Here is a 70,331-nt window from a genome sequence, read left to right on the forward strand (position 1 = left end):
GAAGCTGTAGGCACAGTGTCATTTAGACCTAAATGGTGGTTTCTCCTTGGGGAGGGGCACAGAGTGGAACTGTTGAACAGGCACTGTGCCAGTATGAGGGAAATGCTCTCTTGTTCCCTGTTTCTCTCCCTGAAGCTCCACTTCCAGCCCCCAAGCCCGTGGTGATCTCCCTGCTTGAAAGAGGGGAAGACCCCTGGATCCCAGATGTGCATAGCCCTGAGGCCATGCCAGGAGACCTCAGCCCAGGTGAGGTGGTGGAGGGAAGGGGAATGTTGGGGCTGTAAGAGCCTTCTCTGCCTGTGTTTTATTTTGGGCACCGTGTGCTATTGCTGCATTTCCTCTGTCATCCAGCAGCTGATGGGATCAGAAATACAAAGGAGGTTCCGCAGAGAAATTGTGTAGCGGAAATGCAGCGGAATTGCATCTCTGAGGAAGAAATCAGAAGGGATGTCCAGGAAGTCCTGCAGCAAGGTCAGGGTGAGCACATCAAGAAGCCCCTGGGAAAGCATCTGGGAATGACACTGAGGAACCCAGTGGACTTCAACATAGGTCCAAAGCAGCCTGAGGAAACCAGGAGCAAGGATGTGTGCCAGATGAAAAAGCAGAATCCATGCACTGAGTGTGAGAAAAGCTTTAAACTGGATTCCAGCATCACTAGCCACCAGTGCACGCACTCAGCAAAGAGGCATTACGAGTTCTGTGATTCTGCAGAGAGCATGAAATGGAGACTCCACCCCACTGGCCAGCAGTGCATGTACACAGGAGAGAGAGCCTTTGAGTGCTCTGACTGTGGAAAGACTTTTACGGACAGTGGGAGCCTCACTTCCCACCAGTGTATCCACAGAAGAGAGAGACTGTACAAGTGCCTTGAGTGTGGGAAGAGCTTGAAAGGTATTTCTAAACTCCAAATACACCAACGTGTCCACACAGGAGAGCAACCATGTAAGTGCCCTGAGTGTGGGAAGAGCTTTAAGGATAGTTCTAACCTCAAAATACACCAACGTGTCCACACAGGAGAGCGACCGTATAAGTGCCTTGAGTGTGGGAAGAGCTTCAAAACCAGTTCCAGCCTCACCATCCACCATCGCATCCACACAGGAGAGAGACCATTTAAGTGCACTGATTGTGGGAAGAGCTTCAAAAAGAGTTCCAGCCTCACTGTCCACCATCATATTCACACAGGAGAGAGACCCTGCAAGTGCTCTGAGTGTGGGAAGAACTTCAGTAGCAGCTCTGAACTGAAGGTGCACCAGCGTGTCCACACAGGAGAGAGACCATATAAGTGCTCTGAGTGTGAGAAGAGCTTCATAAGCAGTTCTAATTTGAAGCTCCACCAGCGCATCCATACAGGAGAGAAACCCTATAAGTGTCCTGAGTGTGGGAAGAGCTTCAAAAGCAGCTCTGAACTGAAGCTCCACCAGCGTGTCCACACAGGAGAGAAACCCTATAAGTGTCCTGAGTGTGGGAAGAGCTTCAAAAGGCGTTCTGAATTGAAGATGCACCAGTGCATGCACACAGGAGAGCGACCCTATAAGTGTCCTGAGTGTGGGAAGAGCTTTAAAAGGCGTTCTGAGCTGACGCTGCATCAGAGCATCCACAGGAAAAAGAGACCCTGTGAGTGTCCTGAGTGTGATAAGAGCTTCAAAGGGAGTTCTGAATTGAAGCTGCACCAGCATATGCACACAGGAGAGAGACCATAGCTTCTGTTGGACATTTTAGAACATTTTGGCCAGGCCTGCATGCAGGGAGTTGCCTGGGAACTTGTCTTTTCTCTCCCTCAGAGAATCCCATCTGCTGTGTTACCAGAATGTCTGCACCAGTGAGCTGAAATGGCAGGAAGCCTTGAGTGTGAGAAGGGCTTTGTGCCGAGCAGAGAGCTCCTCACACTCCCAGAAGAACTTCATGCAAAGCTCAGTCCTCATTAAACATTGCAAGTCCACAGGACAGGTAGCTACTAGGAGTGCATCTCCTGCAGGAAGAGTTTCTCTCAGGGCTGGTGCCTCATTTCTCATGGGAAAACCACCAGCAGGAGATACTCTCAGGATGCTGGAGAGCCCAGGGATGAGGGAGACCAATGCTTCTCCCCATGCAGGAAGAGTTTGCAAAGGAGACGGCATCATCGACACCCTCTGCAGAAGGGACTTAACCCAGGAGCTTCAGATGGCCTTTCCTTGCTGCCCAAAGCACTTCTCTCACCATGCCCGCTTTCCACTTCTACTCTTCCACCAGCTGCTTTTTGATTCTGTTTCCTAGTGGAGAAGCGGTTGTGTAGGGATCTGCTGTGTGTCTGTGTGCATGTGTTGCTCTCAGTCATTTCTGAGCGCACTCATGCATCCCAGAGAAGGGTCAGCAGAGCAGTAAGGTGGCTCTTGGAGGTTTTCTGAGAATCTTCTGTAGTGGAAAGAGAAGGGGGTGAATAAAGTAGCTGAGTTGTTCTGGAGCTTTCTTCACTGTAGTCTTGTTTTTGCTCTTAAAATAAATGTCAGTATGTGGAATGAGGAGAGGGAAAGGTGCAAGCAGGGTTTCGTTTTGGTGCCCTCTCCAGCCCACTGCTTGCTTCTGGACAAGGCATTTCCTTTCTTAATAGGGGAGATGCTCCAGGCCCTTCACCATCTTCATGGCCCTCCGCTGGACTCTCTCCAAGAGATCCCTGTCTTTTTTGTACTGGGGAGCCCAGAACTGGACACAATATTCCAGATGAGGCATTAATAGGGCAGAGTAGAGGGGGAGGATCACCTCCTTCGACTTGCTGGACACACTCTTTTTAATGCACCCCAGGATGCCATTGGCCTTCTTGGCTACAAGGGCACACTGCCAGCTCATGGCCAATCTGTTGTCCACCAGGACGTCCAGGTCCCTCTCAGCAGATCTCCTCTCCAGCAGGTCTTCCCCCAGCCTGTACTGGTGCATGCAATTATTCCTCCCTAGGTGCAAGACTCTACACTTGCTTTTGCTAAACCTCATCTGGTTTCTTACTGCCCAGCTCTCCAGCCTGTCCAGGTCTTTCTGAATGGCAGCACAGCCTTCAGGCATGTCAGCCAATTCTCCCAACTTCGTGTCATCACAAATTTGCTGAGGGTGGTCACTATCCCCTCATCAAGGTCGCTGATGATGTTTAACAAGACCAGACCCAGTACAGACCCCAGGGGGACGCTGCTAGTTACACGCCTCCAGCCAGACACCACACTGGCAATGACAACCCTCTGCACTCTGCCAGTCAGCCAATTCTCGACCCACTTCACTGTCCACTCATCTATCCCATACTTCCTCAGCTTTATAAGGATGTCATGGGGGACAGTATCAAAAGCCTTACTGAAATCAAGGTAGACTACATCTACCACCCTCCCCCTGTCCACCCAGCTAGTGACATCTTCATAAAAGGCGACCAGGTTGGTCGAGCACGACCTCCCCTTGGTGAACCCATGCTGAGTACTCATGATAGCCTCCATATTACCCAGTTGTCTGGAGATGGCATCTAGAACAAGCTGTTCCATCACCTTCCCTGGGACAGAGGTGAGGCTGACTTGCCTATAATTACCCGGGTCTTCCTTCTTGCCCTTTTTGAAGACTGGAGTGACATTGGCCGTCCTCCAGTCTTCAGGCACCTCCTCAGTTCTCCAAGATCTCTGATAGATTACAGAGAGCAGCTCAGCAAAGATCTCTGCCAGCTCTCTCAGCACCCGCAGATTCACCCCATCAGGTCCCATGGATTTATCGACCTTAATGTTTCCTAGGCACTCACGGACCACCTCCTCCCCAATGAAAGGGAAATCTCCCATTCCCTGGACTCTCTCATTAACCTCCAGGGTCTGGGATTCCTGAGGGAGAGCCCTTTCACTAAAGACAGAAGCAAATGATCCTGCGGGGTTAGGAAAGGACACAGCAGAGCAGTCAATGAGGAGCACAAGGCAGTGAAGCGCAGCACGAGCCATTGATTGCCTGCACTGATGATGTTCTGCAGCCACCTCCATTGAGATCTGCGTCCTGAGTGCAGATGGAAAGTGAAGGGAAAGGAGGAGCGGGGGATGGAGGGGCAGGAAGTGCTTGGTGCCGGCGGGAGCAGTTCCGGGCCATGGCGGCATGGGAAGGTGATTGGGGCCGGGAGGAGCGGGCTGTGCGCTGCCAACTGGGTCAGGCCGCGGTGCAGGGTATGGAGGGATGTCGGGGGAGGAGCTGGCGGTGCTGTGGCACGCAGAGGCGATGCGTGCGGTGCCAGCGAGTGCGTGGAGCTGAAGGAAGGTGTGTAACATGTCCTTGCTCTGGCTGTCAGTGAGCGGGACGAGTCGGGGCTGCAGTTCTGTGCTGGTGTTTGTTGCTGGGACCATGCCATGTGGAACGCCAGTGCCAGCAGTGCCAGCAGTTAGAACCCTGTTGGGCCATGTTAGAAGCCTGGCCACAGCTGTTACCTTGGTCACCACTGCCCCACGCAACACACTCGCCTCTTCGAGCTTCGGCCATTAACAGCCATGTGGGGACCTAAGAGAGCAAGGCTGGAGGAAACCCAACATTTAGCTGGGAAGATGGTTCTGGGGACTGCAGGGTCGAGGAGGAGGAGGAGGGGGTCCGCCAGGACCATCAGGCGGCAGACAGGCAAGCGAGCCCATTGCCATCGCGCCTGGACCAGGCGCGTGACCACCTCCGTGGAGCCCATGGAGGTGGATCCACCTCCAGATGAACCCATGGAGGTGGATCCACCTGAGGATGAGCCCATGGAGGTGGATCCGCCCAATGCACAGCTGGCCTGGCACCACACCACCGTGCCAGGCCCTGCAGCAGTACCACCTCAGCTGCAGCATCGCTGGTCCAGGCGCTGGGCTCCGTATTGTCTGCGTGGCCCCCGCCCCCAGCATTAGCTGGGTGGCTTCATTTAACATCAGCTCCTCCTCTCAGACCTCTGCAGGCCCCTGGTTCCATCTGAACCCTGTTTTTATTGATGTTTTTATTGTAAAGTTTAGTTTGTTAGGATTAGGTGTTAGGATTACCTTATTATTCATGTTTTTTAATTAGGAGTAGGTTATTGTTCACGTTTTATTGTTAGGTGCAGGTTTTTGTTCCTGTTTTAGAGTTAGGCATAAGTTACTGTTCGTACTTAGAGTTAGGTGGAGGCCTACCAGCTGCTGGCAGCAAACAGCACTCACTCGGTAAGCACACGTCTGCTTTCTCACCCAATGCCATGAGTGCTGCTCCATGAGTGTGGAGGTCTGTGAAATCTCCGAGGGATGGGATTTGCATCTTGTGACTTTTCTGTTGCAGATTGTCGAGGAGCAGAGCGTGAGTGGCTGTGAAATGCAATTGGGCTTCATGGAAACAGTCTGGAGCTGTGTCTGGAGCTTCCTGCATGGCCGTTGTAAGGTAGGTGTGCCTTACTTTAAGCATGTGCTGAAGCAGTGTTGGTTAAGCACAGCTCACTCCTATGTCTTCAACAGATCAGCTTTCTGCACTCTTTATTTCTGTGGCTGGGGTTGTAGAGCACAGCAGCAGCAAGGCCACGAACACGTCCACAACCAGGTACGTGAACATGGGTGACTTTAATGGCTAGAATAACATTGCTGTTAGTATTAATAAAGCAGTGGTCACGCGTGTGTGCTGGAGCTCAGGGATAGGTTTATTCTTGCCTGTTGAGTTCTTCCCTTATTTGACACCCACCCATCCTCTCTTGCTTCTCTTCCCTTTCAGTTGTTAGAAAGCTCCTTGACTGTTTCCCAATTGCTTCTTGCAGGACTCGGAGGGTTTTGAGTGTAAGGCTTGGGAGACGGTGAAGCAACCCAAGGCAAGTGCTGCTCAGCTGAGCAAGAAAGCCAAGAAGGAAAGCAAAAAGAAATGATAAGGGCTTGAGCAGGAAGGCACAAAGGACAGCAGAATCGCCTGGATTGCGTCATCAGAGGTGCACCAAAGGACACACACTGTGTGGTCCGGTTTTCAGGCCTGGCTGTGATTTCCCTTTCGTGGACTGCAGAGAGGAACTGAGGAACTTTTAGTCATTACCAGTATCCCTCCTATTTGATTTCATATTGAAATGTATTTTGGATGCATTTAGCACATCTGTGTATTGCAAATAAAAGCAAAACAAACATTTGAATGGTGTTGCTGCCTTTTTCAATAGCTGCTCAATACAGTGCCTGGCTCGGGCTGGCAATTGCAGGACCATGAAGTGTTCGGCTTCACATCCCTACCTGAATCACAGAATCACAGAATTGTAGGGGTTGGAAGGGACCTCTAGAGATCATCGAGTCCAACCCCCCTGCCAAAGCAGGCTCCCTACACCACATCACACAGCTCGGCATCCAGGCGGGTCTTGAATATCTCCAGAGAAGGAGATTCCACCACATCCCTGGGCAGCCTGTTCCAGTGCTCCGTCACCCTCACTGTAAAGAAGTTCTTCTGCACATTCGTGTGGAACTTCCTATGCTGTACTTTCATCCCATTACCCCTAGTCCTGTCCCCACGCACTACTGAAAAGAGACCAGCCTCACCACTATGGCCCCCACACCTCAGGTATTTATAAACCTGGATCCAGTCCCCTCTCAGCCTTCTTTTCTCAAGGCTAAACAGACCCAGTTCCCTAAGTCTCTCCTCATAGGGGAGATGCTCCAGGCCCTTCACCATCTTTGTGGCCCTCCGCTGGACTCTCTCCAAGAGATCCCTGTCTTTTTTGTACTGGGGAGCCCAGAACTGGACACAATATTCCAGATGAGGCCTCACCAGGGTAGAGTAGAGGGGTAGGATCACCTCCTTCGACCTGTATGTAAAAAATGTAATTGCATTGACAGTTTCCATTACAACAAGAGCAGTAGAACAATATGAGTATGCATTATCCAATATGTCATGGATGACACTGATGGGGGCACAGAATGCATTGAGGCCACCAAAGAGCCATAAGAGGGGGAGTGGGCAGCCAAAGCGGAGCCCACTTGTGGGGCAGAGCATGAGGAGCGCTATGGGGCTGGCACTGTGGGGCTGCCCCACATCTCAGCACCGGAGCACAGTGGGGTGCCAGGGGGGGGCACCAAGCTGCTGCAGGTAATGCCAGAGTACTATGAGAACCCATAGGGAACAGCCCCATAGCGCCGCACTGCACCCCACATTGCCCCACTTCACCCCATAGAGCTCCAGTTCACCCCAGTCTGCCCCAGTTTACCCCCCATTCCACCCCAGATTGCCCCAATTTACCCCAATTCCCCCCCCAGTTCACACCAATTCACCCCCATTCACCCCCATTTCACCACACATCATCCCAGTTCCCCCCCCAAGACACTCTCATATCCCCCAATCCACCCCAATTCACCCCCATTCCCCCATATCACCCCAGTTCATCCCAGTTCCCCCTCAAGTCACTCTCAGACCCCTCCAGTCCCCCCAATTCTCCCCCATTCACCTCAATTCACTCCACATCACCCCAGTCCCCCCCAAAGTCACTCTCATATCCCCCAATCCCCCCCCATTCACCCCAGTTCATCCCAGTTTCCCCCAGTCCATCCCCAGTTGCCCCCATTTCACCCCATTTCCCCCCCCATCCCCCCACCCCCTCCCAGCCTGCAGCCCCTCTGTGCCCTGTGGACGCTGATGGGGACCCGGCCTCACCCAGCTGCACCCCCAGGTCGGACCCCCCCCCCCCACCAGAACCCAGAGCTCGTTTTGGGCTTAAAAAGCCCCGGATTGGTGCCAATTTCACCCCCTTTGACTCCCAGGAATGAGGTGGCACCACGTGAGGATGCGTCTGCGGTGCTGGGGGGGCTGATCCTCGAGCTGTCCAACCTCAAGTGAGTGCTGGGGGGGGGTTAGGGTTAGGGTCCCATTGGCACTTATGGGGTCTCACTGTCCCCTGTGTGGTCTCACTGTCCCCTGTGGTGTCTCACTATCCCCTATGGGCTCTCATTATCCCCTATGGGGTCTCATTGGTCTCTATGGGGTCTCACTGTCCCCTATGGGGTCTCATTGTCCCTGCAGCTGCCGTGTGATGTGCACCCATCATGCCCTATAGGGGTCTCACTATCCCCTATGGGGTCTCACTGTCCCTTATGGGGACTCTCATTGCCCCCTATGGGGTCTCATTGGTCTCTGTGGGGTCCCATTGTTCCCTATGAGGTCTCATTGGTCTCTATGGGGTCTCATTATCCCCTATGGGGTCCCATTATCCTACAGCTGCCGTGTGATGAGCGCCCATCGTGCCCTGGTGTCGCTGCTGCGGCTGCGTCGTGAGCGGAGCCGGGGGGTGAACAACAGCAGGAGGAGGAGGAGGAAGATGGAGGGGGACGAGCCAGGATGAAGCTGCAGCTGTGAGTGGGGCTTTATTGGGGGAAAAAAGCCCATAATGGTGCAATAAACACACGAGTGTGAGCAGGGCTGGAACAGCACAACTACACAATAACACAATAACACAACAGGGAACGGCTGCTGAGCTCTGCTCCTGGTGCAAAGTGGTGGTGTAAAGCTGATGGTGCACAAATGATGGTGCAAAGTGGTGGTGCACAACTGCAGGTGCAAAGGGATGCTGCAAAGTGATGGTGCACAAGTGATGGTGTACAAATGATGGTACAAAGTAGTGGTGCAAAGTGATGGTGCAAAGGTATGGTGCACAAGTGATGATGCACAACTGAAGGTGTAAAGTGGTGATGTAAAGTGATGGTGTAAAGATGATGGTGCACGAGTGGTGGTGCAAAGCTGATGGTGTACAAATGATGGTGCACAAGTGATAGTGCACTAATGATGGTGCACAGTTGGTGCCCAGCTGCTGCCTTCTGTCCCACGTTGCGCTCAGCACAGCCTGGGGATGACACAGAGTGCGTTATTAGTAATAGTAATTAGTAATTACGGCCGTAATTAACATCATCACCACCACAACTGCCCCGACACACACAGTACAATATGTGGGGGCCAACCCCATAACCCCTATAGCCCATAACCCCTTATAACCCCCATAACCCCAGAACCCCAAACCCCAATAACCCCATACCCCTATAACCCCATAACCCCATAGCCAACCCCATAACCCCATAAATAACCCCATAACCCCCACAACCCCATAAATAACCCGATAACCCACAACCCCATCACCTAATAACCCCTATAACCCCATACCCCATTACCTGCTATCAGTCACCGCCGTCCCCGTGTCCCCGTGCTCTCGGTGCATACACAGAGCGATACGACGCCGGGGTGAGCGGACAGAACCTCCTGGTGTGCGCGTTGTCTCGCGTGGCGCCGCACTGCAGACACACGTAGCGCCGCAGGATGGGGCACAGCACGCGGCCACACATGTCCTTCAGAGCGTGGCTGCTCCACACTGCGCGGGACTCCCCGTTACGGCGGCAGAACGGGCAGAACGGGGACGGGAAACGGGGGTGGGCTGATAAGGGGGGGCGGGCCGACAGGGGGCGCTGTGGTGGTGCGATAGTGGGTCGTGATAGTGAGAAGGAGGGCCTTGGTGGTGATAGGGGGGGACATGGTGATAAGGGGGGATGGGGGGTTGGGGGTGTCCTGCTGATAAGGGAGGTCCTGCTGATGCTGTGCTGAGCTGTGGTGACACCGACACACCTGGGGACACACACAGACATGGTGGAACATGGCAAATGGCGACCAGGGATGGGGACACCCCCCCCAATATGGTGACCCCAGTGGCAATGACCCCAGGTGACCCCCATTATGTTGACCCCCCCCCAATGACAGTGACCCCAGTAATGGTGACCCCAGGTGACCCCCCCCAATACGGTGACACCCCCATGATGGCGACCCCAGTGACACTGACCCCAGGTGACCCCCCGGTCACATTGCCCTCCCCTGCCGTTGCCCCCCCCCCCCCCATTCCCATACCTGCCGTCCCGGTTTAGTCCGCTCGGTTCTGTCCCGTCCTGACTCGGTCCGTTCCATTCTGTCCTGTCCCAGTTCGGTCCGTTCCGTTCAGTCCGGTCCTATGGTTCCGTTCCCGCAGCAGAGCCCTCAGCAGGGCCGGCAGCCCCATGGAGTCGCACCACGGCTCCCATATAGGGCCGTGATCCCTTATAGGGCCCTGATCCCATAGAGGGCTCTGATCCCATATAGGGCTGTGCTCCCTTATAGGGCCGTGCTCCCCTATAGGGCCATGCTCCCTTATGGGGCCGTGCTCCTCTATAGGGCCCTGATCCCATATAGGGCTGTGATCCCTTATAGGGCCATGCTCCCATATAGGGCTGTGATCCCTTATAGGGCCGTGCTCCCATAGCCGTCCATGCTCCCCTATAGGGCCGTGCTCCCGTTGCCGTCCATGCTCCATTCCCGCCTCCAGCCCCGTCCCCCACCTCCTTTATCCCCCAACTCCCCCCTTTATCCCCCCCCATTGGAGCCGCCTCGTCTGCCCTGTGGGGTGGCAGTGTCTGGGGCTGCTGCCTTATGGGGTCGGTGGTGCTGCTGTGGGGTGGGGCTGGCACTGGGGGAGCGTTGGGTGGGGGGCACCTCATAGGGATTGGACGAGCTCGGGACGGGGAATGAAGGCACCTGGCGACGGGGAAACTGCTCCTCAAACCCTTCACCGACGAACCTAAAATAAGGGCACAAGCAAACCGGTTAACCCCTAGTAATCTTTGTGCACGAAGGCCGAATGAAGACCCACGGGGTGGGTAAGTATAGGCCGGTGAAGCTGTTCGGTTGGGGTTGGGTTCCCCGGGGCACAACGACTGAGACGTCCAATTGCGGGCGAAGCGAGTGTGGACCCCTCGATAGTGCGGTTCCCACATCCTGCGAGGGACCGGGCCACGAAAAGGGGGAAGCGTGTGTGTGTGCGTGTGTGTGTGTGTGTGTGTGCATGTGTGTGTGTTTGTGTGTGCTTGCGTGTGTGTGTGTGTGCGTGTGTGCATTTGTGTGTGTGTGTGCGTGTGTGCGTGCGTGCATTTGTGTGTGTGTGTGTGCGTGTGTGCGTGCATGTGTGTGCGTGCGTGTGTGCGTGTGTGCGTGTGTGTGTGTGTATGCGTGTGTGTGTGTGCGTGTGTGCGTGCGTTTGTGTGTGTGCGTGTGTGCATGCGTGTGTGTGCGCGCGCGTGTGAGTGTGTGTGTGTGCATCTGTGCGTGTGTGTGTGCGTGTGTGTGTGCGTGTGTGTGTGCGTGTGTGCGTTTGTGCGTGCGTGTGTGCGTGCATGTGTGTGTGTGTGTGCGCGCGTGTGTGTTTGCGTGTGCGCGTGTGTGAGTGCGTGTGTGTACGTGTGCGTGTGTGTGTGCATGTGCGTGTGTGTGTGTGTTCGTGTGTGCTTGCGTGTGTGCGTGTGTGTATGCGTGCGTGTGTGCGTGTGTGCGCGTGTGTGCATGTGTGTGTGCGTGCGTTTGTGTGTGTGCATGTGTGCATGCGTGTGTGTGTGCACGTGTGTATGCGTGTGTGTGCGCGCACGTGTGAGTGTGTGTGTGTGCATCTGTGCGTGTGTGTGTGTTTGTGTGTGCACGTGTGTGTGTGTGTGTGCGCGTGTGTGTGTGTGCTTGTGCGCGCGTGTGTGTGTGTGTGCGTGTGTGCGTGTGTATGTGCGTGTGCGTGTGTGTGTGCGTGTGCGTGTGTGTGTTCTTGTGTGCTTGCATGTGTGCGTGTGTGTATGCGTGTGTGTGTGTGCGTGTGTGCGCGTGTGTGCATGTGTGTGTGCGTGCGTTTGTGTGTGTGCGTGTGTGCATGCGTGTGTGTGTGTGCGCGTGTGTGCGTGTGTGTGCGCGCGCGTGTGAGTGTGTGTGTGCGCGCGTGTGTGTGTGCGTGTGTGTGTGTGTTCGTGTGTGCTTGTGTGTGTGCGTGTGTGTGTGCGTGTGTGTGTACGTGTGTGTGTGTGTGTGTGCGCGTGTGTGCATCTGTGTGTGTGTGTGCGTGTGTGTGTGTGCTTGCGTGTGTGCGTGTGTGTGTGCGTGTGTGTGTGCGTGTGTGTGTGCGTGTGTGCGTGCGTGTGTGCGTGCATGTGTGTGTGTGTGTGCGCGCGTGTGTGTTTGCGTGTGCGCGTGTGTGAGTGCGTGTGTGTACGTGTGTGTGTGTGTGTGTGTACGTGCTTGTGCGTGCCCGTGTGTGTGCGTGTGCGTGTGTGTGTGTGTGTGAAGGTGCTGCCAGAAGATGGGACAGAAGAAGAGTAAGCCTTCTGGTCCCATGGGTGGGGGAACTAGTGGTGAGGGTATAGGTACACCCTGTATTCCCCCAGACAGTCCATTGGGACTCATGATTAAGAATTGGAATGATTCCCCTTCTAGGCGGGGAAAAAGTAAAGTTAAAATGATTCATTATTGTGTAGCTGTATGGGGCAATAAGCCCATAAAAGGGGAGACTGTATGTTGGCCCCTTTTTGGCTCCTCTGAGGACTGGGTATGTCAGGCCCTTATCCTCTGTGTAAATGCTAAGGAGCCTTTTAGTTCAGAGGAAAGTGAGTATGCCTACCTCTGGATAGCCTCAGAGACAAGGAGGCATTTATATCACCTAAAAGAAAAAGGAGGGCGGGAGAAGAAGAGAAGGGATTTAGAAGTCCCAGTGTCACCACCGCCCTACATAACCCCACCTGAACCCACGGCCCCGTCTGCCAGGGGGCCGGGAGCACAGACCCGACCTTCCCCTCTCTCCTCTACCCGCACTCTCCCCGCGGCGCCGGTCCGCCACCGGTCCTGTCCGCTTCCAGGTCCGGGCTGTCCCGATGGGTCGCCGGGCGGCTTGGGTCCCGTGCGGGCGGGGCGGTCCGAGCCGTTTTTATTCTCCCGAGCGCAGCGGCCACCAGGCGCCGGGTTACGAAGGGAAACCCCAAAATCAGTAGCTATGAGGGTGTTACGGAGGTTCCACGTTACATTGGGGTACTCAGGCCTTAGTGGATCAGTTTGCCAATAATTATATGTGTACAGGGGTATATAACATAGCAAAGGGGATTGTTAATGGATATATGACTTGCTGGAGGGTGAATGCAAAGAATATGAGAAAAAGAATCCCAGGAGGGCGAGAATTGGCTTATCGACCCTTCGCAAGGATCCAGTTGGACTTTACTGAACTCCCTAAAACTGGGAGATATAAATATTTATTAGTGATTGTAGACCATCTTACAAACTGTGTTGAGGCATTCCCTACGGCAAGGACTACAGCACAAACAGTAGTGAAGATACTATTAGAAAATATAATTCCTCGATATGGAATTAGAGAAGCAATAGATTCTGACAGGGGAGCTCATTTTGTGTCAAAGGTTACACGAGACACAATGAAAATTCTAAGGATTAAATGGGAATATCATACTCCTTGGCACCCTCAGAGCTCTGGTAAAGTAGAATGAATGAATGGGGAAATTAAAAAACAACTTAGAAAATTAATGATAGGAACTAAGACATCTTGGATAAAATGCTTGCTGTTAGCTCTGTTAAATATATGTGTGAAGCCCAGAACTGATTTGGGAATTTCACCTTTTGAAATGCTGTATGGTATGCCCTATAATTCTTGAAATACCTCTTGGTCACGCCCATTTACAAGATGATCAATTAAAATCTTATACAATTAATGAATGGGTGCAAGGAACTACAAGAAGGATCTGATTGCACAGCAGTCCCCATTGGAGATAGCAATCCATAGGATACAGGCAGGGGATGGGGTCCTAATAAAAACTTGGAAAGAAGCTACACTAACACCACAAGGGGAAGGTCCCTATGTTGTTTTATTTACTGCAGAAACAGCTATTCGAACCGCAGAGAGAGGATGGACTCATGCCAGCCGTGTTAAAGGACCCATCGGTGACGAGAAGTGGGAGGTAGCTCCCGGGAGTGACGACTTGAAACTCACACTGCGACAAGCCCAATGGGTATTCCAGGTAAAGGCTTCCCCTGAAGAACACTACTGCTGCTGAGAAGAACTAAAAAACCCCTCGTAGCTGGTTGCAACCCAGTTGACGAGTGAGGCAGAGGAGTGAACTGCGGGGAAAGATGGGCCTTAGGGGTATCCATTGGTACTTGGGGATTCTCACAGTGATCACATTTTGTATAGCAGCACAACGCCACCCACACCAAGCTTCCTTACATCCCTGTGTGACCTGGTACCTATACAGCCCAGTCTAAACCAAAAGGGTTACTATTTTTGCCTAAGCTCAAACCCAGGGAGGGGATACTGTAACCACCCAGGCTCATATTACTGTGCCTATTAGGGATGTGAAACTATTGCCTCAGATTGGGCACCTGGGGCTGGGCAGGATAAATATCTACAAGCAGGGCATGGACCCTATGGGTGCATACCTCCTAACCGAAACCCACAGTTGGGAAGATGGGCTGTGTGGGGATTTAAGACAGAGAGAGAGAGAGAAACATCTGCCAGCAACTATGGATAAATGTAACGAATCCAGATAACCCAGTGTGGCTGTTAGGGAAAATATGGGGTGTAAGTGACTTGCGGAATCAAACTCTATAACACATAGATGGGTTATAAAGCAGGTATGTTTATTCCAGCGCTGGGTGCAAGGGGGATAGCTCCACCAGACTTGCACACGGACTTGTAAAATCGTGACACAGATATAGGTACATCTCATACATAGTCAATGATTTCTCAGAATTCTGATACATATTCAATAGTTGTTTAGCATGTAGACCCCCTCTTGTTCTTATCAGGGGGATGCAACTCCTCTTCTGGTATTTACAACATCTGTTCTCCTCCTTGCCTGATGTCTTCCGTGAGGTCTCACTCCTTATCTGCATCCTTCCTGCTCTCCCAGGCCCCTTGTTTCCTTTAAACAAAGAGGGAAGGAAGGGAGGGGTGCTCTGGGGGGGGGAGTGGGAGGGGTGGAGGAGGGTTGATGTCAGACTGTGAAATCAATTTTTTTAATCTTAATTCTGCTTCAGAAACAACATCTGATTCCCATGCTCTCTGCTTGGTATTTTGTCTTTTGATGCAAACACGTAAGCCCCATTGGTGCCTGGTTCAGCAGTTCAGCTTCCTTTGCACCCTTTGCCTGGTTGTAGGGAAGGTAGCAGGCTCTGATTCAATGACGGTGTTGTATGGACCCAGTATTTATCGCCATGTATCCAAAGGTGCAACAGTTTCTGGAAACCCAGGTGGGATCCTATAGGTGATGGTTCTCTCGCCACCAAGTATCCAGTTGCCAGCAGTGGGTGAGTTCACTGGGACTTTGGGGATGGGAGGTGCCAACTAGCAAGCCTTCAATATCTGCTACTAAAATCAGACTTGGAAGCATGTTACACGTGGGAAATACACTTGGTGCAGGAAAGGGGATTTCCTTAGCCATCAAAAAAAGATGAAACTGCAGATCTATCAACAAAAATGTAAGCAAGTGACACTTGACTTGGCGGGTCTGTGGGAAGGTCAGCTTCTCCGTGTTTGTATTTCAGCCATCATCCTCCACACTGGAGAGGATTTATCTGCTTGGCTTGCTTAATTGCAGCACGTTTCACACACGTGGATAACCTGTGCATATTGCGTCACTACCTCTGTGGCCTGAGGTGGTGCACCAGGCTGGAAATAATGCCTTCTTGGGGTTGTTGAAGCTCTGCAAATGTTTGCCAAGCAAAGTTGTGGATGCTCCATCCCTGGAGGTGTTCAAGGCCAGGCTGGATGGAGCTCTGGGCAGCAAGACTCTGTGGGTGGCATCTCTGCCCGAGGCAGTGGGGCTGGGGTTCTGAGTTCTTCACTGTCCCTTGCAAGCCAAGCCATTCTATGATTCTGCATTTCTATGATGTAAGCACCAGCCCCACAGCCCTGGTGCAGTGCATCACAAGAGCAGCAGCCTGCGGGGAGCCACCACCCAGAATCACAGAGATGTGAGGTCACAATGCCCCATCCTATGACTGTGCTGAGCTGCGTCATGAGCTCACAAAGCCTGGCTGCAGGCTTGGCTCAGTGCGACACTCACTGTGGCTGCAGCAGTGGTGTTGGAAGCGTGGTGCAAGTGTGGGGGCGGCCATGGACCCTGCCCGCCTTGTCCTCTTCCTCCTATTGGTGGCCATGAGTTTCCAGGAGAGCTGTGCTGCTCCGTGGCGAGCACAGGGAGCAGGTGAGTGGGTAGAGATGGGACCCAAACTGAGCAGCGCTGGGAGCAAGAAGTCAGGCTGTGTCCCCACGGCCCTGTAGTACACTTGCCTGGGGCCTGCCTTCCATGGGGGTGTTGCTGGGTAGGGGGTGATGGGCATCTTCTTCCACGTAATCTGTGAGAGATGTGGCACGTGGCCCGGAGAGAGCACTGCATACGCTGCCAGGTGCCAGCCTACGGGTCATCCCGTCCACCCTGCAACTTTGGAAATCATGACCTGAGTTATTCTCCACATCCAGTTACTGAGGGAGAAGGAGATCACACCATATAGTGCATATAGTGGGAACTTCTCTCATCTGTTCTTGATTCTAGATAATGAGCTTGGTGCTCCCTTTCCGGATGCTCCTTTGGATCCGGAATTCATGCCTGTGCCTTGGGGACAACCCAGGGGTAAGTTGTGAGTGTCTGTTTCCTTGGAGGCTGAAACGTTCATGCTCTCATGGTTTACCTGGGTGCAATTTTACTGGAGATCCTCTCCAGGTCTTCCAAGCCTGTTTGTGCCCGGAAGGGTTTGCACAGATGAGCCATGAGTATTTTTTCTCTCGGAGAGCTGCCACGTTTCAGTGGGAAGGTTACCGCTGCCCCTCTGCAGCTGAGGGAGCCCAGACCTTTGTATTCGGGCTGTGGCATTCCCCAACCACCGCCAGACCCTACAGGTCACTCAGGGAAAAGGAGGCCCCCACATGTGCCGGAAGCTCTCCTCACCTGTGTCTGATCACACTTGTGTCTGCAGGCCCTGTCCCCTGTATGCTCTGCTACTCAGTTGATGCTGTAGTGTGTGACTAAAACTTTTCATGGGTCTTTGGTTGCAGAAGTGCCCCCAGTGTGGGCCTTGCCCGGTCATCGATTTCCTCCTGTGCTGGAGCCCAGCTGGAATCCCAGCAGTGAGTACTCTGTCTTCACTGACTTGGCTGACTCGCCGCTGATCTTCAAAACTTCATGCACGTGATATTTAACTTCATACATTCTGTTAAGGTCCGGAAAGAGAAGAGGATGAATCCAAACGAGGAAAATACTCTCAGGGCTCATCCCATCTCCTGAAGCGACTGCTGAAGGAAATGGAGAAGGCAGAGCGTGGTGGGTATACTTCAGTCTGTTCACTGTGGGACCTGGGAAGCTGAGGTGTGATATACAGGTGTGGGCAGGCTGTAGCCTGCACAGCAGGAAGGGATGGGTCAGAGCCGTGCTGCAGCCGTGTTCCGTGTATCACCTTGCAGGTGCTGTCAAGCACCAGAGCTGGTCTGCTGCCAGATGGTCTGCATCCAGCCAAGACCCAGAGGCAGCTGCTCCCCCAGCACAACCATTACTTGTCAGAGCTGCTTTGTGCAGTCGTTGGCACCCAGATGGCAGCAAGTGGCAAAGTGGCAAGCGCTGTGCTTCTGTTCATCCAAAGCCCTCCGTGCAGCTGAGCAAGTTCAAGGCAGGAGGAGCATCCCGAGCAGGGTTGGCTGCCTTTGCTAATGCTGGAAATGAGGTGGAGATGCTAATTCTGAGGGCTTGGACTGTGTGTTAGAGCTTGGATTTCAGCCTGCAGCTACCTGGCTGTGACGGGCTGGTGACAGCACAGAATGTGAGGGCCTTGCACAGGAGCTGATTCCTCAAGAGGTGTGAGGGAGTCAGCATTGTCCAATAGCTGGGAGGGCCCAAATGCCCTTGGGTAACAGAGGGGCTCACAGTGTACTTGGGGGGGGGCCTGGACTTTACCTGAGCTCGGGACTGGAGAAGCTCAGTTTTTGATGAGGGCACGTGACATCCCAATCCTACTGCCCTGCTTTCTTTCTAAAGGAACGGACCAACAAAGTGAGAGGGATGCACTCCAGGAAGGTGGATATCCCACACTGCCAGTCCCGGATGCACTGCAGGAAGGCGGTTATCCCACACTGCCCGTCCCGGACAGAGGAATGCAGGCAGCACCAACCGGCATGCCAGGTAATTTCTGTCCTATGATCATACGGTGTCACGAACCAGAGTCACTGCGTGCCTGCAGGCTCTTGCTGCCAGCTGTTGCACACCAGGTCAGCAGCCAGACCTGAGCGTGTGAGCATAGAGCACATGTAAAAGAAGCCAGGGGTGGCTCTCTGAAAATGGCTGGCCTTCGTGGGGTGTGGAGAGTTGTTCCAGCAATGTGCCAGGGAAGGTACTTGCAGACCTCTGTGACCCTGCTCAGCTCCCACCGCTCCCAGATCGCAGAGTTTGCCCTTTTGGAACGAAGCCACCTGAGGGTGATGAGCAGGGTCTTGTGTGGTAGGAGCCTGCAGGAGTGTTTCTCCCCTGGGCTGGCTCTGGCTGTGCCCTGTGCTGGCTGAAGCCTGACCTTCAGCCTGGGGGGCGTCCCACAGGGGGAGCTCAGGACACGCATGCCGGGAAAAGCGTGAGGGATTCTGCTCTGTAGCTCTCCCCACGGACCAAGCCCAGACCCCAGGGTACAGCCCCAGCTCTCGGCCCAGAGGAGGACACGGGTAGTGCCTGTGCAGCCTCTCCGTACCCAACGAGAGGTGGAAGCAATCCTTCTTGTCCTCCGGTGCTTCGGCACCAGAGACGGAGGCACCCACTGACAAAATGACCTCTTGGGTCCATGAAGCACACTGAGAGATTATCTGTAGCGCAGCTGAAGGTAACGTGGGACATTGTCTCATTTCTTCTAGGGATGAACACAGGCAAAAGCACAGAGGATGCTGCTCACACATCTGTGCGGAAGCGCCGCATTCCGGTGACGGTCTCAGCGATGCTGCTGCCTGCGCTGGTGCTGGCCGTTGGTGTTGTGATATGGGTGCTCAAAGACTACCTGTGAGTTGGCCTTTCCCCAGAACACCTTATTGCTGCATTTGGCAATGAAGCATTTGTGGTGCCAGGATCCTGGACGGCCAAATCAGCCGCTGGCAGTACACTGCCAGGACTTAGGTTGCAAAGTCTTTCAAGTTTCCCCTTATTTCCTGTCAGTGAGTAGTGCTTTCTGAAACTCATTCTCACAGAGCGCGCAAGAGGGAAAAGAGAGCAGCAGAAGCAGCAGATGGAGCTGGGGAAGGCAACGAGACAGATTCTGACCCAGTCAAACAAGAATCTCCGTAATAGCTCCAGTCCGTTCCATTCTGCCATTGAAGAGGCCCGAAGTCTTCAAGGTCATCTGGAAGACCAGGAGCTTGAACTGAAAGCCATGAAAGAGATCCTTGGGAACAGTCCTGAGTGCTGCCTTCTGTCAGAGGATGGCCCTGAATGTGAGAGCAGAGCTTTTGTCCTTCATCCTGCATACTCCAGGACAGGTATCACCAGCAGTTTGAAGATTCTTAGCTCGACACAGCTACATTCTTGTTGAGGGTCCTAATGAGGACCCAGAAAACGAGCTTCCTCTGACTGCCGGACAAAACGTAATGTCTTTGGAGATGTGGGTGAGAATGGCTGGTTTCAGGGAGAGCTGACAGATGGCACAAGAGGACTGGTCCCTTCCAATTTGGTTGCGGAGCTTTCAGTTGATGAACTGGATACACCTGGAGATCCTGTCAGAATTCCTGCATTGCTCCATCTGCAAGACTACCATTGTTCCACTCAATGGAAGAACTCGATGTTGAGCAGAATGTTGTTGAGCTCCTTCGGGAACTCTCTGAGGCGACTGACAGCGGAACTGCATAGCTTTATTGTATATTAAAAACAACCAAACAACTGTCCCCTCCCTCTCCCTTCTCCTCGCCCCCCTCCACCCCGCCCCCCTCCCCCCCAAAAAAACAAAAAAAAAAGACAAAAAAACCCAAAAAAACCCTAAAAAACCAACAAAAAACAACCCACCCCCAATAAAACAAAAAACCAAAACCAATTAAAATCTCAACGCTGTTCTTTTTCTGGGATACACTGAGGTGATGCTTCTTCTAGCTTAGACTTTGCAATGAGTTTGTGTCACGGAGTTCTCTCTAGAGCTCACTCGGTGACAGCGGGAACAAACCTGGGGAGAGAAGGAACAAAGAACCTCCCCTCTCTAACAGTGCGGTGCGGCGCAGCCGAGAGGGGAAGGTAAGGGAGATTGTGAATGGGTCTAGGAGGGAAAAAATGAAAAAAAAACCAACGATCTGAGAACGAACAGCAGTCTAACGAACCCAGTGACACTAAACAACAACGATGTTGCAGAACGGCAGGAGAAAAGCAGATGACCACAGCTGTCATTGACATATGATCAGCTAATCTCCTTTATTCCTTGGCTGCATATACCTTTATAATACGGATAATTAGCTCATACATATTGCAAAAGTGGAGCTCATCATTGGTTCCCAATTACATACCATCCTTGTGAATCTTAACGGCTTGTTGTTATCAACTGAAAGCTACTCCCTTGCTGAGTTCCCAGAACAGTGGCTAGTTACTCACCATCCCAGGGCATCCTGTTGTTCTTGCTGTCCTTGCAGGTGGTATGGCTGCTTGAGAAACTGATGGCCCATACAGGCAAGAGTCCAGTCCTGCCCATCTGTAAGGCAGTTTTGCTTACCTTCCAAGGGTTATCTAGGGTGTGTGGAAATCGATCTCCTCTGATCTTGCTGATTAAATCTGCTAGTGAAGAAATTCCCATATACAAGAAGGGTCATAAGGAGAACCTGGGGGACTACAGATCTGAGGGAGCTGGGTCTCTTTAGGTTGGAGAATCATAGAATCATAGAATCACCCAGGTTGAAAAAGACCTTGAAGATCATCAAGTCCAACCACAGCCTAACCAGCACCCTAACTCTAACAACCCTCTGCTAACTCATATCCCTGAGCACCACATCCAAATGGCTCTTAAACACATCCAGGGACTGCAACTCAACCGTCTCCCTGATAAGACTATTCCAGTACCTAACTACCTTTTCTGTAAACAAGTGTTTCCTAACATCCAACCTAAACTTACCTTGGTGCAACTTGAGGCTGTTTCCCCTTGTCCTGTCACTTCTCACCAGTGAGAAAAGACCAGCCCCACTCTCACTGTAAGCACCCTTCAGATACTGGAAGAGAGCGATAAGGTCTCCCCTCAGCCTCCTTTTCCTCAGACTAAACAGCCCCAGCTCCCTCAGTCTCTCCTCATAGGGTTGATTTTCTAAGCCCTTCATGAGCCTCATTGCCCTTCTCTGGATCTGCACCAGCACCTCCATGTCTTTCCTGTACTGAGGTGCCCATAACTGAACACAGTACTTGAGATGAGGCCTCACCAATGCTGAGTACAGGGGCAGGATGACTTCCCTAGTCCTGCTCACCACACCATTCCTGATACAAGCCAGGATGCCATTGGCCTTCTTTGCCACCTGTGCACAGGGAAGGAGAGACTGAGGGGTGACCTCATTAGTATTTATAAATATGTAAAGGGTGAGTGTCAGGAGGATGAGCCAGGCTCTTCTCGGTGACGTCCAATGATAGCACAAGGGGCAGTGGGTACAAGCTGGAACACAGGAGAAAAACTTCATCACAGTAAGGGTAACAGAACACTGGAACAGGCTGCCCAGAGAGGTTGTGGGATCTTCTCTGGAGACATTCAAACCCTGCCCAGACACTCCTGTGTGACCTGGCCCAGGTGTTCCTGCTCCTGCAGGGGGATTAGACTAAATGATCTTTTGAGGTCCCTTCCAATCCCTGACATTCTGTGATTCTGTGTTTGTATTGGTTCCGTTACCCCTATGATGGGTGAGGTCCCTCTTCAATAAGCAGCAGAATCAGGTACCATTCAGACCTCCTGCTCAGAGACCCCCTATGTGATTGTTTTATTTTCATTTGCTTACAGATAGTTTCTGTTTGTAGTTGTGCTGCTATGATAGTATCAACATGTGTTATATTACCTCAAGGGTTTAAAATGGGCTTATACTCCAACAAGTAAATACAAAAACGAACATGACACTGGAGACTTTTACTGCTGTACCATTCTGTGGGTTGGGGTGGCCTACATTCTGTGGCTACAATGTGTGGGCTCAGCTGTGATCCTGTATTGTTTTCTCCAATGTGCTGATATTGAGGTTGCTCTGTGGCAGATGCTACTTCTGGCACTGACTTTGCATATTTGCTGTTTTTTTGCAAAGGCTTTAGACTTGCATGTAGTACAGCTGGGCTGATAGGTGGTAACTTGAGCTGCTGTAGCTGGGGGGGGGGGGTATCAGCATGGGTTCACCAAGGGGAGGTTGTGCTCGACCAACCTGGTGGCCTTTTATGAAGATGTCACTAGCTGGGTGGACAGGGGGAGAGTGGTAGATGTAGTCTACCTTGATTTCAGTAAGGCTTTTGATACTGTCCCCCATGACATCCTTATAAAGCTGAGGAAGTATGGGATAGATGAGTGGACAGTGTAGTGGGTTGAGAATTGGCTGACTGGCAGAGTGCAGAGGGTTGTCATTGCCGGTGCGGTGTCTGGCTGGAGGCGTGTAACTAGCAGCGTCCCCCTGGGGTCTGTACTGGGTCTGGTCTTGTTAAACATCATCAGCGACCTTGATGAGGGGATAGTGACCACCCTCAGCAAGTTTGCTGATGACACGAAGTTGGGAGGATTGGCTGACACGCCTGAAGGCTGTGCTGCCATTCAGCGAGACCTGGACAGGCTGGAGAGCTGGGCAGTAAGAAACCAGATGAGGTTTAGCAAAAGCAAGTGTAGAGTCTTGCACCTGGGTAGAAATAATTGCATGCACCAGTACAGGCTGGGGGAAGACCTGCTGGAGAGGAGCTGTGCATAGAGGGACATGGGCGTCCTTGTGGACAACAGGTTGGCCATGAGCCAGCAGTGTGCCCTTGTAGCCAAGAAGGCCAAGGGCATCCTGCGGTGCATTAAAAAGAGTGTGTCCAGCAAGTCGAAGGAGGTGATCCTCCCCCTCTACTCTGCCCTATTAATGCCTCATCTGGAATATTGTGTCCAGTTCTGGGCTCCTCAGTACAAAAAAGACAGGGATCTCTTGGAAAGAGCCCAGTGGAGGGACACAAAGATGGTGAAGGGATTGGAGCATCTCCCCTATTAAGAAAGGAAATGCCTTGTCCAGAAGCAAGCAGTGGGCTGGAGAGGGCACCAAAACGAAACCCTGCTTGCACCTTTCCCTCTCCTCATTCCACATACTGACATTTATTTTAAGAGCAAAAACAAGACTACAGTGAAGAAAGCTCCAGAACAACTCAGCTACTTTATTCACCCCCTTCTCTTTCCACTACAGAAGATTCTCAGAAAACCTCCAAGAGCCACCTTACTGCTCTGCTGACCCTTCTCTGGGATGCATGAGTGCGCTCAGAAATGACTGAGAGCAACACATGCACACAGACACACAGCAGATCCCTACACAACCGCTTCTCCACTAGGAAACAGAATCAAAAAGCAGCTGGTGGAAGAGTAGAAGTGGAAAGCGGGCATGGTGAGAGAAGTGCTTTGGGCAGCAAGGAAAGGCCATCTGAAGCTCCTGGGTTAAGTCCCTTCTGCAGAGGGTGTCGGTGATGCCGTCTCCTTTGCAAACTCTTCCTGCATGGGGAGAAGCATTGGTCTCCCTCATCCCTGGGCTCTCCAGCATCCTGAGAGTCTCTCCTGCTGGGGGTTTTCCCATGAGAAATGAGGCACCAGCCCTGAGAGAAACTCTTCCTGCAGGAGATGCACTCCTAGTAGCTACCTGTCCTGTGGACTGCAATGTTTAATGAGGACTGAGCTTTGCATGAAGTTCTTCTGGGAGTGTGAGGAGCTCTCTGCTCGGCACAAAGCCCTTCTCACACTCAAGGCTTCCTGCCATTTCAGCTCACTGGTGCAGACATTCTGGTAACACAGCAGATGGGATTCTCTGAGGGAGAGAAAAGACAAGTTCCCAGGCAACTCCCTGCATGCAGGCCTGGCCAAAATGTTCTAAAATGTCCAACAGAAGCTATGGTCTCTCTCCTGTGTGCATATGCTGGTGCAGCTTCAATTCAGAACTCCCTTTGAAGCTCTTACCACACTCAGGACACTCACAGGGTCTCTTTTTCTTGTGGATGCTCTGATGCAGCGTCAGCTCAGAACGCCTTTTAAAGCTCTTCCCACACTCAGGACACTTATAGGGTCGCTCTCCTGTGTGCATGCACTGGTGCATCTTCAATTCAGAACGCCTTTTGAAGCTCTTCCCACACTCAGGACACTTATAGGGTTTCTCTCCTGTGTGGACACGCTGGTGCATCTTCAGTGCAGAGCTGCTTCTGAAGCTCTTCCCACACTCAGAGCACTTGCAGGGTTTCTCTCCTGTGTGGATGCGCTGGTGGAGCTTCAAATCAGAACTGCTTATGAAGCTCTTCCCACACTCAGAGCACTTATATGGTCTCTCTCCTGTGTGGACACGCTGGTGCACCTTCAGTTTAGAGCTGCTTCTGAAGCTCTTCCCACACTCAGGACACTTATAGGGTTTCTCTCCTGTGTGGATGCGCTGGTGGAGCTTCAATTCAGAACTCCCTTTGAAGCTCTTCCCACACTCAGGACACTTATAGGGTTTCTCTCCTGTGTGGACACGCTGGTGCGCCTTCAGTTCAGAGCTGCTTCTGAAGCTCTTCCCACACTCAGGACACTTATAGGGTTTCTCTCCTGTATGGATGCGCTGGTGGAGCTTCAAATTAGAACTGCTTATGAAGCTCTTCCCACACTCAGAGCACTTATATGGTCTCTCTCCTGTGTGGACACGCTGGTGCACCTTCAGTTTAGAGCTGCTTCTGAAGCTCTTCCCACACTCAGAGCACTTGCAGGGTCTCTCTCCTGTGTGGATGCTCTGGTGGCGCTTCAAATTAAAACTGCTTATGAAGCTCTTCCCACACTCAGAGCACTTATATGGTCTCTCTCCTGTGTGGATGCGCTGGTGGAGCTTCAAATCAGAACTGCTTGTGAAGGTCTTCTCACACTCAGAGCACTTATATGGTCTCTCTCCTGTGTGGACACGCTGGTGGAGCTTCAGTTCAGAGCTGCTTTTGAAGCTCTTCCCACACTCAGGACACTTATAGGGTTTCTCTCCTGTATGGATGCGCTGGTGGAGCTTCAAATTAGAACTGCTTATGAAGCTCTTCTCACACTCAGAGCACTTATATGGTCTCTCTCCTGTGTGGACACGCTGGTGCACCTTCAGTTCAGAGCTGCTACTGAAGTTCTTCCCACACTCAGAGCACTTGCAGGGTCTCTCTCCTGTGTGAATATGATGGTGGACAGTGAGGCTGGAACTCTTTTTGAAGCTCTTCCCACAGTCAGTGCACTTAAATGGTCTCTCTCCTGTGTGGATGCGATGGTGGATGGTGAGGCTGGAACTGGTTTTGAAGCTCTTCCCACACTCAAGGCACTTGTACAGTCTCTCTCTTCTGTGGATACACTGGTGGGAAGTGAGGCTCCCACTGTCCGTAAAAGTCTTTCCACAGTCAGAGCACTCAAAGGCTCTCTCTCCTGTGTACATGCACTGCTGGCCAGTGGGGTGGAGTCTCCATTTCATGCTCTCTGCAGAATCACAGAACTCGTAATGCCTCTTTGCTGAGTGCGTGCACTGGTGGCTAGTGATGCTGGAATCCAGTTTAAAGCTTTTCTCACACTCAGTGCATGGATTCTGCTTTTTCATCTGGCACACATCCTTGCTCCTGGTTTCCTCAGGCTGCTTTGGACCTATGTTGAAGTCCACTGGGTTCCTCAGTGTCATTCCCAGATGCTTTCCCAGGGGCTTCTTGATGTGCTCACCCTGACCTTGCTGCAGGACTTCCTGGACATCCCTTCTGATTTCTTCCTCAGAGATGCAATTCCGCTGCATTTCCGCTACACAATTTCTCTGCGGAACCTCCTTTGTATTTCTGATCCCATCAGCTGCTGGATGACAGAGGAAATGCAGCAATAGCACACGGTGCCCAAAATAAAACACAGGCAGAGAAGGCTCTTACAGCCCCAACATTCCCCTTCCCTCCACCACCTCACCTGGGCTGAGGTCTCCTGGCATGGCCTCAGGGCTATGCACATCTGGGATCCAGGGGTCTTCCCCTCTTTCAAGCAGGGAGATCACCACGGGCTTGGGGCCTGGAAATGGAGCTTCAGGGAGAGAAACAGGGAACAAGAGAGCATTTCCCTCATGCTGGCACAGTGCCTGTTCAACAGTTCCACTCTGTGCCCCTCCCAATAGAGAAACCACCATTTAGGTCTAAATGACACTGTGCCTACAGCTTCCCTTGGAGCAAAGAATGTTTTGACATCTCTGAACATTGTGAAGGGATATTTTTTCTTTCAAATTAACTTTACAACAGCTTATTTGTTTTCTTACAGTCTACCAGTGGTCAAGGCATCAAAATGTTGATGGCAATTGCATGGAAAATCCTCAATTCCATAGCAGTAACCAGGGATTCATCTGTGAGCTGGAGCTGGTGGCACCAAGCAACACACAACACAAGGGCTGGTTTTCTCCCTCCTGGCTGATGCCTGCTTGCCAGCACTGACTCTGTCGCTTTGATCAGAGTGCCGTGCATACTAATCCCTTCTGAAACTCACGCTTTTCAGTTTCTCCTTTCTTGCTGGCACTGTGGTGTAAGTCAATATGTAGCTGCATGGTGTTTATTCAAGGCCCGGCTTGCAGAGGCTCATTCTGCACAGCCAAAGGTGCCCTAACGAGGAGGAAAGGCAGACAAGCTCTCACCCAGCGAGGCCACACACTGGTATGTCTCCAACATCACGTCCCGGTAGAGCTCTCGTTGCACAGGGTCCAGCAGCGCCCACTCCTCCCTGCTGAAATACACGGCCACCTCCTCAAAGCTCACGGGCTCCTGCAAGCAAAGAGGCTCCTTGCTGGGAACAGCCAAGGCCCAGGCAAGCAGCTCGCACAGGACAGAACCTCACACCCCAGCTGCTTTTCTGTCCCGAACACACACGCTGGCTGAGGGCATCTCCCTCTTCCCCTGCATTCACATCCCTGGCCCCTTGGCCTCTCCTGCCTGCTTCCCCAACCCCTACCTCAACTGGATGTGCTGCAGCCATTTGCTGCTGTCCTGCAGGCTGGGATGATCACGGCTGGAAGGCAGAAGTTGAACTGGAGCCTGCAGAGAGAAGAGAAATGGCAGGGGAGCTGTGAGGGAATGCAGCAGTCCCAGTCCCAGCTCAGTCCTTCTGCAGGGCACTGCCCAGCCTTGCAGAGGAAGACAATGAGCTGCAGCACAGGAAACAATCTGGCTCAAAGAGATGAACCGTCACAAAGCTGTCTCAGACTGGGAGGCTGAACCAACTGGTAGCTGACACTTAGTTCAACAGCTGAGACTGAGAGGGGACTTAAGACAAAGCACGGCAAGGAGGCAGTCATCTTACCCCAAAAGAGGGAGCAGCCCAAGTGCCCCTCCAGCTCTGCTGCACAGCAGCGGGCTGCACCACAGGACCTGCCATCAAGCAGGGCTGTTTCTGCAGCTCACACCTGCACAGAGATCCCTTGCAGCTTGACATCAAGACTCCTTCTCAATACAGATCTTCTGTAAGACACCCGTGGTTACTTTGGAGCTTTCATGTATTCTCTAAGGTTCTGTCTTAGAGGGACTGTGCACGTATGATTCCTTCCACACAAAGCCTTGACCAAGCTTGGGACTAGGAGAGGATCCAGCCACATCCTAGCTCCTTACCTCTGTGGACTGAAGACATGAGAAAAAAAGGGGAACTACTCTGAGCCTCGTGACTCAATGGGAGGGCCTCCTGTAGGTGTGTGCGTAACCCTACCCTCCATGCAGTAAATAACCAAGTGTATCCAGCCACCTCCGATCCTGTTGTGTCACTGTTAAATCACTACAGCATATCCCTATTATATCAACCAATATAGTCCTGCTTCTCCCTTAGGAGTGTATGCTGTGTTTGGATCCACTTGTGACCAATGGGCAAAGTCTGCAGGATGGCAAGAAGGGAAACAAACCGATGACAAGAGACATGAAGCGCATCCCAAATTCTTCTGTGAATGTTCTCGTGGCAACTGCTGTAGTTGAGCGGCAAGCAGAAGTCACTGGGGCAGTAATAGGATGCAAAATGGGAAAGGTGTTATCAGCATCGTGTCGGGTTTGGAAGTGACATATGAAGCAAAGGAGAACTTCACTGGTCCTCCCAGAATCAAAAGCGACTGATATAGCACAATATTTCTGCTGCACTATGTGGTGCAAGTTGTGCAGGTAATGCTTATTCACACAATAAACGAAGACCTCCCCGAGTCGCCTACAATCCTTTAGGCCACACATCCTCCACCTGTAGGGTTTGGCTCCAAACAGATGCAAAACTCCACACATAGCACTAATTAAAGGCACTGCCTCTACACAGTTAAGGCAAACAGAGGCAGCAGAATGACGGCTTATTTCCTGCCCTAGCTGCAGTTAAGGAAACTGATGAGTGATACAGGAGGAATGGGAAAAGGGAGTTTCATTGGAGGTCTGAGTGGTTAAGGAAGTTGAGGACATACAACAAGGACAGCCTGTGCCAACTGGGGGATCTTTTGATTGACTGCAAGCACGCCTAAAGGGGACGGCTACCCAGGAAAGAGATGCAGAAATACTGTTAGAAAATGGTATGGCCATCCAACCATCCAGCAGGAGGTGCAGAAAAGCACCTGGTTTATGGAAGAACACTGTGAATGCAGCCCCCAACACACAATCATAGCAAGCCTCAGCACAGATGGCAGCTGCCAGCAGAGCAGCCTGCTGGAGCACCACCTCCACAGATCCATGAGGGAACACCTGGTGGCAAATGGATTAAATCCTCTGGCAGATGTCCGTACATCCTCTCAGGAGTGGAAGTAGCCCTGGGCTTGCTGAAATCAACCAAGCCCTCAGAAAAGGGTTGGGAACAGTACTCTGTAAAGGTGACTGATGTAGTTCTCAAAACCACCTACTGCTGATGTTACCTAAAAGTGGTGATGGCTCACATTCCTCAGGTAAGGAAGTGCAAAACGGCGAGGAGTCAACTGGATGGTTCACACTTCTCAAATAAATAGGATGGCTTACTTAAACACAACAATAAATCAACAAAACATCCAACCACACGGAGATTATTTTTCCATCTCCTGAGAAGAGAGAGTATCTGACAGCACTGCAGCCAAACCAGCCTGTGACGGTCACAGCCACCACCAGCCGATGCAGTCAGCCCACAGGCTGCCAGCTTCTCATCGTCTGTTCCAGAGCCCAGTGCCGGAGCTGCTGCAGATGCTGAACGTGCTCAGGGCCCGCAGCTGTGTGCTCAAGGCATCTGCAGCTGCCGGGACAGCGTGAACAAAAGCCTTGCCAGGGGTTTGCACAACCCCAGCTGAGCCATCAGGCAAGCGCTCAGCAAACAAAAGGTAACGCCATTTCAAGGGTCGCCAGAGGCACATGTTGCCTGCAGGGTCCCCGAAGGGAAGCTGGGGGCTGCCGGGGAGGAGGAGCAGGGCGAGTGCAAATTTCCACTTGGAGGCTTCACATTAAGACACTGCAAAGGAGGCATCGGGGGGTTTAAAGCTTCCATCAATCCACGCGTGCAGAGCTGCAGAGCGAGGCCGTCTCGTGTCTCCCGTGGCCCAGAGGAAGAACTGCAGCCCCAGCTGCGCTGTGTTACAGAGATCCAACCGGGCAGCAGAGCACGCTGACCTCCTCTGCTCCCTTCCTCACTGTCCCAGCTCCCAGCCCGTTCCCGTGCCCCTCGGAGCCCAGCCCGGGCTGCATGAACTGCTGCCCTGGTTGCAGCCCGTCTGGGCCAGCAAACCTGCTGCGCTGAGCGGGAGCTGGAGCTGGGACCAGGGTCCCGCCTGGGGTACGGCAGTGCGGGTTCCGCCCCGTCCGGGGCCGCTCCCCGCTCCTCTCCCGGTGCTGCTGGCAGGGGGCAGGAAGCGTGCGCTCCTCTGCACGAGCCACGAAGGGCACCTACCTTGGGTGTGGAGCAGGCTGCTCCCAGCTCTGGTGCAGGTAGCCGGGCTCCTCGGAGTCGCGTAGAGCAGAGGACGCCGAGTGCCCTCAGCCCGGAGCTGGCCGCAGGACGGCCTTGGTGCACCTCCTGCCACCGCGGTTCTGCCCGGATGGCTTCCAGCCAGGCTCTCGCCTCTTCCGCACAGGCTCAGGAAGGCAGGAATTCCCGCAGCGAGCACGCCCCGAGCCGGCTGCCAGGCGCTCGGCAGTTTCACAGCTCGTTCTCATGGCACATCTGCACCCGGGGGAGGGGGGAAGGGGGGAAGGGGGGAAGGGATGGGTGTTTGTGTTACGCTAATGAAGCATCGCTTTCTGCCGGCTCTCTTTGCTTCCTTCGCTGGGGACATTCGCACACCCCTGTGCTCAGGCATCCCTCCCTTGCTGTCCTGGCGTTCCTTTCACTCCACTCCCCCACGAGTATGTCCCAGCAAGAGGCAATCTCCGGTACAGCACCAGAGGACATTCTGTGTTGAACAGAACTCTTGCAATGGAACCGAGCTGTGGGTAGGAGCTTTACCCAGAAGCTGCTGTAAGAATACGACTTTCCCCAGATCCTTGTCTAAGGGTCCTAATAAGTCTTCTGTGCAGCGATACCTTGTGGTTCTGTGTGGGTTTGTGGTCCGTATGGCTGGCCATACCTACCCTTGAGTTGCACCGGGCAATGTACTTGGGGGTGACCTCACTGGAAGGAAAGCAGTGTGCAAACTGCAATGGGAAATTGCATTTAGGAAAGCAGGATATTGAGGTTCATTTTCTGGTGGATATGGGTGCTTCTTACTACCCATAGATGGTTTTGTAACAGTAGTAGATGCTACTGCCCAACGAGAAAAGGTTTCCTTTTTTGGATTAAATAACATAAGCTAAGAAAACAAGCAGGAATACAGAAATTCTTGTACCTGCCAGGTTACTCTGGCAAGAAATCTCATCCGGACCCATGGACTTGTGGCAGTCCAGTTGGAGTAGTAATTCCCTGACCAGTTCTTCAAGAATCACAGGGGGTTCAGTCTGCTCCCCAGCCGAGACTACCAGGTCAGAGCATGGGGAGCCCTGGGGATGACCGAGACGACTTTTAAAGACAGACATAAAGAAGGCATTCAGAACATCTGCCTTTTCCTTATCGTCTGTAATCACATTCCCAGCTTCGTCCAGTAAAGAATGGAGATTCCCCTTTGTCCTCCTCTTACAGCTGGTGTACTTGTAAAAGGGTTTCTTGTTTGTTTTTACCCCAGCAGCCAGCTTAGATTCAAGCTGGGCTTTTGCCTCTCTGACTTTCCCTCTACACAAATTACCAGCCTCTTTGTAGTCATTCTGAGTTGCTCTTCCCTCCTTCCACAAGCAATAGATTCTCTTCTTCTTCTGCAACCTTAAGAACAGTTCCCTATTCATCCACGCCAGTCTTCTTCCCCACCGGCTCATGGGGACTGCCTGCTCCTGCGCCCTTAAGACTTCCTTCTTGAATAGCAACCAGCTCTCTTGGACCCCTTTGTTTGCTAAGACTGAATGCCAGGGGACTGCTCCTACTAGTCTCTTGAACAATTCAAAATCCGCCCTCCGGAAGTCCAAGGTAGCAGTTTTACTATTCCCCCTCCAAGTTTCACCATGAATTGAGAAATTTATCATTTCATGGTCACTCTGTTCAAGGCAGCCTTCAGCCTCCACATCTCCCACCAGACATTCCCTGTTTGCAAACAGCAGGTCTAGCAGGGCATTTCCTCTTGTGGGTTCTCTGACCAGCTGCATCAGGAAGGCATCCTCTATGCACTATACTCCCAGCATATGACAGGGAAGATGAAGTCCCCAATAAGGACAAGGGCTGACAACCGTGCAGCTCGTGCCAGCTGCTTGTAGAATACCTCATCTGTCACTTCATCCTGGTTTGGTGGTCTATAACAGACGCCCACCAGGATGTCTGCCTTGTCAGCCCTTCCTCTGATCTTTACCCATAGGGATTCAATGTTATCATCCCCAGTAACAATCTCGGTAGCATAAAAGAATTCCCTAACGTAGAGAGCCACACCACCACCCCTCCTTCCTTGCCTATCCTTCCTGAAGAGTTTGTAGCCATCCATTGCAGTGCTCCAGTCATGGGAGCAATCCCACCATGTTTCTGTTATGAAGTTCAGAGTTTCATTGGAACTGACTGCTTGTTCAGACTGGGCCCTTCTCTCAACCCACATCCTGCGATGATACACAGGGCCCATATGGGACATGAACTTCACACCGTCCTTGCACCCCATGCAGAGCCTGGGATCTTCTGTCCCCATGTCTTTCATTAAACATCATACAGACCTCCATCCCACTGCCCCAGGAAGGGCCCTGAGCCAACATGAGAGACAGGATCTCCCTGCCAAAGGTCTGGGAATCAGGGCTTGTCCTGTTTGCTTCTTAAGACAAAGAAGGATTTTCTTAGCATCAGAGCCACCATGCCAGTGCCTTTGCCTGACTGGAGTCATGGCTTCCAATTATCTGCTCTAATTAGTGCCTTGGGAAGCTTACTTGGTAATGGCCCTCAGTGGGCCCATTAATACTCCAAGAATCTTCACTGTTACTTTTGACTTTGTCTTGCTGAGTTCTTTGTGCAAACTTCTCTCTGCACTGGAGGTTGATGGACTCAGCACCAAATGTGCCCTGTGGCCCATTATTAACTAAAGAGCCTCTTGTGCCTTGTGCCTTCCTGTTATCTTCTTCAGGTTTTCAGAACTTGTTCAGCAAAATGGAGACAGCTTAATGAGCAAGAATCCAAAATGCAGTTATTGTCTATTTGTTTATAGTTTGTTTTATACAGGAAGTAAAAGAAGCACTTTGCAACTGATGTCAATCCAGGATGTCCCCAGTGAGTTCTATTCTGTTTCTGTGTGGAGAAAGTTCCTCCTCAATCTCCCCACCTCGCTTCTACTCTCATTGGCCCCATGGGACTTGCATCACTTTTCCTCACATCACTCTTCTCTTCTGCCATCACCCGCTCAGTGTTAAACCTCCTTTGTACCAACTCCCAATGGCTTTCCACAGAGAACCAGATGCACATGGGAAAAGAAAGAATTCTCTTTATTTATGGCCAACAAAGAGAAGGAAAGGTGATGTAATTGAATGAACAGTAAAACACAGTGATCAACTGTATGCCGTGTCCAAGCTGCTTCTATTGAGGTTTATCTTTCATAGGGAATATTTGCACAAGAAATGAGTTAGACACAGATAGGATGGGATAGACAGAATCACGGTAAAGGAGCTGACAACAGACTTTTGAGGAATGGAGCAAATTCCAGTAATCTCCCTGGGATAGATCAGCCAGGGAGTTGGGAGGTATCAACACTGAACAGGACTCGTGAGTATTTCTCACTTTGAGACGGGTTAACACATTCTTCTTGATTTCTATCTTTGTCTTCAACTCTTTTTTTCACTTCTACTGACATTAATGAACAACTTACAGAATTCATGCTTTCTTTGAAGCATGAAAAATTAAAAGAGAGAAAGTGAAAGAAAAATAGAAATAGAAAAAGAAAAAGGAAAATGAAAAGGAAAAACAAAGGATATGGAAAGGGAAAGGGAAAAGGTAAAGGAAAGAAAAAGGAGAAGAAAACGACATAGAAAAAGTAAGAGAAAAAGAAAAGATAAGAAGGGATAGGTAGAATCACGGTGAAGGAGTTGACAACACAGTCCATCAGACTTTGGCGAGATGGAGCAAATTTGAGTCATCCCCCTAAAAGTCAGAAATCAGACAGATAATTGGGAGTTATCTGTCTGAACAAAGAGCAAGGGGTGGGGAAATCTGGCAGGCTGTGGCAAGAGCATGTGTCTAAATGGCCTGCTGAAAACATGCCCTTAACGACAGCCATTTATTTAGGAGAGCTGGAGACACCTGGAGCACGAGGGACATCAAATAGACAGCAGGGAAGAGCAGCAGCGGGAGCCGGGCTATAGTCTCTGGGCATTGGCACTGGCACCGCTGTCTGTGTCCCTGAACCTGAAGGCATTTGTGTCCAGCAAACACAGTTCTGGAAAACATCGTAGTTTCAGAAAAAGAAAAAGAAAAAAAAAAAAAAAAAAGACATAAAATCACCTCAAAGATACATATTTACAACTTATAATGGAACAATACTCATGAGGTTTTCTCATGTTGAGAATGGTTAACAAATTTTCATTGATTTCAATCTTTGTCTTTAATTCTTTGTCTCAATTTTATTGACATTAATGAATATCTTTTAAGCTTACGGACTCAAAATAAATAAATAAATAAATAAATAAATAAATAAATAAATAAAACGAGATCCATTTGCTTCTTGTACATGGCCTGATGCCCCTTCGACCTTCAGAGATCCCACCAGACTTTTGTTGACGGAGAGTATGAGATTCAGCAGAGAACCTCTCCTGTTTGGTTCCTCCATGGCTTGGTCAAGAATCTCCCATCTGTGCTCTGCACAAATCTTCTGGATGGCACATGCCCTGCTGTGCTGTCCCTGCAGCAGATACTGGAGTGAAAAAGGCTCCCAAAAGGGCCAATGGCCTGACAACATGAGACTCCCATATGTCTGCAGAGGGCACCTTCCACTTGCTCTCCATGAAAAGAAGACAGGAACAGACACTGATGGTCTCCTCTGTTGGCCATTTCCATTAGCTCTGACCTGTCTGCTCTTCCATCCTCAGGCAGATCTCAGTGCACTCTCACAGAGGGCAGTTGCCCTTCCTTGACTCCTCACCCAACCTTTGTTAAGACTCTTTATTTCCCCTTGTGCTACAGTGAAGTTGTGGAAGCCATGTAACTGTGTCCCTGTGGTCCAAACAGGAGCTCAGGCCTGCAGCTCATCTATGGTATCAGTGTGCAGAAGGTGAAACACAGACATTAGACGGATCGTGGGTCTTGGATTCGACGTAGCAACATGGACACTCCATGGGCATGGCTTTGCTGAAGGCCCTGTGCTGCTCTTGCAGATGCGTGTGAATACACCAGACAGCTGGTGCTATCCCCTTTCTGGCCCTCAGCTGATGCCCAGGAAGGAGCTGTCTATCTCAGGGATTTCCCACATGGTTTACAAGCACCTGCAAACATCAGGAGCAGCCCAGGCACCTTGGGCATCACCCAGTGTCTGTGTGTGAGCAGCTGCCTCCCAGCTGAAGGACCGAGGACTCAGAGCAGGAGCTCACATGCAGGCAACTCCTTGTGCTCTTCTGAACTGAATCAGAGGAATCCCAGCTCCTGTGGTTCTGTGGGGAGCTGAATCCCATTTCAGCTCCAGGATTTCTGTCAAGGGATGAGATTCCTGCACTGCCTCAGCTGGATCACTGTCCTGCACAGGGAAAGTCCAAACCTCCCTGTCCTTGCCTGGGTGCCCTTTGTGCTTCATCAAACGAACTCTAGTAGCACTCGCTATATGTCTCCATCAGTCACTGACCACTGGACATTTGGTGGCTAATTGAGCGGATTTCAAAACACAGTCATGATGCTGTTGTCTTTCAGGAGATGTTGACCTTGAGGACCCAGGGAAATGTCAGGGGAGATGAGTGGGAAGAATAAAAATGAGATCATCTGCTGTTGAGCTGGGCCACGCTCCTGGGACACAGGGAGCTCATAAAAGTGGATGGTGCTGTAGAGAGACAGCTATGCCCAGGAGCGTCTCTTGTGCACAGAGAGACACCCATTTGCTGTGTGGATAAAGAGAGGCCAGAGTGGGTGGGAACTAGTTCCCGCCCACACAACACAGAAGGTGTGAAAAGCTGTTCTGAGCACCTAGTTTGGAGGTAGTCAGTGTTTGAGGGCTGCCTGGGCTACCCACTCAATAAGGCAGCAGTGGGAGTGGAGGCTGCATCCTGTGTGAGCACGGGTCAGTACTCTTGTCTTTTCTCAGGTAACTTGCTCTTCTGTTGACAGGACCTGATGCTAACACTTCAAACATGGTCCTCACCAGGAAACGGGCTTCCCGTGCAAAGACTGTGGCAACCCAAACAGAGGGTCTGCTCCAAGATGTGGCAGTTCAGGTCTCTGGCTGCCAGGAGTGCCTCAACCTGCTGCTGCCAGGAGAGGATGGGAAGGATGCAACTTGTGTGCGGTGTGAGCAGCTAGATGAGCTGCTCAGCCTTGTGGTGGAGCTTAGGGAGGAGGTAGTTAGACTGCGGACAATCAGAGAATCTGAACAGGAGAGGCTGGGGTCCATTAAGGACTGTGAAATTGAAATTGATGGGTGGTGCCAGGCCCTATCGGCCCCGGGATCCAGGCACACAGCTGAGGCTCCCCAAGAAGCATGTTGCCCCCGGTCACCTTGCGAATAGGCGATAGAAAGGAGTGTGCAGATGGACTGTGCTCCTGTAGCACTGAGCACTCAGTCCTCCCTTACCCCTACCAATACAAATGTAGAGGTAGGGGGTGTGGGACTGTCGGCAGAGCCTCTATCCTGCAGTTGCCAGTCAGACCAAAGTAGTCTGAGAGAAAAGGATGGGTGGAAACAGGTACCGGCAGCTCGGCGAAGTGGGCGTCCCGCCCACGACCATGCTTGGCTCCCCAGGTGCCTCTGCAAAATAGGTTTGGGGCCCAGGAACCAGAGGGAGAGGTGAATGCCGATGTGGAAGCAGCCCCACCTGTGAGGGTGCCTCGGGGGAAGCGGACACACCCGCACCTCAAAACTTCTTCCACACAGAAGGATAGAAGGGTAGTCGTCATAGGTGACTCCCTTCTGCGAGGAATGGAAGGCCCTATATGCCGGCCTGACCCTACCCACAGGGAGGTGTGCTCCCTCCCCGGGGCACCGGTCAGGAACATTGCTGGGAGACTTCCCAGTCTGATCTGCCCTTCTGACTACTATCCCCTGCTGATAGTTCAGGCTGGCAGTGAAGAAGTTAGTTACAAAAGCCTGAAGGCTATCAAAGATGATTTCAGGGGACTGGGGAGGGTAATCGAAGGAACAGGTGTGCAAGTGGTTATTGCATCTGTACCTTCAGTGGCAGGGAGGGATACTGAGTTGGGCCTAAAAACCCACCTCTTAAACAAATGGTTAAAGAGTTGGTGCAGACATAGGAGTCTTGGTTTTTTTGATCATGGGGCAATTTATTCGGCTCCTGGCATGTCAGCTGCAGACAGAAGCGGCCTGTCTCAAAGGGGTAAGAGGGTTCTAGCTGAGGAACTGTCAGGACTTATTGACAGGTGTTTAAACTAGGTAGGATGGGGGAAGGCGACAAAACAAGGGTCACTGGGTCTGAGGCGGCAGTTCAGGTCTTAAAGCAGAACTCGCTGGGTGCAGACAATGGGGTTAAATGGCATGGAGAGGGGTGGAGAGATGCTGCCTCTCTCAAGTGCCTCTATACCAACACGCAAAGCATGGGGAATAAACAGGAAGAATTCGAGTTCTGTGTACAGTCACATGGCCATGATCTCATTGCGATCACGGAGACGTGGTGTGACAGCTCGCATGACTGGAATGTTGGAGGGTTGGAGGGCTGTACCTCCTGGCACAGTGCACCTCCCTTGGGAGGAATTTGTTTCATTTTCTTATAGCAATACTTGGAACAGCTACAGGACCTGTAGCAGGAGTGACTGCAGAGCTCATTATGAGGGGATGAGTGCCAGCGGGATCTGTCCAGAGCATGGAGCAAACGCAGGACATGTGGCAAAACCTTGGAGCTGCTGCAAGGTCTGTGCCAGGAGTTGCAGAGGCTGCAGCACTGTCAGCATTTCCAGCTCTCTGGATCTGGCACACTGCAGTCATGTGTGTTTCTTGGGGGCTACCAGAGCCACAGCAGACCTGCCCCCAATATTCTACCAGTTTCTCAGGATCATGCGGTTGGCCAGAGATGAAGTTCCTAAGCCCTGGGGGTGCCCACCGCTCCAGGCAGCTGCCCAGACCATCCCACACCCCCTGCCATGCAGAGCCTTCTCACCTTGGAGCAGATCTCTCACTGATATTCCTGAATAATGTTTAACCTCAGTCCTAGATTCTAGAATCACAAAGGTTGGAAAAGGCCTAAAAGATCATCCAGTCCAACTGTTCATCTATTACCAATAGCTCCCACTAAACCATGTCCCTCAACACAATATCCAGTCACTCCTTGAACACCCCTGGTCTCCCAGAGGAGACTATGTAAAATGTGTAATTCCTAATCATACCAACAATATTACTTCCAAAACCCAAAGATGACCACAGAGATGAATGTGCACAAAACTTCACTTTGTCAGCTGCCAATTTTATCATGATACAAACCAAGGTCAAAGAGCATAGCAAAATAAATATCCCTTATCCAGCATCCAGAGTTGACAAATAATGCAGCAGGGAAAACAAGCAGCAAGCAAGGAGCTGTGCAATGCAGCTTCATGAGAAGACTCAGCAAGCTCCACACATAGGGAAACTATCAGCATCATGGCCTGCACTTCTCCAACTCCCACAAAGCCCTGTGTTAACTCGATCTGGACAAACGTGCTGTTATCTCAACCCTTGGAGACTCACATCTGGCACCAAAATGACGGTGGTTGTTGAACCCAACATGTGGCTCAGCAGCACACAGTGCTTTGTGCACTGCCCCATTCCTAATGGGATGGGGAAGAGAACTGGGAAAAAAAGTACAACTTGTGGGTTGTAACAAAGCAATTTACTAAGAGAGATAAAAGGAGAGGAGTTATAGTTATCACTATATATCCGTTGATATGGAATAGTATGTAACAGCGGATAAACAAGCACTTGCTCAGCACCACCAGACAGATGCCCAGTTGGGCCCTGGAAAGAGAAAAGACTGAGATGGACTCCCACCCCTTTCAATACAATTTCTGCTTGCTGTCCGGTGATAGAGAACATCCTTTCGGCCACTTTCAGTCTGCTGTCCTCACTCTGTTCCCTCCCAGCTCCATGTGCCCTCCACTGACCATGGCCTTGGCTCTGTACAACACTGCTTAGCAGCAGCTGTAAACATCAGAGTGTTATCAATGGTTTTCTCCTAGAACCAAAACACTGCACCATAGCGGAATGTCTGAAGAAAACAATTCCATCCCAGCTGTAACTCACATACCTGCCTTTCCTCTTCCTCTTGTTCTTCCTGATCAGGAAGCAAGGAACAGAATCTGCCGCTCTCCTCTTTGTGCCTTTTCCATCAGTTCTCAGCTGGCTCCTCTGCCATCCCCAGGCAGAGCTCAGTGCACTCTCACAAAGGGCAGCAGCCTTTCCTCATCTTCCTTGCCCATCCATCATGAAGTGTCAGTGAATAGTAAAAAGGGACCCCATAGTAGATGAAAAGGGAATACTTTGCTACAGAAAGGCAAATCATTTATTTGTGCAGTACTCGGTGCTGCTTTAAAAGCAGCCGTGGAGTTCCGAGATCAGCAGTTTGAGGCGGAAAACCAGACTATACAGTCGTTATAAGAAACAGTTAAAACAACCCAGGAACTCGTGAAAGCCTTGCAAAACCGAATTGGAAATCTAGAAGTACAATTGGAAAGAGAGAGACATAATTCGGCCTTGTTACAAATGGCTTTTAAGGAAATTTTACATATAAAATACGGGTGACACTGATATTCATGTTGCACCACAAGAAAAACTGTATCCTCAGGAAGAACTGAAAGAAACAAAACAAAGTTTTGATAAGATTGAAACCCCAATAGCCCCTCTGCGCCCTCTAATAAAAACAGAAGATACCTTTGATAATGGAGAGGACCTGGATCCTCAAATGAATGTTAAAGAAATTCCCTTTTCTGCCACTGAATTAGCAAAACTGAAAAAGGATTTTAGCCACTCTCCAAAGGAATCGGAAACAGAATATGTATGGAGAGTCAGTGTAACTGGTGGAGAAAAAATAATGTCAACTGAAAAGGAGGCTGAGGGTTATTGGGGGCCAGGAGTATTTTTGACTACTGGTAATAACCGTGTTCCCTGGTCCCTAACACAAAGGGCTGCTTACTGGGCTTGTGGTCTCAACCCTTTAGAAAGGGGAGACCCTCTTGCCATTAATGGGACAGTTGACCAATTGGTTGAAAGTGTCCAAAAGTCCGCTTGCCTGCAAATGATGTATGACAGGAAATTGCAGCCATGGCACGAATCACCTATGATGATGCCTGTGGATCCTGAAAGGATGACTCCTTTAATTAGGGGGCTTCCAGAATCGCTGAAACCCATAGGCATACAACTACAGGGAAAAATACAAACTATGCCTCAGGGAGAAAGAACCCGGCCAGCATTAGAAGGAACTGGCACCTCCGGCCATTTGCAGTCAGGGTACAATGTATGGACATGGGGGGAGGTTGCCCAAGAGTTGATTAATTATGAAAGGAAGTATGGGCCTGTGGCTTCTTCCAGTAAATCTGAGCCAGGGGAAGTAAGGCTCGCAGCAACCACCCTTGCTCCTAGGCCACCTAGCCCAAAGCTTAGTGGAACTGGAAGGGTCTCATTGCCAGTAAGAACAGGTAGGAGAAATATTGATCATAAACGTAATCGTCTCTGGACACTGGACTGGCAAAAGGGTGTTCCACGAGATTTGATGAATGGATTACCCACAGTCAGGCTAAAGAAATTAGTTAACTTGTGGCCAGAACAAAAGCCCAAGGAAAGTTGATACTTTCGCCCCCTCCCCCAGATGAGAGGGAGGTGGGGGGTGGAAAGCAGTGAAGGGTGGATGTGTTAGAAAGCTCACAACAAAAGGAGAAGATAATTGTATTAACAAAGCCCCTGAAGGGCAAGTTGTCTTGCTTTATTTTACAGAAGATCCCTGTGGGACCTTCACGGAACAGAATGGCTTGTAGCTGATTTTAACCATTTGTGTTTTATGACAGAAAAATTGAAGATGTGATCATGCTAGAATACTGATATATCTCTTTATTACATATTTGGTTGCAATAGTATTATGTTTTTGTTTGCTGTAGTTGTGAGTTGTGATTGATATCAGTCTTTGGATCTGTTTAAACTTCACAATTGGGTTCAGAGTTTTTTTTTTTTAGGTCATCCTGGCTTTCTTGTACTCTTTGCACAGTGGTAATCATTCCTTTTGACCCCTTATTTCACCTCTTTTGGTCAAACTTGATGGTGATTTGCATGTAACTCCATGGTGTTTCCAAATTCCTAATGAATTGGGAAATGAGCAATGGAACCCATCTAATATATGTTAGATGTAGTCACAAAAGTGAAATTTATGATAAAATCCTTTGCACTGATGCTTTTCAGTGTCTCATCAGTCCAGGAGTTCCATTCAAAACATGGTTGTTGGAAAGTGTCTGAGTTTTTGACAAGAAACATGTATGTTTCTGGGATTACTCCCTATGATTTAAATTCTGGGGTATCCTACACTATGTTGTGACTATAACAGTTCTTAAACTTGCCAGACTAGTATTTATATCTCTCAGCAATTGAACTGTTTTGGAAATGCTCAAGTGGAAAGTTCTTCTGACACAAAGATCCCTATTGTTTTACTTGTTTATTTATTGCTATTGGTCATTGTTAAATGTATGGTTGTTTTCAGTGTATGGCTGTTCCTTCTCACTTTCTACCTTTTATTCATTATGTAATATTTGTCTCACCCCTCCTGAAGAATCACTGAGAGGTGCCTGTGTCAAATTAAATGTTCCACCTGTTGTCTAAAGATTGATAATGGTAAAGTTAAACCAATTGCTGAAGGTATACAGAAAATAGGACATGTAGTTCCTGTCCAAACTTGGAAAAGTCCAGACCTTGACCTTTTTTCCTGGCTTCTAGGTGGACTGTGTGTAAAACGCATCTTATTATATCTATTGTGTGTTGTTGCAACTTTCATGTTTGTTTTGTGTATGATATCACGTTTCATTGAACTTATCCAATGTGTTGTATTGTCCATTGTTGTATTTTGTAACCTCCTCAAGTGATGGAGAAGTTGAGCACATCAAGAGATCTTTTGTAATCATTGTATTAAACCACCCTCACCTTCCTTTTCCCTCATGCTTGCTATCTTTTTCTCACCATCCTGGATCAGCAGTGGTCCATTTTTTAAGCAAACTTTGAGTCATGGGGTGGTGTAAGAGGTCATGCTTTTTACATTACTGTCTCAAAGTTTGCTGAAATGAACAAGTTCAGGCAAGTCCTGGCCAAGGTTCCAGGACTCCCTTTGTCTGAGACACACAGGAACCAAGGTTCGAGAAATCCCGTTGTTCAAGAGATGGACAAGTCTGGGAGCTATAAGAGAGATAAGATGCTGATTAATGGCCCTAAAGTGGTCTTTTTGTGTGGGCCTATCTCAAGGAAGATGGCCATCTCCGAGGAATTCACATGACTCTGACCCGAGCCTTCCCGAAATGTCACGAAGGCTGGGAAGAAGAAGGATAAAAAGGGCACGGACTAACCCCGAATTTGGGTTTTCTGATACCAGATGCCTCACTACGGAAACAAGGAGGTTTTCTGTCATCAGATGCCTCAGTACGTGAGCGCCTGCATGCTGAAGAAGATGCCTGCATGCTGAAGAACCTTTTAGGTAATTGACCTCAGATTCCTCCACCGTTGTCCTACTGCTGCCTACTGTCTCTCCTGGGACTGCTGCTCGAGACTCTGCTCCGTGAGACCTCGCTGCCCGACACTCCGCTTCTTGAGACCACGGTACTGTGACCGCCTTCTGCGCTGCACCGATCTGCTGCTTGCGGCCTGCTACTCTGCTGCTGCTCTCCCCTACCAACATAACAACGTACTACGGGTCGCTGCTGCATCCAGGAGGTGACTATTCCCCGCTTTAACATAATTCTTGCTCTTTTCTACCTTTTTCTATCGCCTACTTTCCCGTCCCCATCACCCTAATTTTGGTATTCGTCGCTCTCCCTTCCCCATCCCCTCAGTTGTCTATCACCTCTAATAAACTGGTCGGATCAACATTTGAATGCTCTTCTTCTTAATCTCACGCCGGGCATAACATATCAAAAGAACCTTTGCCTCACTCCTAAATTGGAGCGAGACAGGCCTTTATATGGGACCACATTCATCCCAATGACAATGAGAAGGCCGGCAAGCAACAAGGTAAGTGCAACCCATAAGTGTGACCCCATAGGGGCCAATGGGGACCCCAGACCAATAAGTGGGAAGACAGACCCATAAGTGGGACTCCAAACTCCATGATTATGTTTCTAGCCCCATAAGTGTGACCCCATAGGGGCCAATGGGGACCCCTGGCCCCATAAGTGAGGCTCCAGACACATAAGTGAGGCTCCAGCCCCATAATTGTGACCCACAAGTGAGGCTCCAGACCCGTAAGTGGGAACACAGACCCATAAGTGGGAACACAGACTCGTAAGCGGGTCCTCAGACCAATAAGTGTGACCCTAAAGACTTCAAGATGTCCCCACTCCCATAAGTGTGACCCATAAGTGAGGCTCCAGCCCCATAACTGCATCCCCAGCCCCATAAAAGTGACCCTATAGGGGCCAATGGGGACTCCAAGCCCCATAAGTGTGAACACAGCCCCATAACTGAGACCCATAAGTGAGGCTCCAGCCCCATATCTGTGACCCCAAACACTAATGACGTCCCCATAAACCCTAGTGGGGTCCCAATAAGTGTGAACCCAGCCCCATAAGTGGGTCCCTAGACCCATAAGTGGGTCACCAGACCCATAAGTGGGACCCCAAATCCCATAAGTGGGACCCCATCAGGGCCAATGGGGACCCCAGCCCTATAAGTGAGAACACAGACTCATAAGTGGGTCCCCAAACCCAATAACTGTAGACTTGGAGATGTCCCCAGCCCCATAAGTGAGTATCCAGCCCCATAAGTGGGTCTCCAGCCCAATAAGTGAGGCTCCAGACCCGTAAGTGGGTCCTCAGACCCATAAGTGTGAACACAGACCCATAAGTGTGACCCCAAACCCCATTTACATGGGACCTCGTTCACCCCAATGACAATGGGAAGGCCAGCAAGCAACAAGGTGAGTGCGACCCATAAGTGGGACCTCATAGGGGTGAATGGGGACCCCAGCCCCAAAAGTAGGAACACAGACCCATAAGTGGGACCTAAAATCCCATAACTGACTTCCTAAGTTGGACTCCAGCCCCATAAGTGAGGCTCCATACCCATAAGTGTGACCCCATAGGGGACAATGGGGCCCCAGCCCCATAAGTGGGAACAAAGCCCCATAAGTGTGACCCCATAGGGGCCAATGGGGACTCCAGCCCCATAACTGCATCCCCAGCCCCATAACTGCATCTCCAGCCCCATAAGTGTGACCCATAAGTATGACCCCATAGGGGCCAATGGGGACCCCAGCCCCATAAGTGCCTCCCCAGCCCTGTAAGTGCCTCCCCAGCCCCATAAGCGTGACCCTAAAGACTTCGAGATGTCCCCAGCCCCATAAGCAGTTCCCCAGCCCCATAAGTGCGTCCCCAGCCCAATAACTGTAACCCCTGCCCCATAAGTGTGACCCATAACTATATCCCTGGCCCCATAAGTGGGAACACAGCCCCATAACTGAGTCCCCAGCCCCATAAGTGTGACCCCAGCCCCATAAGTGTGACCCATAAGAGAGGCTCCAGCCCCATAAGTGGGTCCTCAGACCCATAAGTGGGACCCAAGAACCATAATTGTGACCCCAGACCCGTAAGTGTGACCCCAACCCTATAACTGTGTTCCTAAGTGACTCCCCAGCCCTATAACTGCATCTCCAGCCCCATAAGTGGGTCCCCAGCCCCATAACTGTGTCTTCAGCCCCATAAATATGACCCATATCTGCATTCCCATTCCCATAAGTGTGACCCATAACTGCATCTGCAGCTCCATAACTGAGTCCCCAGCCCCATAAGTGTGTCCCCAGCCCCATAAGTGAGACCCATAATCCCTATAAATATGATTCTAGCCACATAAGTTTGACCCATAAGTGCATCCCCAGCCCCATAAGTGCATCCTCAGCCCCATGAGTGTGACCCATATGTGTGACCCCATAGGGGCCAATGGGGACCCATAAGGGTGACCCCAGCCCCATAAGTGTGACCTGTAACTGCCTCCCCAGCCCCATAATGTGTCCCCAGTTTCATAAGTGTAGCCACATAGGGGCCACTGGGGACCCCAGCCCCATAAGTGTGACCCATAAATGCCTCCCCAGCCCCATAACTGCATCCCCAACCCGATAACTGCATCTCTAGCCCCATAAGTGTGACACCAGTGGGGACACTATGGGGGTCCCTGGTTGACATACCTGTACCCAGCCCCATAAGTGTGACCCGTAAGTGGTTCCCCAGCCCCATAGGTTCATCTCCAGCCCCATAACTGCATCCCCAGACCCATAACTGCATCCCCGATCCCATAACTGCCTCTCCAGCCCCATAAGTGGGAACACAGACCCATATCAGAGTCCCCAGCCCCATAACTGCATCCCCTGCCCCATAAGTGGGTCTTCATCATCCTCAAGGGGAAGAGAGCTGGATCTGCTGACAGTGCTGCAGCCTCTGCAACTCCTGGCACAGACCCTGCAGCAGCTCCAAGGTTTTGCTACACGTTCTGCAGTTACTCCACACTCTGGACAGATCCCGCTGTCACTCCATCCCTCATAATGAGCTCTGCAGTCACTCCTGCTACAGGTCCTGTAGCTGTTCCAAGTACAGTGATAAGAAAGTGAAACAAATTCCTCCCAGGTGAGGTGCACTGTGCCAGGAGGTTCAGCCCTGTGGTCACTCCAACCCCTCCAATGAGCCCAGTGGCTGCTCCAACATAGTCACAGGTCCTGTGGTTGTGCCAGCTCTGGCAATGAGCTCTGAGGTCACTTCAACTCCTGCAACAGCCTGAAAGTCAGTACAGCTCCTACAGTGAACCCTACGGCTGCTAAAACCCCTGCAACTAGTCCTGGACTTGCAAAAAGATAAACATAGGGCTTAATTCATATATGACTGCAACTGCATATGTTGTATATGTGTGAAAACATACTAAAGATATTATATATGTATAAATACATTTGTCATAATTATTATCTTTTTCTTTTTCTCTTTATCTCAACTCATAAAATTTAAACCACAGCACTGCCCCGAGTCTCTTACTGATCACCTTGGGACTATTCAATTTGATTGGGTCACGCACTGAAGAGCACCAGAAGATCTCAAGGTTTTCTCAGGGAGCAGCTCCTGAGGTATATTCCTTACACCAGCTTTGGAAGAGGCCTCCCTCCAGTTCTCTGGTCCTGCTCTAAAGGGGCCCTCTTGTTATGGCAGTGCCAGCAAGGAGACCAGCTCTGACACAGCTGTTCATATTGCTGGCTACTGACTGCAGCCCTGGATTGCTGCTGTAGAGACAACAGGACGGTCGTGAGACACACAAGACCTTCAGGACTGCACAAATGAGAGGACTTGAGAGCACTGTGGTGGTGTAAAGAGATGAGAAATGAAAAGAGCACGTTGAGCTGCTGTCTGTGGCTGTACCTCCATAAATCCAGACAAAGTAGGATAAAAGAAAAGCTAAGTAAAAGTCTATTTTGAAACATTTTTAGGTATATTTTAACGTATTTGGGAAATCTGGATACATGTTTACATGAGCTCCTAAAGTGACAAAATGGAAATTAGGTAGGAAAGAAGTGTAATACATTTTTATTTATAAGTCCAATAACAGATTTTTTGCATGTTGCGATATCTCACATAATCAAACAATCAAAGATGCATAAAACATGAAGAACCATCACTGGGAATCCTATGAGGAAGTTGTCCATTTTATGAAAGCTGGAATAGTGTGTATTGCAACACCTTCCTGAGAGCGTGCTTGATCTCCCTGTTCCTCATGCTGTAGATAACAGGGTTCAGTGTTGGAGGAACCACAGAGTACAGAAGTGCCATTGACAGATCCAGGAGTGGGGAGGAAATGGACGGGGGCTTCAGGTAGGCAAAAAAGCCAGTGCTGAGAAAGAGGGAGACCACAGCAAGGTGAGGGAGGCATGTGGAGAAGGCTTTGTGCCGTCCCTGCTCAGAGGGCATCCTCAGCACAGCCAGGAAGATCTGCACATAGGACACCACTATGAAAACAAAGCAGCCAAAGGCTAAACTGGAACCAAAAATGAGAATCACAATTTCCCTGAGATTTGATTCTGAGCAGGAGAGCTTGAGGATCTGTGGGATTTCACAGAAAAACTGGTTCACTACATTGCCTTGGCAGAGAGGCAGTGAAAACGTACTGGCAGTGTGCAGAAGGGAACAGAGTACCCCAGCGCCCCAGGCAGCTGCTGCCATGGTGGCACAAGCTCTGCTGTCCATCAAGGTCCCGTAGTGCAGGGGCTTGCAGATGGCAACGTAGCGGTCATAGGACATGATGGTGAGAAAGGAACAGTCTGCTGAGATGAAGAAGAGAAGGAAAAAGATCTGTGCAGCACATCCTGTGTAGGAGATGGCCCTGGTGTCCCAGAGGGCATTGGCCATGGCTTTGGGGAGAGTGGTGGAGATGCAGCCCAGGTCGAGGAGGGCCAGGTTGAGGAGGAAGAAGTACATGGGGGTGTGCAGGCGGCGGTCGCAGGCTACGGCTGTGCTGATGAGGCCGTTGCCCAGGAGGGCAGCCAGGTAGATGCCCAGGAAGAGCCAGAAGTGCAGGAGCTGCAGCTGCCGCATGTCTGCCAACGGCAGCAGGAGGAACTCGCTGATGGAGCTGCTGTTGGACATCTGCTGTTGTTGGGCTTGGAGTCCTGCTCAGAGTGCAGAAGATAATGACAAGTCCAGACCATTCTCAGAGGCACTACTCCTGCTATAATATGAAATGTTTTTATTCTCTTACAACAGTGTACATTTAGCACCATTACTTGCATTTAATTTCATGTATTTTAGCATTCCTAAAGCAGAAGCAGCATATGGAGCTCTGACCTTCCTCTTATTTTCTTATCCCTTCTCCCTGGATATTTCCTACTGTTTCTTGTCTTATCTTTACCCCAAGTGCTCTTAGAGCCCCCTACCCCAGCTACAGTGGCATTCAGTTTCAGTTAGATAATGCTTCCTGTTTTTATGATAAGTAAATTATTCATGCCTGCAGAAAATGAAGATAATTACAATTGGTTCCATTCTTAGAGAAGGGGTAGACTGAGAGCACATAATGTGTGACTGTTCACAAAACAAGCAAATGACTGACGAAAAATTCTCAGATCTCTGACAGCCCCTTTTAGGTTTCTTACTCCAATCCTTTTTGCCCCAGAAAAGAAAATGGAAACCTGCCTTCGCTCTCCTCTTTCCAAGGGCATTCACAAACATTCAGGCAGCAGGCAGCAGCTGTGGCAGCACAAGCCCTGCCGGGGGGCTCCTTCCCCCCACCCGTCTCCCCGCAGCGCCCTGGGCAGCTCCCCGGGCAGGCTGAGTGCTGAGCCTGGCAGGCGGCAGAGTCCCATACCCAGCACACAGCCCCTGGGGCACAGCAGGGACCCTGCTCTGCAGGACAGCCCTGGGCACCCGCCTGCAGCCCCGGCTGCACAGCCTGCAGCCGTGCTGGGACACGCAGCCCTCAGGGCTGTGCTCAGACCTTGCAGTACAGAAGCCCTCAGGTGGAGCAGAAGGCTTTTAACATATTAAAGAAACATGTGGTGCTTGCAGCCAGATCTGCTATGGGATGTCCCCGATTTGGTGATCCCTCTAGGAAAAGCAGTTGCATTGCCTACTGCATGACACTTACCATTCTGCTGATCTGTTATCAATGCTCCTGCAGTCAGCTCACAGCAGGCTCACACTGTACAAACACAGTAAGCTCTCTCTCCCTTCTCTTCTATCCTCTTGTGAACTGTTCCTCAAGCCCCAGCCCTGCTGTGCTGTGCACAAGAGCTGCTCCTGGGCACAGCTGAGCACTACAACTACAACACTTTCCACTTTTATGAGCTCCCTGTGTCCCAGAAGCCCAGCCCAGATCAGTAACAGATGATGTCATTTTTTATCCTTCCCACTCATTTCCCCTGTGGTGTCCCGGGGTCCTCACGGCAAACAGCTCCTGAAAGACAACAACATCATGACAGTACATTAAAATCTGTTGAATTAAACACCAGATTTCTAGTGGTCAATGACTAATTCCAGACATGTGCTGAGTCCTCCCAGACAGTGTTTGCTCAAAGAGGGCACTCATACAAGGACAGGATATCACAGAATCATAGAATCACCAAGGTTGGAAAAGACCTAAAAGATCATCCAGTCCAGCTGTTCACCTATCACCAATAGCTCCCACTAAACCATGTCCCTCAACACAACATCCAATCATTCCTTGAACGCCTCCAGGGTTGGTGAATCCACCACCCCCCTGGGCATTCCATTCCAGGTCCCAAAGTTCAGGTCGTGGCATTTGGTCTTGGTGAACCTCATTCCACTGGCTTCAGCCCAGCTCTCCAGCCTGTCCAGATCCCTCAGTAGGGCCTTGCTAACTTCAGGCAGATCCACACTCCCAGCCAATTTGGTGTAGTTTGCAAACCTACTTAGGATGCACTCAATGCCCTTATGCAGGTCATCAGTAAAGATACTGAAGAGGACAGGCCCCAGCACAGACCCCTTGGGAACACCAGGTAGGCACACAGGTGGGCATCCAGGCAGGTCTTGAATATATCCAGTAAGGAGACTCCCCAACCCCTTGGGCAGCCTGTTCCAGGTCTCCATCACCCTCACTCTAAAGATGTTCTTGCACACATTCATGCAGAACTTCCTATGCTCCAGTTTCTGTTCCATTTCCCCTTGTCTTGTCTCCACACACTGCTGAAAAAAGCCTGGTCTCTCCACTTTGAACCCACACCTCAGATATGAGCACTGACATGAGAGCAAGCCCCTGCATCTTTCCCCTGCAAGCAGAGCATAGCAGAGCAGACACACAGTCCCCATGTATCACGCAGTGTTATTCTGCTTACCAACAGAAGAGGCCAGTCTTTCTCTATGCTCCATCTGTGGCATACTCCAGAGTTCAAGGCACTGCAAAGATATGCCACATATACGTTCTTGCAATGATGACACCTTAGTATGCTCTGGGCTCTCATTTCAATTGCATCTAAATAAGTCCAGGGTCTTACAAGTTGACAGGAAGCTGGCAAATGTTGTCTCACTGTAAGGAAGAGCAAGAAAAATGACACGGGAAATTATGGACCTGTGAGTCTCACTCCAGTGCCTGGTAAAAATATGGAGAAAATGAAGGTGGGAGTTTTGGACAAACAGCTGAAGGACAATTCTGTCATTGGTAGCAGTTAACACAAGATCCCGAGAGGAAGGTCATGTTTAACTTCAGGTCCTTTTATGACATGGTTATCCATTTAGATGACCAAGGGAAGTTGTTATCCTTGAGGATTTCAGTAGAACTTTTGATCCTATTTCTCACAGCACCCTTCTGGACAGAATGTCCTGCATATGGCTAGACAGGAACACAAAATGGTGGGTGAGCAGTTGGCCAATAGGTCAAGCCCAAAGGACTATTGTCATTGGGCTCCATCAGGCTGGTAGATGGTCACTATCAGGGGTCCCCAGGGCTCCAATTTAGGGCCGCTTCTCTTTCATGTTTTTGTGGATGACTTGCATGCAGGATGAGAAGATGTTCTAAGAAAGTCTGCTGATAAGACCAGATGAGGAGGTGCTGTTGCCTCCACTTAGGGTAGAGAGGACTTGCAGAGAGATGTGGACAAGTCAGAGAACTGGGCACCAAGTAGTACTAAGCACCACATACATAAAGTATAACAAGAACAAGTGCCTGATTGTGCACCTGGGTAGGGGCAACCCTGGGCATAAACACTGACTGGATATGGGACAATGGAGAGAAATCTGACTGAAAAGGATTGGGGGTCCTGGTCAGCATCAAATTGAATGTGAGTCAGCAGTGTGCCCAGACAGCCAGGAAAGCCAGCTGTCCCCTGGAGCACATCAGGCAATTTATTGACATCTGGGTGAGGGAAAGGATTGTCCCTGTCTGCTCTGTGCTGCTGCAGCCTCACTTGGAGCACTGGGTGCACTTCTGGGTACCACAGAGCAGAAAGGACATCAAACTATGGGAGGGCGTGCAAAGGAGGGCACTGGAACTGAGAGATCTGAAGTTCAGAGTTTCATTGGGATTGACTGCTTGTTCAGACTGGCCCTTCTCACATCCCACATCATGAGATGAGACAAAGGGCATACGTGGGATATGAACTTCACAGCATCCTTGCACCCCATGCAGAGCCTGGGATCTTCTGTCCCCATGTCTTTCATTTAACATTATACACACTTCCAACTCACTGCCCCAGGAAGGGTCATGAGCCAACATGAGGAACAGGATCTCCCTGCCAAGGTTCTAGGGGTCAGGAATCATAAGGCAAAGGAAGGTTTTCTTAGCATCAGAGCTACCATGCCAGTGCCTCGAGTGCCTGTAGTCATGGCTTCCAAATATCTGCTCTAACAAGTCCCTTGGAAGCTTGCTTGTTAATGGCCCTCAGTGGGCCCATTCATACTCCAAGAAACTTCACTGTTACTTCTGACTATGTCTTGCTGAGTACTCTGTGCAAACTTCTCTCTACACTGGAGGTTGACAGGCTCAGCAGCGAATGTGCCCTGGGCCCATTATAACCTAAAGAGCCTCCTGTGCCTTCTGCCTTCCTGTTCTCTTCTTCAGGTTTTCAGAACTTGTTCAGCAAAATGGAGAGATATCTAGAGAGAGTTTAAAGAGGAAGAATCTAGCAGACATTTATTTTCTATTTATTTATAGTTGGGTTAAAACAAGACATTAAAACAGCACTGTGCAACTGATCATGATCCAGGATGTCCCAATGACTTCTATTCTGTTACTTTGTTGACAAAGCTCCTCAGCATCCCCACCCCATTTCTACTCACACTGGACCTATGGGACTTGCATCACTTTTTCTCACATCACTCTTCTCCTCTGCCGTCACCTTCTCAGCGTTAATCCTCCTTTGCACCAACTCCTCAGAGAACCAGCTGCACATGGAAAAGGAAAAATTCCCCCCCCCCCCTTTTTTTTTGACCAGCAAGCTGTAGGAAAGGTGATGCAATTGAATGAACAGTAAAACTCAGTGATCAACTGCATGGCATGTCCAAGGTGTGTCTATTGAATTTTATATTTTACAGGGAATATTTGTTCAAGAAAATATTTAGACGCAGATAGGATTGGATAGATAGAATCACAGTGAAGGATTTGACAACAGAGTCCATCAGCATTTTGAGGAATGGAGCAAATTCCAATAATGTCCCTGTAAGTAAGAAATCAGACAGATAATTGGGAGGTATCTGACTGAACAAAGAGCAGAGGATGGGGAAATCTGGAGGGCATTGGCAGGAGCGTGTGTCCAAATGAACTGTTGAAAACATGCCCTTAACTAAGGCCATTTATTTAGGAGAGCTGGAGACACCTGGAAAGTGAGGGACATCAACAAGGCAGCAGGGAAGAGCAGCGGCGGATGCCAGGCTTTAGTCACAGGGCAATGGCACCGCTGTCTGTGTCTCTGTACCTGAAGGCATCTGAATTATAGGGAAAAAAAAAAAAAAAAAAAGACACAAAATCCCTACAAATTCTCATATTTACAACTAAAAATAGAACAAGATTCATGACGATTTCTCATCTTGAGAAGGGTTAACACATTTTCACTGATTTCTATCTTTGTCTTCCATTCTTTGTTTCAGTTTTATTGACATCTATGATCATCTTTTAAACTTACAGCCTCAAAATAAATAAATAAATACATAAATAAATAAATAATAACAAGAGATCCATTTGTCTTTTGCACGTGGTCTGATGCCACTTTGACCTTCATAATTCCCACCAGACCTTCCATGCTAGAGAGTATGAGATCCAGCAGAGCACCTCTCCTCTTTGGTTCCTCCATGGCTTGGTCAAGAAGCTGCCATCTGTGCTCTCCAAGGATCTGCTGGATGGCACATGCCCTGCTGTGCTGTCCCTGCAGCACATACTGGAGTGAAAAAGGCCCCCAAAGGGAAAAAGGGCCTGACAACATGAGACTCCCATCTGTCTGCAGAGGGCACCTTCCACTTGCTCTCCCTGATCAGGAAGACAGGAACAGGCACTGTTGTCCTCCTCTGTTGGCCATTTCCATTAGCTCTGACCTGGCTGCTCTGCAGTCCCGAGGCAGAGCTCAGTGCACTCTCCTTTCCTTGTCTCCTCGCCAATCCATCATAAAGAATCTGTATACCCCTTGTGCTACAGTGCAGTTGTAGAAGCCATTTCACACTGCCACTGTGGTCCAAACAAGAGCTCAGGCATGTAACTCTACAAAGATTTCTAGCTCCTCAAGTTTTGTTGTTCTCATTAGTGCAATAATACAGAAGTAAACATCCTCATTGGAAAGCATCACTGGACAGAGCCTGATTGGATAGCTCATTAATGGCATTACTGTGAAGAAGGTGGCACACAGACATTAGATCCATTGTGGGTCTTGCAGTTGACATAGCAGCACAGATACACCATGGGCATGGCTTTCCTGAAGGCCCTGTGCTGCATTTACAGCTGCATGTGAGTGTGTGGGAGAGCCCAGAGACACTAGGCTGCTTCTGAAGCCATTCACTTGAGAGCCTACTGAAAACTGAGGTTTGACTGACTGAATGAGTATAAGTCTATGGGGCCAGATGGCGTGCATCCCAGGGTCCTGAAGGAGCTGGCTGAGGTGGTTGCTGAGCCGCTCTCCATCATATTTGAGAAGTCGTGGCTGTCAGGTGAGGTCCCGGATGATTGGAGGAAGGGTCACGTCACTCCCATTTACAAGAAGGGGAGCAGGGACGACCCGGGTAACTACAGGCCGGTGAGTCTCACCTCCGTGCCTGGGAAGATTATGGAACAGATCCTCCTGGACAACATGCTTGATCACATAAAGAACAAGCATGTGATCCGAGACAGCCAGCATGGCTTCACCAGGGGAAGGTCATGCTTAACTAATCTTGTGGCCTTCTATGATGGAGTGACGGCGTTGGTGGATGAAGGGAAGGCGACCGATGTCATTTACCTGGACCTGAGCAAGGCCTTTGACATGGTCCCCCATCACATCCTCATCTCCAAATTGGAGGGAGGTGGATTTGATGGGTGGACAACTAGATGGATAAGCAATTGGTTGAAAGGCCGCAGACAGAGGGTGGTGGTCAATGGCTCTATGTCCAGGTGGAGGCCGGTAACGAGCGGCGTCCCTCAAGGGTCTGTCTTGGGACCGGTGCTCTTTAACATCTTTATTAATGACATCGATGAGGGAATGGAGTGCACCCTCAGCAAGTTTGCTGATGACACCAAGCTGAGTGGTGCAGTCGATACGGTGGAGGGAACAGATGCCATTCAGAGGGACCTTGACAGGCTGGAAAGCTGGGCTCGGGTGAACCTAATGAGGTTCAACACGGCAAAGTGCAAGGTTTTGCACTTGGGCCGGAAGAACCCCAGGCACCTGTACAGGCTGGGAGGAGTTGTCCTTGAGAGCAGCTCGGCTGAAAAAGACCTAGGGGTCCTGATAGATGAGAAACTTAACATGAGCCAGCAGTGCGCTCTGGCAGCCCGGAAAGCAAACGGGATCCTGGGCTCCATCAGGAGAGGGGTGGTCAGCAGGGATAGGGAGGTGATTGTCCCTCTCTGCTCTGCTCTTGTGAGGCCCCATCTGGAGTACTGTGTCCAGGTGTGGAGCCCTCAGTACAAAAAAGATATGGAGATTTTGGAAAGGGTCCAGAGGAGGGCCACAAAGATGATCAGGGGGCTGGAGCACCTCCCCTATGAGGACAGGCTGAGGGAGTTGGGTTTGTTCAGCCTGGAGAAGAGAAGGTTGCGAGGTGACCTCATTGCAGCCTTTCAATACCTGAAGGGAACTTACTCCCAGGAGGGGAGTAAACTCTTCGAAAGGGCTGATAATAGCAGGACTAGGGGAAATGGTTTTAAGTTGAAGGAGGGAAGATTTAGGTTGGATGTTAGGGGAAAGTTCTTTACTAGAAGGGTGGTTAGGTCCTGGAACAGGCTGCCCAGTGAGGTTGTGGATGCCCCATCCTTGGAGGTGTTCAAGACCAGGTTGGACAGGGCCCTGGGCAACCTGATCTAGTAAATGTGTATGTTTGGTGGCCCTGCTAGGCAGGGGGGTTGGAACTACATGATCCTTGAGGTCCCTTCCAACCCGGGTAATTCTGTGATTCTGTGATTCTGAGGTTATATCTGTTGAAGAATAAAGATGTATGTTATCTTTGTATTGCCTTAAGCTCCAGAATATGCCGCAGATGGAGAACAGAGAAAGATCTGGCTCTTCTTTTGTGAGCTCATCCATTTAGTCAGCTGTGTAACTCTGCATTCTCAGTGGAGGTGGAGACAAAGGCACCATGACGTGCCCTAAACGCTGGGGTCTGTTGTCATTCAGGATGGTCGATAATACCTCTGTTCCCTCTCTGCCCCGCAGTTGATGTTCAGGAAAGTGGTGTCTATCTCAGGGACTTCCCACACAGTTTATCAGCACTGGAACACATCCAGGAGCAGCCCAGGTGCCTTGGGCATCACCCAGTGTCTGTGTGTGAGCAACTGCCTCCCTGCTGAAGGACCGAGGACTCAGAGCAGGAGCTCACATGCAGGCAACTCCTTGTGTACATCGGAGCTGAACCTGAGTAATCCCAATGATACTGTGTGTCCATGGGGAGCTGAATCCCATTTCATCCCCAGGGTTTCCCATTAGGGATGAGACTCCTGCACTGCCTCAGTTAAATCACTGCCCTGCAAAGTGGCAGTTCACCTCTCTCTGTCCTTGCCTGTATGCCCATTTTGTTTCATCACAGGATCTCAGGTATCAGGTCTGGAATCAGTCACTGACCACAGTACATTTGGTGATTAATTCATCAGATTTCAAAGTACAATCATGATGTGGCTGTTTTCCAGGATCTGATGGCAAAGAGGACACAGGGACATCTCAGGGGAGACGAGTGGGAAGGATAAAGTATGACATCCTCTGCTGCTGAGCTGGGCCGGGCTCCTGGGACACATGGAGCTCATACAAGTGGGCAGTGCTGCAGACAGAGAGTTGTGCCCAGGAGCAGCTCTGGTGCACAGCACAGCCTGCAGCTGACAGAAGGAGAGGAGAGAAAGGGGAGAGAGCTTACAGGATGTGCACGGTGTGAGCAGGCTGTGGGCACACAGCAGGAACATTGCTCACAGACCATGAAAAGGTAAGTCTCACTGCTGACCATGCAGCTGCTTTTCATAGAGGGTTAACCAAACCAGGGACATCCTGTAAAAGATCTGGCTGCAGGCACTGCATGTTTCTTTACTGTGGAAAAAGCCTTCTGCTCCACCCAAGGGCTTCCATGCTGCAGTGTCAGAGCACAGCCCTGAGTGTCTGCACTCAGCCTGCCCGGGGAGCTGCCCAGGGCACTGAGGGGAGTTGTGTGGGGGGAAGGAGCCCCCCAGCAGGGCTTGTGCTGCCACAGCTGCTGCCCGGCGCAGGGGATCACAGCTCCACTGCACTACTGAATGTTTCTGAGGGCACTTTGAAGAGGATAGCCAAGGAAGGGATTTTCCATATCTTGATCTGAGGGAAGGCAGAAAGGACTGGAGGTGGAAATCTAATAGAGGCTGTAAAATTTAAAACACAGCTATGTTACTCCCAAATATTTCTTTAATCAATTGCCTGTTTTGTGAACAGCCACACAGGTTGTGCTTTCAGCCTCTTGTTTCTAAAAGGAAAGAATCAGTTCAAGTTTTTCTTGTTTTCTGCAGACTTCAATAGTGCACTTATCCTGCAAACAGGCATATTTGACTAAAACATATTGAAGTGCAAAGAGGCTGGGGTTGGGGGCACTGAGAACAGTTGGAGTGAAGATATGAGACATGTAAACAGCTCCCAAGAGGAAAATATTCAGAAGTTCGGGATGATTATGAAATGAGAAGAAAGTAAGAGCTCCTTAATCTTCTATTTCTTTAGGGATAGTGAAGCTCATGAATATAAATTCAAGTTATGGAGTTAAATGAAAATTATCCAAAGGTAAATGAAAACATTTCGCAGTACAGCGGGACGAGTGTCTCTGAGAATGGTCTGGACTTGTCATTATCTTCTGCACTCTGAGCAGGACTCCAAGCACAACAACAGCAGATGCCCAACAGCAGCTCCATCAGCGAGTTCCTCCTGCTGCCGTTGGCAGACACGCGGCAGCTGCAGCTCCTGCACTTCTGGCTCTTCCTGGGCATCTACCTGGCTGCCCTCCTGGGCAACGGCCTCATCAGCACAGCCGTAGCCTGCGACCGCCGCCTGCACACCCCCATGTACTTCTTCCTCCTCAACCTGGCCCTCCTCGACCTGGGCTGCATCTCCACCACTCTCCCCAAAGCCATGGCCAACGCCCTCTGGGACACCAGGGCCATCTCCTACACAGGATGTGCTGCACAGGTCTTTTGCTTTGTCTTCTTTGCCTCAGCAGAATATTCCTTTCTCACCATCATATCCTATGACCGCGACGTTGCCATCTGCAAGCCCCTGCACTACAGGACCTTGATGGACAGCACAGCTTGTGCCACCATGGCAGCAGCTGCCTGGGGCGCTGGGGTTCTCAATTCCCTGCTGCACACTGCCAGTACGTTTTCACTGCCTCTCTGCCAAGGCAATGTTGTGAACCAGTTTTTCTGTGAAATCCCCCAGATCCTCAAGCTCTCCTGCTCAACCTCCTACCTCAGGGAAATTGTGTTTCTCATTTTTAGTGGTAGTTTATTCTTTGGGTGCTTTGTCTTCATAGTGGTGTCTTATGTGCAGATCTTCCTTGCCGTGCTGAGGATGCCCTCTGAGCAGGGACAGCACAAAGCCTTCTCCACATGCCTCCCTCACCTGGCCGTGGTCTCCCTATTTCTCAGCACTGCCTTTTTTGCCAACCTGAAGCCCCCGTCCATTTCCTCCCCACTCCTGGATCTGACAGTGGCACTTCTGTACTCTGTGGTTTCTCCAACACTGAACCCTATTATCTACAGCATGAGGAACAGGGAGATCAAGCACGCTCTCAGAAAGATGTTGCAATACGCACTATTCCAGCTTCTATAAAATGCACAACTTCCTCATAGGATTCCCAGTGGTGGTTCTTTATGTTTTACCAATCTTTGATTGTTTGATTGTGTGTGATATAGCAACCTGTAAAAAAATGTGATTGAACTTATAAATAAAAATTTATTTCACTTTTTTCCTACCTACTTTCCATTTTCTCACTCCAAGAGCTCATGTAAACATGGAACCATATACCCTGAATAGTTTAAGAGATAAATAAAAAGATTTCAAAATAGAATTTTCCTTATCTCTTCTCTCTTCCTACTTTGTATGGGTCTGGGGGAGGTACAGCCACAGACAGCACCACAACATGCTCTTTTCATTCCTGCTCTATTTACCCTGTCACAGTGCTCTCAAGGCCTCTCATTTGTGCAAGACTGAAGGTCTTGTGTGTCTCACAACAGTCCAGTTGTCTCTACAGGTTCACTCAATTGCTGCAGTCAGTAGCCGGCAATACAAATGGCTGTGTCAGAGCTGGTCTCCTCGCTGGCAATGCCATAAGAAGAGGGCCCCTTCAGAGCAGGACCAAAGAAATGGAGGCCTCTTCCAAAGCTGGTGTAAGGAATATACCTCAGGAGATGCTCCCTGAAAAGACCTTGAGATCTTCTCGTACTCTTCACTGCGTGACCGGGTCAGATTCAAGCACCCAAAGGAGATCTGTAAGGGAATCAGGGCACTGCTGCAGATTAGAATTTGCTCGGTTAAAGCTATTTACTAAGACAGAGAAAAAGAAATAAATAATAATTATGACATATGACTTGCGGAATCAAACTCCATAACCACAAAGTAGTTCTAAAGCAGGTATGTTTAATGAGTGATGCGCATACACCCTGGTGCAAGGGGGATAGCTCCACCTTACTTGCACATCTCCAGGAGAAAGCATGCAACCGATATAGGCTGAACTAATACATAATCAATAGTATGCAAGTATTTGTATACATATTCATTAAATTCCTGAGACCCCATTAACATGCAGTCCCTCCCCCCTTGCGCATGCGTAGTGAGTTGTGGGGGTGGTCGTGGGATGAAGGCTCATCATCTTCCTCACCGTAAACTTTCGACACTTCGGGAGGGGCATCCCCCAAACTGGTTCCAGCTTGCACTGTGGACATCTAATCACCACACTGTTCTCGGGCTGTTCCACCCTGATCTTCATGGCCTTCATCCCTCTGTTTTCTCTGCTCCCCCTTAACATAAACTATCTATCTGTAACTACCCTTTGCCTTAGTGAGGCCCCCTTTCCCTTTCTGTAGCAAAGTGTTCCCTTTTCATCTACTATGGGGTATTTTTTCACTATTCAGTTCCCCCTTTTTCTTTAATCTAGCAGGGTTTCCACCTGCTGCATCATTCTCTTCTTTCTTGACATGTCCTGAAATAAGCCCCGCTCTCTACCTTTTGTCTCAGCTCATGTCTCTCCCATACCCCATTTTCCCTTCTGGTATCCTGGCACAGACACAAAAAGCATCTTATAACAACACAAGTAAAACACACCAAGAGTAGCAAGGTGATGCAGACTAAGAAAAGCTGTTTTAGTCATCCTAAATTTGGCAACTAGTAAGTTTATCCCATGGTCCAGAGAAAACTATTCCCCAATCGGTGTTAATCCTGCCTACTCCATGTTGCAATGCAACTTTGGATAAACAGGATACCTCCTCTTGGATTGTCCATCAGGCACCTGCAGCAGCATCCTCAATTGTTTCTAAGGTTAAGGAAATATTCATACATTGATACGCCCCTTTTCTTGGGAGTTCAGTTTTCAATCAATTTGTCACTGTTGCCCTGGAAGGCCCTTTCCCATGAGGCCCACTTGTGCCCTGTTCCTGGTACTGGGACTGTACTTTGTAGTGTTGGTTTGCCCAATATATTCTCTTATCTTCCCTTAAAACCAATTTCCATAAAATACTAAAGGGCATAACAATGTGTCCACTTGGGCATGCACCCATCTGTCAGCTTGTTCTCTTCCCTTCCAAATCATTAATTAGACTCCCGTCCTCTTTAGAATATTTTACAGTTTTTGACTTGGCTTCAGAGATTTTAAGTTTATTGTCTGGAATTGAAACTCTCTTCAACTGTCTGTTCTGCCATCTGATCTTTCATCTTATTTTCTGTTTCTGTTGCAGAACGGCGGGAGAAAAGCAGACGACCACACCTGTCATTGACATATGATCAGCTATTCTCGTTTATTCCTTGGCTGCGTGTACCTTTATAATACGGATAATTAGCTCATACATATTGCAAAAGTGGAGCTCATCATTGGTTCCCAATTACATACCATCCCCGAGTATCTTTGCAGCTTGTTGTTATCATCCTGAAAGCTACTCCCTTGCCGAGTTCACAAAACCATGGTTAGTTTCTCACCATCCCAGGGCATCCTGTTGATCTCACTGTCCTTGCAGGTGGCGTGGCTGCTTGATTAACTGCACCATGTTTACGACCCTTCTCAGCTAGCTGTAAAAAACACTCTCTACATTTCCCCCGTTTTCTTTTAGGATGAAAAAGGGTTTGATTTAACGACCGATTAATCATATTTAACAAGCAGTTCAGTTCTTTTGTTCAGTCAGTTCTCATGTAGTTTTATCCTGCTTCATAGCTGCTGTTCTGTGAACTTCTCATCTGGATCCATGACTGACACTCTGTAGAATTCTTCTTACAATACTGCCTATAGAATAGCAACACTACTTAAATTAATAACATAACTATTATAACTCAATCAAGGCCTCGATTGACAATACTCTAAAAGTGAAAAAAGAGACAAGTCAAATACAACATAACAACATTACTGTTAAACCCACTAAAAAGAACAAACATGTTTGTACTGCAACCTAAGTTTCTGCAACCTGAAAATAAATCCATGAGGGTCCCATTGTGTTAATCTGTAACTGATCAGAAAAAGTCTTCAATTTTCATATACTCTGATATATTGATTTTAATGACCACTAAAATTTGTGCAATAAATGCTTTTAGGATGCTCATAACCATGCTCTACCAACTGAGTTATCCAGGCTAATAATTGATTAATGATCGCACAATTTAATGGAATAGCATGTCAAATAGAACCAATTTTAGAGGACAAATGTACTAGAGTATCACTAGGGGCATTATTACTTATTGACCCTTGAGAAACAGCAAGCCATGTTGGTGGTGGATGTGACAGGTAGTGCCAGCAGGGCGTCCCCTGCTTCAAGGTGCACATTTCCTCTCTCACCCATCACAGATTCTCTCCTGCATTCAGGGTCTGAAGGATTTCTTCCAGTTGTACACCATATCCGCATGGCCAGTGCGTGATATAGAGCCCAAGTGGAACACCTGCTTAGAAAACAGAATAAACTATCAAATTTAGTTCTATTAGCGTGCACTTTCCTCTAAAATGATGCATGGTTATATTTTCAGATCCCAATTAATTGGATGTAAAAGAGATATCCGTTCTATGATACAGGGTCATCTCTTTGCCTGGGTTTCCTTTCCAGGTTTTGTCTTTGCAAATTAAGAAAAGCTAACTAATAGGCTAATAACATCATAACCAAACAGTACTAAAACATTAAAAGAGCTATTCCTGTAGATTCTAGCATTGATTAGATCAAATCCTGTTTAATACACATCTGATCTATTACTAAAATAGAAGAAGCACACAACATCCTAGCTAATGCCTTAAACTCTAAATCTTGAGACTGCATTGGTAAAACAGAAAATCATAGAATCACAGAATTATCAAGGTTGGAAAAGACCTAGAAGATCATCTAGTCCAACCATTACCAATACTTCCCAGCTAAATCATATTCCTCAGTGCCACATCCAAGCATTTCTTGAACACTCCCATGGTCAGTGACTTCACCACCTCCCTGGGCAGTGCATTCCAATGCCTGACTACCCTTTCTGAGAAGTAATACTTCCTAATGTCCAGCCTGAATCTCCCCTGATGCAGCTTAAAACCATTCCCTCTAGTTCTATCACTATCACACACTATGTCAGACTATTACTAATATTATCTATAACACAGCAAGTTACAAAGCAATACCACTAAGTAAGAAACACACAATTACAATTACTATAAAGGCTGGATGCTATTTTCTGCCTTCAGATGAGACCGAAGATATCATGCTGGAACCCACATAGGGCCAGTCCCTGTGGAAATACGAGCATATTCATGACCCCAAATTGTCAGTGGTAGGGAACAGTCCCAAAGTCCTGTGGCCATATTCCAAACATTAACCATAGGCTGTTCCTTTTGCACTGGGGAAGCCTCAAAATGACGATCCACATAAGCTGTATCTGTATGAACACGATTCAAAAACTTCAGCACAAGCAAAACAAGCAAAACCTTACATAATATTTTCAAAAAATTCAGCACAAGCAAAACAAGCAAAACCTTGCACAATACTTCTTGTAGTGTGTCTCCCATATTCCCCCTTTTTTGTTTAATAATAATAAGAATGGATTTCAATGTTTGATAAATGTGATCAGTGATAGCTTGTTCAGTGGGAGAATGAGCAATGGCTGTAGTATGTTTAACACCCCCTTCTTGGAGGAAAGTTTGAGTGGCCTTAGAGGTATACGCAGGCCCATTATCTGTTTTTGTAGTATGTGGGATTCCCATAGCAGCATAAGCAGATAACCAGTGTTTACGGGTGTCATGACTGCATTCACCTGTATGTGCTGTGGCAAATACGTAAGAAAAATGAGTATCTATTGTTATATGTGCATATTTTAGACAGCCAAATTCAGGAACGTGAGTGACATCTGTCTGCCACAGTTGAAGAGGTGCTGTGCCACATGGATTTGTCCCAATTTGAGGCAAAGAGGTATCAGTCAAATTATGTAGCTGGTATTCAGTCACAAACACGGTGTATTGCATAGGAGAGAGGATCATCCTTAACACAGTTTTCCAATCGTGAGGGGTCATAGAGTAACTGTCACTGTTTGCAACCAAAAGATTGTATGTAAAGGCTGACTGAACTCCGTATGTTCTCGCTGACTCCCTTAGCTCCTTCACTGCCTCACAAGGCAGGGATTCCCAACAGGGGGCCTGATTCGGCTGATACAACACAGGAAAGGTTTGCAACGTGTCAGCATCACCCCTTAATATTGTTTCTTTTCTGCCTTGCTCTAAGACATCACAGTACGCTGTAGGGAAATTTGTCGTTCCTGCTCCAAACAAAGTATCATCAGGAGGAAATGCGTCCGATTCGCTTTCTGGATCTACTGGACCGGGGTCACAACGATCCCCTGGTTTCGGTCCGTCCGTGTCTTTAACCACGTTACACACGGGCTGCACAGACGCAGCCGCGCACGACGAGGGGGGGGCGGCACGGCGAGGCGCAGAGAACGACGTGGGCGGAGCAAAGGGCGGGGGCGCGACGAGCGACGTAGGCGGACTAAAGGGTGGGGGGGGCGTAGAGGCCGACAACGCGGCCAGCGACATGGGGGGGGCGGCAGGCGGCCGCTGGCTGGGAATGGCTGGTTGTGTCGGAGCGTGGCCGCTGTTCTTTCTCGCGCTGGGCTGGAGGTTTCTCGACTGCTGTCAAAAGGAAGCAGCGTTTTGGATAAGTGGGCTGGCACCTGTTGTGATGAGATCCAAGAAGGTTTGATCCCAGGGCCAGTGCCAAGTATCCCCAATGGGATCAGCTGTAGCACTGGTTATAACCAAAGAACTGCCCTGCCACCAACCTGGCAGAACACTGCTGCTCATGATCAGCAGCAGCTGCACGTGCCACCACTCCAGAAATCCGTGTATATTCAGACACTTTGTTTTGGGCTCCCTGCTTTGAAAATACTCCCTGTCCTTCTGTCCCTCTGCACCAGAGAGAGAAGAGTCTAATGTAACAGCAACCAGGCTTCTCTACATCAGCCCCCAGAGCCCTCCCCCATAGCCCTTATCCCTCGAGGTCCTGTGCGACAGCCGCATGTTGGGAGCTCGCATCGAGCGGGGCAGAGGGATGGCCTTTAGGACCCTGGGTCTGCTGCCAGGACTCAGGTGGGCTGGCATCATTCTCCAGCCTCACCCTGTGCGATTCATTCACTCCAAAGGGGGACGCGCGGCTGCTTTTTCTTCCTGGCTGTTGGCTGTGATCCTTCCAAGCAATGGGACTAATAGTTTTCCCCGGGCAATGAGCATTGAATTGAGGTAGAAAGTGCTTTCCTTCTCCCTGGAAGAAAATAAGGCGTGAGGATTATTAAGGATGTTCTGCCCAGATGTGTCTCCCACCTCCACTTTTCTCGTAGGACTGATGTGCTTGACAGCTTTCAGCAACTTTGCTAAGACTTCTGCAGACTTCTCAGGTAGGGGAGAAGTGCTGATCCCTCCTGGCCGGCTGCTGGGAGCTCCTGTTACAGCGTGGGGGAACAGCGCAAGGAAAGCACTTGGGAGCAGATCAGGGATAGTTGCGCGGGGAGCAGTTTTAATCCTTTTAAAGTAATCTGATGAAAAGGATCTCCCGTAAGAGGATTTTGAGTTTGTTAAAATCCTGTCTCAATAACCCTTAGTAAAACTGCTTCGGATAAGTTAGAACTGAGTAACTTTGGGACGAGAAGGGGATCATGTTAATTTCTGTTTGTAGCAGATTTTGTGCTGTGTTTCTCTGAAAAGTGAAAAGAGAGATTTAGGACTTGGGACAATCTTGCCTATAACACTTCGGTCTTCCCTGATCTTTACCTTTTGTAATGGTGTATGGGAGATTGGTAATCACAGCGTGAACCACTGATTAATCAGCTGAGGCAAGTGTGGGGTCAGCTGCGGGAGCACAGGTGAGAGTAATGGAGCTGTGCTCCCGGGAGGGCTGGAGCTCGACTCTACCTCCTCTGAGACCTCATTTAAGGGCTGACCCTCACTGAGGCAGCATCTCTTGGAGATTGCTTGCTAGTGAAGATTGCCTCAGCTCCTAGTGTCATCACTGGTGAGTTCCCTTTTTCCTTATCTCTTCTATACTTCTATTACCATCCTTGTAGTTACCATACTTGTTAACGCCTGTATAGTTACCACCAATACAAATGGGCCAGATTCTTTTGCTTTTAACATACAGTTCCTGACTGTTCCAAGTGCTTCCGAAGCTCAGGAAACAAGGAGATATTGGATGTGTAGAATAAATGACATTCTGAGCCTGTGTTGGCTTAAACTATGATAAAGTGTCTCAATTCCAATCTAATTGTGCAATAGGAAATTAAAAATGTTTATAATGGCTTAGAGTTTTTTTTGTGCACAACAGTTAAATACACGGTGCTTTGAAGGTGTGAAGTCCCATATAGTTTTTATAACTGTATCAGTCACTTTAAAATTAGCTATCCATTCCTTGTGAATGTGCGTATGGGTAAGAGGAAACATTCTGGGTCTCCTGTGAGCAGTGGAGATTGTTTTACTCAGGAATGACTGGTGGGGTCACTTTGCTTTTGGGATATCTCCTTGAATTTTGTGACTGTGTGAAGATCTGGTCTGGTGTGTTATTTAGGTGAGCGCTGTAAAATTGCTGTAACATATAAAAGCTGACAAATATATTTTGCTAATGAAAACATTCATTACCAAGAGCTGAATCTCACCAGACTGTGGGCTCAGCACATTGCAGCGCTGCTGTTGGCTTCCTGGGGGTGCTGTGTAGCCTGTGTGTAGCTCAGAGATTTATGTTAGAAAGGAGTTTGTGGTAGATGTGGGGGGAGACATACACGGTAGTTAGAAAACCTCTAGTGGGAATTGAAGGGGGCTGTCTTGCTTGTGATTAAGTCCTGTTCAGATGCAGGTCAGATGTGGGGGCTGCCATTCAAAGCAGATCTGCCTCTGAATGGAAATAAGCTTGCATTTTTTTCCCCTCCTTTCTTAACAATGAGCTTTCTCTGTGCTCCTTATTGCAGTGCAATTAGCGCAGGAGGGATGTGTGGAGTGGTGGGCAGGACAGCAGCAAAAGCTGTAATGGAAGTATTGGTCCTTCTACAATACAGATACAGTTCTTCCCCAACAGGCCAACTGATAAACATTAAGGTGTGCAAAAATGTCCCAGAGCAAGAGAACTTAGCACTGTGTGTGTGTGTCATTTAACCAGTGCAGTAAGTGCTCATTCATTTGGCCTTGGTGGTGCTGACAGTGGGGATAGATGCTGTCATTTCAAAGATAATTCTAACATCCATCTGTGTGGTCATGATGTGCGATGAGCGGTGTAACTGTAGATTTTGTGTAACTGCATTGAGTGGCTGTACTCTGACGCAGGGTCTGTGAGCCCTACAGCATAGTCTGCAGTGTGTTTCTATAATGGCTGAAATCTTCATCCGATCCAAGCAAGTTTCCTAATAGCAAACTTGGCAAACGTCCCCAGTCTTGTTGAACTAACTGTACCTTCTGGGACAGGAAACGTGTTCTGCTACAGGAAAGGGCTGTACCTGCTGTGGTGGTTCTGTTAGAGTTTTAGGCATTCAGAAGTTACGTTGATGAAAAGCAAGATGAAAAGGGGTAGTGAAAGATGCAGCATTTTCCAAATTGCATTATGTTTCCCCGAAACATTTTGCAGAGATCAGTGCTGAGAGCTTGAGCAGCAATGGTGCAGCCTGTTAATTCTTTCTATATGATGGAACACTTCTTTTTGCTACTGTTACCCCTATACAAGGATTGCCAGGTGTTAGAAAGAAAGGGAAAGTCTTGTAGCATAATTTGGCTATAATGGTTCCTGGCCATTTGCTTTTCCTGTACTTCTGGGCTTTCAGAGTTCATCTCTGTTATGGCTGCGTTTTAGCAGTTGAAGGTCTTCAGGGAAACAAATACAACCCTGCCACCCTACACAAAGGATGTTCATCTGAGACATGAATTTTCTGCATCCCAAGGAGATGAATGGATTTTTATTGAGTATCACTGCTGAGGAATGCAAGGCTTGATCTATTCTCTTGGAAGGTTTCTGCAATAGTTTGGCTGCAGCCCAGTTGTTGGAAGGAGATGATATGGCTCTCTGGGATGGAAAGGCTTTTCCAGGTTTCAAATAGCAGCACTGTAACAGAGAGCAACTGATGCTCTTTAGAGAATGATGTTTTTAAAACCCTGTATACCTCATTCAGCCACACAGCTTCTCTGCTTGGTTTGACTGAGTACTGCTGGGGGGCTGCTGCTGTTACTAATGTGGTCTCTCTGGGGCAAGGTAGAAATATTCTGGAGCTCCAGTCCTGGAAAGAAGCAACATAGGTTTTCAGGTACGTGTCTCCTGGCTGCAGGAGGACTTCTTTTTCATGTAGGCTATGGAAAGGCACTTTAAAAGAGTAAGAGGAGGACCAGCATGGCATTTTTCAGAGGAAAACATACTCAGAGCTGGCACATCTCCTTGTTGTAGTCCCAGGCCCATGAGCAGCTCTGCAGCTCCATGCCTTCTGTGTGCACAATCCAGGCACCACGGTGTAAACGTGTGTGTTGTGCTGAGGGCTGGTGCAGTCTGAGATGTAAGAATCAAAATTCCTTTTAGGTGAAGTATTTGAACTATGTGAAGAGTTTTGGGATTGTTTTCTTCAGTAGTTATTTTAACATTGTCTGCAGGGGGGGGTGGGGGTGTAGGAAGCAAGTCTTTGGGGAGCAAGTGGAGTAATCAGGCACTTTGTAGCTGCTACTCAAAAAACGCCTTCACTTTTCTCTCTGTGGCTTCTTGTTCTAATGGTCTAATTTCCCTGCAATTGCTTCTTGTGTTCAGGAGTGTTTGAAGGCTCAGGACTCAGTGTCATGGTATGTCATGCACGTCCTTATGTTCACGGTGAGGCTTGAGGTCTGTGATGCGGCGTGGGTAAGGGGCTGGTCTTTGAACACTCTGTGCCTTAAATGTAACACCCGCAATCCTAATCTCACTTCTTGCAATGAACTCTGAAATCTCTGCTGGTAGATAAAGCTTCACCTTTGTTTTAGCCCTGTTTTGTTTGTGGTGGGGGTCCAAGACAAGGAAGTCAGTGGCTTTTTTTGCTCCTGCTGCACTGCGTAGGCCCTGGAAGCTGCTGATTTGTTTACAGTACTCAGAGGTCATTCATGGTGTTAATGAAAATAGGGCTAAAACTCATCTTGGTGCTGGGCATTGAAAGTTTAGCCAACAACTCTTCCTCACATCCTATGTGTTATCTCTAACTCCAGCCACAGGGTTTCTTTCACTACATATGAATCATACAAACCCATGTTGGCTGGTGGCCATTTAGTTTCTAGTTGAATGTCCACAGGGAATTAGGCATTGTGATTATGTGGCTGCTGTGGTTCTATCCATTCCTGCAGGAACTTACCTGCTTGTTAGCTCATTTCAGGTAAGCTGGACAGAACAGCAGTAGCATTGGATCTACTTGATTTCCATCAGTATCATGTTAGTGCAGAAGGATTCCTTTACTACTGCTTCATTGTAGAGAAGTCTGTACTGTGAGCTTAACCATTTGCTGACCTCAGAGAAGCCACCATAGGAAGCCATGCCAAAGACTTGGGTTTCTAGGCATAAAAATAGCTTTGATTGTGTTTTTATCAATACACAGTAAAAGCAATTTGTTCAACAAATCCATTCATCAAATTATCACCAAAATCTACATGTTAGCAGCTTTTTGAAGGACCTTTGTTGGACTCAGATATTGGTTTTGGAGTGCTATTGGGTCCATGGTTCCAAGAAGGATGCTGTGTGTTAAAAGGCGTGGGCTGTAAAAGGGGGATTTTCAAGAGAAAGGCAGATAGAATTTCTTTTCAGTGTAGTTGTAACACAGTAATAAGGTTTGTGCTGTTGACTGTAAGGGCAAATAGGTGTGTTTCAGCCTTCGCTTTGAGACAAACCCAGAGCACCTCTGGATGTCTGCAAGGTGCAGGACTGAGTGCTGTGGTTGGACAGGCCTCAGCCCAGATGGCTGCTCTCTTCCTCAGCTGGAGGAACTGAATGGGCTCTTTCAACACACACCATTCTGTGATGATTTCAGGCCTTGGTATGCTGTGCTCAAGAGCCCTTGTGATGCTCTTCTGGCTCACATCATGTGGAAATCCACTGTTCTAACACTGAAGCTGTCAGCAGGGGCTGAGTACCTAAGATTCCCAAAGTGCATTGGTGACTGGCAATATCTAAATACTAAATGTAGAATCTATGTAGCAACAACGTAGAAGGTGATCCAGTAATGGAAATTTTTATCACTACCAGAAACACTTTCATATTAACAACTATTAACAACGTGCAATGACATACAAATTAATGAATTTTCCTCTCTTCTAGAAAAACATTTTTGCAGCATTCCTCCTGTCTCTGTGTTATTGGGGACAAAAGCCCTGCAAAATTAAAGCAAATGATTGTCTTCTGGTAAAATGAGTTTGCTAACTCAAGACTCTCTGCGAGCGAGTTTCGTAAAAGATAAATGGTTTGTTCAAGTTTAAAATTCCCACTTTTTTTTTTTTATATATCCTTTCTGAACTGAGTGCAGTGCTAAAATAATTTACGCTGTGGGGGTACAGAATGAACTTGGGGTTTGTTTTTTGGGGTGGTAAGTGGGCTGAATAAACCTACAGTTTTGTACTTAGTATATTGGCTGATCCTTTTGATTATGCTAATTTAAGTGTGGCTTGATCTCTCAAAGAGTCTGGTTAAGAACTGGAAGTTGGCCTGTGCTACACTTATGTGGATGCACAGTGATCTCAATAGCCAGCACCAGGACTGCTTGTATTTTGCTTGAGATTGGCTGTATAGTTTTTTCTTTGTCATTTTATTTTATTTACATACCTAAGGCCTTTGTGAATTTAGTCATTTCCTGTCCATTGGCAGGTATGTGGCTGCTTTTGGAAACATGCCTAATCGTGCTGCTCTAAGTAGTTTAGATGATTTTTGGTCAGGTTGATTTAGAGTTATAGAATCATACAGATAGGAAAAGACCTCTAAGGGTTATCTAGGGTGTGTGGAAATTGATCTCCACTGATCTTGCTGATTAAATCTGCTAGTGAAGAAATTCCCATATACAAGAAGGGTCATAAGGAGAACCTGGGGGACTACAGATCTGAGGGAGCTGGGTCTCTTTAGGTTGGAGAATCATAGAATCATAGAATTACCCAGGTTAAAAAGACCTTGAAGATCATCAAGTCCAACCACAGCCTAAGCAGTACCGTAACTCTAACAACCCTCTGCTAAATCATATCCCTGAGCACCACATCCAAATGGCTCTTAAACACATCCAGGGACTGCAACTCAACCGTCTCCCTGGGGAGCCTATTCCAGTACTTAACTACCTGTTCTGTAAACAAGTGTTTCCTAACATCCAACCTAAACTTACCTTGGTGCAACTTGAGGCCGTTTCCCCCTGTCCTGTCACTTCTCACCAGTGAGAAGAGACCAGCCCCACTCTCACTGTAAGCACCCTTCAGATACTGGAAGAGAGCGATAAGGTCTCCCCTCAGCCTCCTTTTCCTCAGACTAAACAGCCCCAACTCCCTCAGTCTCTCCTCATAGGGTTGATTTTCTAAGCCCTTCATGAGCCTCATTGCCCTTCTCTGGATCTGCACCAGCACCTCCATGTCTTTCCTGTACTGAGGTGCCCATAACTGAACACAGTACTTGAGATGAGGCCTCACCAATGCTGAGTACAGGGGCAGGATGACTTCCCTAGTCCTGCTCACCACACCATTCCTGATACAAGCTAGGATGCCATTGGCCTTCTTTGCCACCTGTGCATAGGGAAGGAGAGACTGAGGGGTGACCTCATTAGTATTTATAAATATGTAAA

At 49.3% G+C, this 70,331-nt stretch overlaps 4 protein-coding genes across 4 annotated transcripts in view; 2 read left to right on the plus strand and 2 right to left on the minus strand.

The window, feature by feature from the left end:
* LOC146752834 (uncharacterized) overlaps window positions 1-1,700 on the plus strand; it is a 2,197-nt gene extending 497 nt beyond the window's left edge. The window contains exon 2 of the mRNA XM_085531291.1: window positions 931-1,700. Within this exon, the coding sequence (XP_085387417.1) occupies window positions 931-1,700 (770 nt within the window). The remainder of the gene's footprint in view (window positions 1-930) is intronic.
* A 13,258-nt stretch (window positions 1,701-14,958) lies between these two features.
* LOC146752835 (uncharacterized) lies at window positions 14,959-19,658 on the plus strand. Its single transcript, XM_085531292.1, has 5 exons — window positions 14,959-14,994; window positions 16,299-16,376; window positions 17,651-17,915; window positions 18,632-18,773; window positions 18,959-19,658. The coding sequence occupies exons 1-5, from the start codon at window positions 14,959-14,961 to the stop codon at window positions 19,053-19,055; spliced, it is 618 nt and encodes a 205-aa protein (XP_085387418.1). The 3' UTR covers window positions 19,056-19,658.
* A 3,514-nt stretch (window positions 19,659-23,172) lies between these two features.
* Window positions 23,173-27,133, minus strand: LOC146752836 (uncharacterized). Its single transcript, XM_085531293.1, has 4 exons — window positions 26,878-27,133; window positions 26,564-26,690; window positions 25,889-25,965; window positions 23,173-25,804 (listed from the first exon to the last, which is right to left on the minus strand). Exons 1-4 carry the CDS (start codon window positions 26,899-26,901, stop codon window positions 23,813-23,815), a joined length of 2,220 nt encoding a protein of 739 aa, XP_085387419.1. The 5' UTR covers window positions 26,902-27,133; the 3' UTR covers window positions 23,173-23,812.
* Window positions 27,134-31,576: 4,443 nt separating this feature from the next.
* LOC146752837 (olfactory receptor 14J1-like) lies at window positions 31,577-48,508 on the minus strand. Its single transcript, XM_085531294.1, has 5 exons — window positions 48,350-48,508; window positions 46,453-47,378; window positions 36,390-36,484; window positions 36,155-36,322; window positions 31,577-31,820 (listed from the first exon to the last, which is right to left on the minus strand). The coding sequence occupies exons 2-5, from the start codon at window positions 47,353-47,355 to the stop codon at window positions 31,577-31,579; spliced, it is 1,410 nt and encodes a 469-aa protein (XP_085387420.1). The 5' UTR covers window positions 47,356-47,378; window positions 48,350-48,508.
* Between the last annotated feature and the right edge of the window lie 21,823 nt (window positions 48,509-70,331).

Source organism: Coturnix japonica, unplaced genomic scaffold, assembly GCF_054131305.1.
Source record: "Coturnix japonica strain WE unplaced genomic scaffold, WE-NBRP24 Scf041, whole genome shotgun sequence".
NCBI classification, from domain to species: domain Eukaryota; kingdom Metazoa; phylum Chordata; class Aves; order Galliformes; family Phasianidae; genus Coturnix; species Coturnix japonica.

Coding starts and splice junctions, on each gene's coding strand:
- LOC146752835 (XM_085531292.1), top strand. CDS start 14,959: ATGTATCCAAAGGTGCAACAGTTTCTGGAAACCCAG. Junction 16,377..17,650: donor GCCTTGGGGACAACCCAGGG/GTAAGTTGTGAG, acceptor CTTGGGTAACAG/AGGGGCTCACAGTGTACTTG. Junction 17,916..18,631: donor AGCACCAACCGGCATGCCAG/GTAATTTCTGTC, acceptor CATTTCTTCTAG/GGATGAACACAGGCAAAAGC.
- LOC146752836 (XM_085531293.1), bottom strand. CDS start 26,901: ATGGCTGCAGCACATCCAGTTGAG. Junction 25,966..26,563: donor CCAGTGTGTGGCCTCGCTGG/GTGAGAGCTTGT, acceptor CTCTCCCTGAAG/CTCCATTTCCAGGCCCCAAG. Junction 25,805..25,888: donor CCTGGATCCCAGATGTGCAT/AGCCCTGAGGCC, acceptor GAGCCTTCTCTG/CCTGTGTTTTATTTTGGGCA.
- LOC146752837 (XM_085531294.1), bottom strand. CDS start 47,355: ATGTCCAACAGCAGCTCCATCAGCGAGTTCCTCCTGCTGCCGTTGGCA. Junction 36,485..46,452: donor TCAAGCACGCTCTCAGGAAG/GTGTTGCAATAC, acceptor CATTCCTCGCAG/AAGGGAGTCACCTATGACGA. Junction 36,323..36,389: donor CCCCCGAGGCACCCTCACAG/GTGGGGCTGCTT, acceptor CCTATTTTGCAG/AGGCACCTGGGGAGCCAAGC.